The sequence below is a fragment of the Orbicella franksi genome, chromosome 8, assembly GCF_964199315.1.
Source record: "Orbicella franksi chromosome 8, jaOrbFran1.1, whole genome shotgun sequence".
Classification (NCBI taxonomy): Eukaryota; Metazoa; Cnidaria; class Anthozoa; order Scleractinia; family Merulinidae; genus Orbicella; species Orbicella franksi.
In genome coordinates, this window is record NC_138152.1 from 16057173 (window position 1) to 16116427 (window position 59255).

General features: G+C 38.5%; 1 protein-coding gene across 6 annotated transcripts; it reads left to right on the top strand.

Moving 5' to 3' along the window:
- The first annotated feature begins 1376 nt into the window (after nucleotides 1-1376).
- LOC145494735 (glutamate--cysteine ligase catalytic subunit-like) lies at nucleotides 1377-45872 on the top strand. 6 transcript variants are annotated; one of them, XM_081474308.1, is made up of 24 exons: nucleotides 1377-4434; nucleotides 4824-4947; nucleotides 6722-6849; nucleotides 7293-7512; nucleotides 7825-12370; nucleotides 18139-18159; nucleotides 27707-27870; nucleotides 31761-31870; nucleotides 33763-33812; nucleotides 34193-34262; nucleotides 34779-34847; nucleotides 35400-35513; nucleotides 36166-36224; nucleotides 36761-36897; nucleotides 37901-37975; nucleotides 38159-38275; nucleotides 38894-39032; nucleotides 39396-39508; nucleotides 39683-39775; nucleotides 40370-40474; nucleotides 41135-41216; nucleotides 41607-41692; nucleotides 42163-42283; nucleotides 42834-45872. In XM_081474308.1, the coding sequence occupies exons 7-24, from the start codon at nucleotides 27721-27723 to the stop codon at nucleotides 43007-43009; spliced, it is 1866 nt and encodes a 621-aa protein (XP_081330434.1). In that variant the 5' UTR covers nucleotides 1377-4434; nucleotides 4824-4947; nucleotides 6722-6849; nucleotides 7293-7512; nucleotides 7825-12370; nucleotides 18139-18159; nucleotides 27707-27720; the 3' UTR covers nucleotides 43010-45872. The 6 variants fall into 6 exon arrangements, with proteins under 6 accessions (XP_081330434.1, XP_081330433.1, XP_081330432.1 ...); XM_081474307.1 differs by having other exon boundaries at nucleotides 1377-2196; nucleotides 4264-4947; XM_081474306.1 differs by lacking the exons at nucleotides 1377-4434; nucleotides 4824-4947; nucleotides 6722-6849 and having other exon boundaries at nucleotides 6856-7512; nucleotides 7825-8373; nucleotides 8633-12370.
- Nucleotides 45873-59255: the final 13383 nt, after the last annotated feature.

A 59255-nucleotide genomic window follows, 5' to 3' on the forward strand; every position in this document is an offset into this window, starting at 1 on the left:
TTTCAAGTGATTTTAAAGCAACGACTGACAGAATGTTTTTGTAGTAAAACTTCAAACTTCGCACGCAACTTCACGGCGCAAAAACAATTTTGGAGAAGTTAAATGGCGAAATAAATGCAACTAACATAAAGTAGTTCGAAAAAAATCTGTTTTTTAACACATCTATCTTTGTCTACTATTTGAGTTACTCGCTTGTTGCCGAGATTTTTTGCAAATCGTTAGTAGACGGCGCGCAAGCCGATTCAATGCCAAGAGTTGCGTAAACTGTAAAACCAATTTACTGCAGGAAAAAAAAAAAAAAATAAATAAATAAACATGTTATTTTCCGGCTTAGGGTCGGTCCGTATAGTGAACAACTGAGACCTCGGTCACACTTTTTCACTATACGGACCTCTCAGCCGGCAAATAACATATATGTATTCTTTTCACAGCTGGAGATAAATGGAAGAAAGTTGAATGTCGGATGAAGAAATGGAAGAGGAACCATTTGCCTTATTTAAAACGCAAATTTTCTTTTGACCGATAAACAGGAACTAATCTAATTATCAAATTGTCAAGGAACAGCACGTTCTGTTTCCACCTTTGGCGTTAAAAAATAAAACCGCTTAAATTTAAAATACACACTGATATCGATCAATACAACTGAGGAGCGTTTCAACGAGAGGTATTGAAAGTAAAGTACTTGACCAAGATTATATCCTTCATCGATGAACGATTCCCCTCAAAGACTGATAAAATTTATGCTTTCAGTAGGTGCCACGGAGTCTGCAGCAATATTTGAACAGTTTCTCGGGTTTTTTTTTGTTCAATTTGACAAGTTTTAATGCCACTTACTCGGGAGAGTTTCGGCTGCGGGTATGAACGTTTTGGTCTCTTTGATGGAGACAATTAAAGGATGAAATAATCGCACTAGTGCAGTGTGGAAATAATAGATGACATTTCTTGAACCCGTTAGGCGTAATGCCAAAAGACACGCAGTCACAGTAACATCATCGTATCGTACTAACGATGCTAGAACGCATGCATATGACTTATTAGGGTTCTACCGCAAGGAAAAGCGCTCAACGTTAGTGTGTGATCTTGTATGAAATGTATCTTCCACCTGATATATGTAGTTGACACTAACGCTTATTAATCTGCGCATGCGTTTAGAGCACATATTGGTTTTGTTCTGAAGAGAAAAGTACCACAAGGAGAGCAAGGGGCTTTCTGAAACTATATAGCTTTTTGAAGTGATCGAAGAAGTAAGGTAGGTTCATGCATCACCCATTTTACGTAATGCTCACAAATACCTACCCCATCCTAACCCCCCCCCCCCCCCCTTGCTGCAAGCTTAATTAATTAATTGAAATTAATTAATTAAACAAACATTTAAGTTTATAGCGGAGCTCCGGCGGAGCCCCATACCCATATAGGGAAGAAAAGGAAACCCATGAATTGGTTTTCTCATGGTTATCATGGCTAGCGGTATTGCTCGTGGGCGCGTACGCACGACGGCGACGACGACGACGACGACGACGACGGAGTCGCGCAAGATGGCGGCCATACTCCAGCTAATAGGTTGACAGAGACATGCACCCTCAGTTGGTAGCGGGTGAATGCCATTTTTCTTGGCGGGATTTTTAAAGAAAAACGATAGCGGAGGTTGATTTAATATTTTTAAGACAGGGTTGCGCTGAAGCAAAAGACAGAAAGCAAGAATTAACAGGCAAAGAAGTAGCGAAGAAGATCGCGAAAAAGACTGAGCGGGCCAGCGCTGGGGAAGGAGGCGAAACAGTACTGAACAATGCCGTGAATTATAGCTAGTCAAGGGCTAGAGAAAGGAGGTGAAATAATACCGAACAATGCCGTGAACCAAAGCAACACGAGGGCTTAGAAAGGAGGCGAAAGTACCCGACAAATTGATTCAGAAGACTGCCGAACTCCCCATGGCCAAGTTCAAAATTCGCGCGAACGTGATGCTGTGCAGCCGTGCAAGAAAATTCAAAAGTCACCTGATTTGGTCAGGTGATGAACATTAGAGAAATCAAACGTACCCGAGTGTTTTAGAGAAATTGCAAAACAGTAAACGTAGCGGAAAGAAGTGGTTGATTCGTTGATCTATCGAAAATATAACTTCAGTTTAGTCTTCACAACTTTTGCTGCAAGTTTCTGTCTGGAAGATTTACACTGGCCGAACTGAATTGCCACCTTGCGGTAAGTGACTTTTGTTGTTGCGTTTGCTATGGAAATTAACAAGTTGCCTCGGCGATAGAAGCTTATTTTCAATTGGAATCCATTGAAAGTCTTCCTAACTAATTAAGTTTTCTGTCGATTTTCGTCGTCAACTTAAGCTTATAACCTCACGTCTAAAAATAAGCTTAACCAAAACCGTACGTGTAAACACGGCCGGGCGAGTTTTGAAGTTTTCTCTGAGTTAGTTAGCACTGCCGCTTCGTAGACTGCTAAAATTTGTTCTTCTGTTGTTGAAAACTGAACCAAGAAAGGTCTACAAACCATTTTAAGCCGAAGCGAACAGGATTTGCTAAATTTACTTTTGTTCCTATGTGAATATTTGCATATTGTGATTACAAAGTATGGAGATTTCCTCGTTTTGTTTGTTCAATTTATTCGGTTTGGCGAAATGCTTTTGTGAATTCCGAGGTTAAATTGGTTGAAGACTGGTAAAGCTACTGCCAATAAAATGACTGCATAGCTAAATTAAGCCGTCGGCAAAAATACAGACTCAGTAATATTCAAATTTAAGCGTGAATAATTTTTCAACTTTAACACCGCAAGCTTAAACGAATTTTCTTTAGCCTCTCTTTTATTCGGTCACCGTTCATTGAAAAGGGATTTGCTGTTGATACTCGAGCTCAGATGTAGTGATATGCATCTTGTGTTCATAATGTAGATTTCCTCGTTTTATTTTGTTGTCTGTCCAATTAGTTCGGTTTGGTGAAATGCTTATATAGTCCAAAATGTCGAGTAGACGATTATGCATGGCAATCCTGTCTGCAAATAAAGCTCTGCTTTGATTTTGATTGGCTATTTCATGTTATTTGTGCCATTGCTTTTGGTTGGGGGTACATGGACCCTATTTTGTTAATAAGAGGTTATTCCCCAATGCGGTATTTACACTTAATATGGAAATGTTCCAAAAAAGTGAGATAGTACTAATTAACTCGGGAAATTGAACAGTGTAATAGAAGTTCTTGCCCTGACCATTTCTCAGTAATAAGAATAACTTTTACATACATATATACACAATTTAGTTGGAGAGAGCACTCTCCTCTCTCCACTCTCTCTCTGTTTGCTCTCTTCTTCACACTAATTTTTTATTTACTAACTTATTAAATGAATGTCACTGACTGTTTTCGTTGTTGTGCATGCATACTTTTTTGCTGGTCGAAGAAAGTTTCAGTTTCTTCCTGGCTGTACAGTTTCCTTTCTCCTGTCCTGTACCAATTTGTTTGTGATATAACTTCTTGAATTCTCTATTCTCCTTAAATTTTATCTCATCAGGTTGATAGAATGCACTCTCAGAGTGTTCCATCATTGTCTTCAGTCGCTAAAATTTTCCGGAAAAAAGCAATAGTTTTCTTAATTTCCTTTTACTTTGTGTTAGGACTTTTTAGCATGCCTGTAATTGGCCCATGGGCATTACGGGAGAATAATTTTCAAGTAAAGAATTACATTCGTTTTAGTGTTGAGTATTTTAAATTGTTATGAATTAGGCATTTCTTTTTATTTTTTTATATTTTTTATTTTAGTCGCACGCAATGTTTTATGGTTTTACCGAGGTATACCATGTAAATGTAAATAATGCACTGGAATTGGCCAATCAGAGTGTGCATTATATCGGCTTTAAACACAAACCACATATTATAAATGACTCATATGTAAATGATATTTTTATTACAGAGAACTGGACAGGGCAAGAACTTAATTCTCCTTCTTTTGTGAATTTATATATTAATTCCTCTCAGTGCTGTCAAAATGTCTCAGGAACCTTCATTTCTGATAATCTATTATTTTCCACCATACCTACAGCACAGAAGCTCACCAAATCCTAACTGATAACTAACATGTGTGTATCTCTAGCCTTTGCTGTGTGCTACATGTATATTTTGTTATGCTGCCTTAACTGCTAGAAACAATTTTGACAGAGCTGTTGCAACAGTTTCACTTAAATTGATTTCCAGTAACAGCACTACATGTAGCAGTGTTATTGAGTGTGAACTTTATGAAGGATTTTAAATTTTTATTTTTTTATGATTACAGACGACAACAAAATATACATGTGTATACATAGCCATGTGTATACATGTCCTTAAGAGCCTGTCGACAGTGACACGCTGACCATCGCCTCTCCGAGACGAGGATGCCATATATACATAACCTGATGTTGGTGTTGGTTACAAACCGTAGTTCATAATAGTCATCCTATTACAGGTAAGGGGGAAAAGTTCAGAGAGTTTAGAACATTTCTTCCCCCAGCACACCTTCTGTCTATAGGTGCAATAATTGAGAGGTTATATATATGTACCAAGAGTAATGTAAAGTTACTGTATAAACTTAGCATTAAAATCTGACATTTGAATGCCTCCTTTGCTAAAATTAGTCATGATTTAATTGTTATCACTCCCTGTGAATTCATAGAGATTCCAGTGGCAAATTATAACCTAATGTGGAAGTCCTGTCTTCAAGTGAGGGAAAATGACACAAAAGAGTTACAATGAAAGTAAAGAGAATTGTGAATGTTGATATGGTGTACATTATACGTCATGTAAAGGTATTTGGTGAGTGCCAAAGGCATAACATTTCATGTATTGCTTTTTCAGGACAAATTATATAACAGTGATGTTTTAAAAGGTGTGATCAGAAAAATAATGAGTACATTGTCCAGGCAGCATCAGTTTATGGACAGCATATGCAGACAGTAAGAGGAACTGTAAGCACTACCATGTAAGTTAGTTTTATGCTTATGACTTCTTGTTCTTGAATTTTGTGTCATTTCATCACAAGAATAGGTAACGAAAGATGCAATAGTTGTTGCAATATATTTTTGAAGGAAAACTTATAAGTCTGCCTATGCTGGATAACAGCCATGTGTAAACTGAATGTGAAGCAAACAATATGTTAAATATGGGGCAACCCTAAAACCCAGAAACCGGAATCTGGAATCTGGAACCAAAAACCGGAATCCAGAAACTGGAAACCGGAATCCACAAATCAAAGAAAATAAGTTCTTCAAATACGCGAAAACTGTTTTGCTTAGCTTTTCGACTGTAAAAAGTAAGCTGCCAAGTAAAAAGGACCTCAAACTTAACCTTTTTTGAAACAAAAATTCCCCGTCTGTTGAAATTGTGCAACCGTTATTTTTAGTGAGGGCTATGATTATGAGAATCTCAGTAAAGTGCGTCTTAATTTTATTCCAAGCACCTCGAGAGTGTCTAAAATAAGCTTGCTGGTAATTGCCATTTTGTTTAATAAGTGATCTTCAATTTACCGGAAGTATAAATTTATCCTTTATGTCTAGTACATACTGAACAAGATAGAAAATGTCATAGAGAACAGGATATCCATCAGTGGCAGCCCCCTGTACATTGACGGTGACGCCCCCCAATTTCGAAGTCCGAGGGCTAACCCGTCTGGTCTAAATATGAAATTTGATTTTTCCAACAGATACGAGACCAATTCCAGATTAACACAATTTCCACACTGATACTGTGACAAATCAGCATTTCATATTCTTGGCGGCCATCATATTAAAACAATTTGTAGAAATGTTGCACACTTACTTCCGTCTGCTTCTCACTTGCTGACAGATCAGACCACATGCTGTTCAAAGATGCTAAAAGACTGCCAGAAACTCACTGCAATAGCCTATAATAGCTTGTTGTTAATGTGCTGCTCACCAGTCTTCTCAGAGCAATTTGATCTAGACAAGAACCGGGCTCTCACCAGGGCCAGCTTGAACAAAAGATGGGTAACTTAGCCTATGAGCAGGCTCTCGTGTTTGGGCTGGGGGTGTGAGTGGCAAAGCCGCATGAAGGCTCTTGGTGACATGCCAATGCAGAAAAACACTAGACACCTATTTAGCCTGCTCAGACAATAGAGACAGATACTAGAGCCTGCTTGCAGGCTATGAGTAACTCTATCCACCCAAAAAATCAGTAACCCTGACTGGATAGTGATGTACCCAATGAATAGCTTTATGCAGCTTTTGAACAACGGGGCCAGATATATAGCTAAGGGTTGTTCAGAACTAGTCAATAATTTTTTAGCAATTACAGTCTGTGGCTGAAGTAAAGCCAAGAAAATAAATAACAACAAAATGATTTTTGCTCATATTTATTTATTAGACATTGCTGAAGTGAATTATTTCTATCATCATTCATAATATCTGGATTCCAGATTCTGGTTTTTGGTTCCGGATTCTGGATTTCGGTTTCCAAATTCAGTGTTTTAGGGTTGCCCCAGATGATGTATGTGCATATGTTAATCTTGAATAATCTGAAATTTCAGAGAGTTTAAAAATATCATATCATATCTGTGATGGTTCTGAGGTGGAGGGCTGTTACATGTACATGTAAATGTCTCTGCACGATTTTTCACTCATTATGATTCAGGTGCAAATAGTTTCTGTATCTGTTGATGTGCAACAATCTACACCAATATTTCAACCTAATAATGTACAGTGTATATTAATTAACCAAATTATGCTGTTTGTTTTTAGTTGGCCAGTGGTACTATATAGTAATGTGATGTTGAAGTGCACAAATTTACAAACATGCCCAGTGTCAACTTGTCAGATACATGTATATAAACTGGCCAGACAGTGTAGATTACAAAATTCTCTGAAAGGTAAGATGTTTCTTAAACATTATTTTGTAATTAATGATTTCTCAGACATTGTTTTCTTCAAGAAAAGATTCATACCCCACATGGAGGTCTTTTCGCTATTAGAGCTCTTGATTCCTGATACTTTAATTTGGAATTTCTAGAGACTGGCTGTGAATGGGTGTTGGGTGTGAATATCTTCTGGAACTGCACATTCATTCATTGAGTAAGCAAGAACATCAGTATTAATTATCCTGACAAACTCTGATTTTCTTCTGGAAGCTGAACTCATATACAGTTGTACAGTTATAGGTACAACCAAGCAGCCTGGATGACCCTGTGATTGGGACTGTGCACATTGTTGTAACCCTCAATGTTCCAGTTGCTTGTTTGAAGCAAATTGCATTTGCTCTCGAAAGCAAGTGGTGAAGTTCATAACAGTTATGTAAGTTTGCTTTGTATCTCAGGGCAGAGCCTGCCACAGTGAAAGTTGGAGTACCAACCCCTAGCATTTGATTCACTACTAACACTCAGTAAACAGCTAACAATGAAGTACACTGTATATCAAAGAAAGGAATTACATGCCTGTTCCTGTCAGTCAATATATGAACAGGTTACAGATGGGGAGCCTGTATTAAAACATCAAAGATTTTCAAAGCAACCATGGCCTGGTGAGATATTTCTGAGGTAATATAAATTTAAGGTCCTTATGATTGCTTATAGGCATTGATTTTTATTGTAAACAATATCTTACTGAGTGTATTTTTCTTGTGTGCTAATTGTTGGAGAAACAGAGGTCACTGTTATGACAGAGATATTAATTTGTGAAAAGTTCTATAAACAAATGCATCTGGGAACAAATGAATTTATCATGGATGCAGCTTCTGAGAGATCCCCAATATTAATGGAACAGACACTGCTCATACAGTACATGTAAAAGAGTTTAGTAATTCATTACTTATGATTGTAATGCTTTGTTTGGTTTCTCTGTATTTACAGACAACTTGATGGGATTATAAATTCTGCACCAAGTTCATTGAATAAACTGACTTGGAGGTTCAGTTCTGCAACCCATCCTGTTTGTAGTAATATCATAGCTGCAACATTGTGACAGATACACTGCATTACATTATTAAGAAACACATATTAACTAAGTGCCTGTTAATTTAATCAGTTTTTCTTAGAGATAATTTACTCATGGTTTATTTGAATAATTGGCTTTTTGGCTTTAAAATGATATTTATTGAGCTTTTAAATCAATTTTGTGATAATCTGCATTGAACATGGCATAAATTGATATTTTGCCAACACGAAATGGAGAACTGGGTCTTAAGCAAAGTTGCAGGATTAGCATTTTTGTAGAAAGAAAGGGTTGAGAAATTGGTGACATTCTACAGACAGCCTTGCCATTCGCAATGTCCAATAAGGTTAATTTGTTCCATTCTGTTGTAGAAATAGTGTTCTCTAATTTATAAATTATTTCAATCTGTTGTTTAAACGATTGCCTTATAACCCCATGTCTGGCTTTGGTGCATGTAGGATATTGATGTATTTTTTATCCATTTTGCTGTAAATTATCTTAATTGATGTGTCAATCACAACATATCTTGGATATGCTGGGCTCTTCTGACAAATGTACCTATGCCTCATAACCTTTGAGTGCATTTGGTTGTGTAGTGCAGACAAAATACATGTACATAATATAACTTCCTCTTAGCTCACTGATAATTCTTGGTGTAATTTAATCATAGCAAAATTAATCAATGGAACCCAATCGCAGCTCTTGTAGTCCACAATGCCAGTCGAGAAAAAGAACAAATCACATTGAAATTGAATAATAAAATTATTATTAGAAGCCTATGCAAGTATTCATGATCAGCAAAAAAAAAAAAAAAAAATCGTAATTACCATTCATGCGAGGGTGATTTTGCTTATTGCAAACCCTTCCAGCAGGAGGAGACTCCATACAATAGTGAAGATGGCTAAATGTATCTTTAGGAACAAGTTAGAAAACAAAACTTTCCAACTTTTCACATATGTATACTGTTTTGGTATTTTTGTGAGATTTCGTTTGGTAGAGATTCAGGGACTGAGTATATTGTAACCACTGCATTTCAATCAGTCCCCACAACAAAAAAAATGTGTTAACTTCTTTTGTGTGGGAGTCCCCATGTTAACTAAGGAAAAATATAATGATTAATAACAATGCCTTGTCTTTCTGAATAAGGTAGGAAAGAACAAGAAATGCCACCAAAAAGCACAGAGGACAGTTCTGTTATGTGATCAAGATTTTTGGTAGCTTCCCAGAAATCCTTGAAATCGTGGCTCTATATTTCATAATCACACCATCTTACACCTCGATCTGCTGATGTAATACTAGTTCCGGCTGAAACTATTAAATCATTCGCAATTTACCTCATACATGTTGGATTATTTTCATTAGTAACAATATTCCGAAAAATAACTGAGGAGCTCCGCTTTTAGGCTGGCCTAAATCTATATATTACCTTATTTCTATAGTGCCATATTGCCATATTGCCATAGTACTTTAGCGACATCAACCCCCAAACCATCCCAACAGTGCACTCTGCACTAAAAATGGATAAATGTCGCATGAGTATGTATCAAGTAAAAACAATGCCAATTGAACAAATATCAAATAGATTCCAAACATATCCTAAAATTCGTGCCAACACTTGTAGTAACAGTCAACGCAGAACCCACCAAATCGCCCAAACTCGCCATTTTGAGCCGCAGAAACGACCATATACACAACGACCGAGATAGGTTTACGTCTGTTCTGAGCTTTAACACAGACATTACTCGATATCAGTTTACGATATTAAGACTATTTAATATTCCCATACATTTCTTTATATTTCGAGCATACAAACACACGCGGCTCTTATGGGCCCCCTGCATGTGTGCTAACTTGACAGAGATGCTAAGCCCAGCCCTTACGGGTAATTGACGGCGGCTATAGCAGCGCGCCTGGGTTGTTTTTCGCCAGTGTGTAGTCAGTTTTATAGTTTCGTGGATCCTACCTTGCCTCTGACCCGACTTGTATCCCATTGTTTGTTTCATATCTTTCTTTTCGTAAGCTAGCTCCTTCCACAATTACGTCCTATCTGTCAGCTATTTCGTATGTGCACAAAGTAAAGGGTTTGCAGGATCCTATAAAATCATTCTTGATTCAAAAGCTGCTGAGAGCTTTAGGCCGCAAACAGTCTTCAGAGATCCGCCTGCTTGTGACCAGGCCAATTTTGCACGGGGTGCTCTGCTCTTTTAGTTTCATGAACTCTTCCGCACATCAACGTTCCCTCGTTTCAGCGTTGTTCCTTGTTGCATTTTATGGTCTTTCGCATAGGTGAACTGGCAACCTAGGGCTCAAAATCTTCGCCTTCAGTCGTTTAGTACAGTAATTCCACTTTTTTTGACCCGTTGATGGTCAACTACGTGCTCAGGTAACGATTTCAAAATATAAACATAATTCTAGTCACGGGCCTTTTGATATTTTCCTTGCGAGAGATATCTCGTCCCCCTTTTGCCCGGTGTCCGCTCTTCTATGCTACATGCAGGCTTCGAGGAACTCGTCCTGAGTAGCTTGCGAGCAGGCTCACGTTTGAGTCAAGCGCGCGAGAGCAGTGAAGAGCAAAGCGATCCGGCGGGAAGGAGTCTGGTGAAGAGATGCCTCACTTTCAAGTCTCGCGGATTCGCCGCTCGATTTCGCGCTCTCGGCTACGCCGCGCGCGCTTGTGCTCCAAGGTGAGCCTGCTCGGAGGTTATGTCCTGAGCCAGTTTTCCGATTACTGTGCATCAATGCAATATCGCATTTCAGGAGTGCTTAGCGGTCTTAATCTCAGTCGGTACAAAAGCCATAGTTTCCCAACCTCGTTCCCAGGGTCTTTTTCATGGCTTGGAAAAAGACCCTGGGAACGAGGTTGCATAGTTTCCGTATCAGTGGCGCGTGCCACGCTGCAGATAAAGGTTATTCTGAAGCACAAATCCGAACTCTTGGTCGCTGGAAATCTGACACATTTAAAGTTTACTTGAGGTCCGAAGTTCATTATGCTAACTGACAATTTTTAGTACTATTCGATTTGGCATACTTGTCAGTGGGCCTTCAAGTAGGTCAGACAACTAGGCTGCTACTTGGCGGCCCAGTATTTTTGTTTTGAATTAGAACTGTATTATTTCTCGGTGCCGCTTGAGGACCCTTGAGTGGGTCAGTGAATGGGCTGCTACTTGGTGGATGACTAAGGCTCTCTGGTTTGTTAGGTGTTTATGTTGAGGTGCTAGCAATTTAGTTCAGACATGGGCTGCTCTAGATCTGTTGCTGCTACCTCATCTTACTCCTAGTGCAGACAAGGGCTGCCGTTTCATTGCATTCATCACGAGCCGGCCAGAGCTAACCGGAGGCTCAAAAATTCGCCAGGTCCGGTTGCTATTGGGTGACGTCATTTATCTGTTAGGTTGCTGTCATCGCAAGACTTTTGCGGTTTTATTGTGGTTAGCGATAATTGCTTTCAGTGAGAGTAATTGTCTACAAAAGTAACCTGGTTATTTTCAGATATGATCTGGCCACATAATTGATATTTTATAATAAATTTTCATAACGCGGGAATATTGCGCGGTCATATACAAAAAAGACTTCGACTTCGAATGAACCCGTCATCGGTCGTTGAAAATGGACACAAAACGACATGTTCCTCTGAGTTAGAAGATATGGTGTCTCTCTGACGCATTTGTGCGAAATTGAGCCAGTTTCCAATCGAATTTGCCTCGAGGAGTTAAAGAAGGCGCGTGGGTTTTCTTTTCACGGGAAGAGGAACAAAGGAGCTGCCCTGACTATACATTTGGATTGGTTTTCGCTTAAACCATAAAACAGTTTTGAAAACCAAACGAAACCACCAGCCACGATTGATTTATACATGAATTCATTCACCCAAGAACGACGGAGAACCAGAAAGTGTCTTCAGCTTGCGCTGCCCGTGACCAACCTCCTAGAGCATCGAATCAAGACAACAGCTTCAAAACTCAACAAGCCAAACGCACCAAGTTAAGTCTTCCGATTAATATTTTATTTATATCATAATTTACACCCATTGCCATGCTTTTAGATTGTATGGGGACTAGATAGCTACTAAAATGTTAAATCACTATTTTCATTTGTGGGTTAGACCCTAGACTAAAGTCCATGGTACACCAGTTTTCTGAAAGACGAATCCAGATATATAGTAAAATCACCATATAGCCACATATTATAAATCCGCTCTGTTTTGCCCACGCAAATGTCCTCGCAGTATTTTTACGTTACCGAGTGCTACAGGATATTCTACAAAAACCACATAATTTTTCAGTAATGCGTGACACTATAAGAAACAAAAACAACAACAAAATCGTCCTTTTTTCGTCGTGCGTGACATTATACGAACATGGTACATATCTTTTTCTGATTCACCCAGGCTGAAGTCCATGCAATACAGTTGCTGAGTGCTTCGGGATATGTAACAAAATCGTGATAGTGATTTTCTGTCGTGCTGTTTCCAGAATCGCTTGGCATTTCTCGTAAACAATTAGATTATGTACGCGAGATTTCTATCGCTCTTGAGAGCTTTATCATAATTTTTGAGATAATTTCCTGACTGCCCATAACATTAACTGATTTTCAAAGTGTCGGTGTACATGATCTTCGAACAGGCGGTGTTGGACACGGTTCACGTGACAGTATTCGACCAATCATATGTCGTTTCAGTCGGAGCAATGGCGAACACGTTTTTCGTTGCGAATGGAGAATGTTCTGAGAACCAAGGAATGGACACTTAGAGCAAATACAAGCTACACCCAACACCTAAGCACTAGGTGAAGAGAAATCTCAAACTCTCATCAGTTTGAACATTGATATTGCCAGTGGCAATGTCTGAGGCAAAGTCATTTGTAGACCTTTTACTTTAAACACATTTCATAGAAGTTGAGCAAGACCAAAATCGTGTTTATCACATTGACTACAAATTTAAATAGATCCACACAGTACATATTTCATCTTGGATTTGTAAGTTGAAAAAGAATTTGCTGGAAGTGTGACCTGGTACAGGGAACCAATACAATTATTTTTTACCACTTACATTGAAGCAAAACATACCCTACTTCTCCCATTAAGCTTCTGCCTTCTTAATTCCATCTATTGCAAATTATTTTTGTTATTTTGAAAGAGCCATAGCTCATTAGCAAGCTGTTTATGATTCCTTTTGATTAATAAGGAAATACAGCGAGCGAAACTCGATTAATCAAGCTTTACACAAGTTTTCAAGGACAAAACATTGCTTTGATTTCGAATTATTCAACCCTTTTCTTCGTAGGTTTTACTTCTCAGCTTTCTTATCGTCGAACAAAAACATAATATCTGTCAACAACCATGTTGTTGGCCAGCGATACACTCATACACTTCTTACACAAGTCGAGATATCTAAGAACGAAAGTGCCGAAGGTAGGTTCAATTCCGGCATGTTAAGATCGAATTCGAAGAGGTCAGAAACGGAAATAATTCATCTTTCAACGGTAGAGATTCGACGAACCGCGAAGCTTCGATTCCTCGATTCCTAAAACCATCTGTTCAGCACTGAAAATGGTGGCTTTGTAAATCGAGCAGAAGCCGTCTACAACTATTGCTTGGCCTGCGGAACATTTGATATGGATGTCATTCCAGATTTCTTTCAGCATCGGAAGCGAGCGAACCTCCTATAAGTCATATTTCCACATCACCATCAGCGCGTGGAGATGTTTGCCGTTCAGCGATCAGATGAAACTGAGCTCCAGGAAAAAGTTCTCCCGGCATGCCTTGCGAGTCGTGTCCAACACCGCTGATCTTCGAATTCAACTACTAGAAAATTCAGATTATTTTTGGAATCGCTGAGCAACAAACATGTATACAGAGAATGCCCTAAACAGGTTTGAATCAGGCTTTCCGTGGAAAATCTGAGAACATTTCTGACTCTCGGGCATTTCTGGGCTGCTGGGCATAGTCACTTCGCTTACTGAATAACAGTGATAACTGAGATTAGGGAAAACGTTTCATCTATACGTGCACCGTAGCTTTACAAGAGTAAGAAGTGTATCAAAGCGTCTAAGTTTTAAACTGGCGGTTGCGCCCCAATCTAGAAAACACATTGCTTCAACGTTATTTATTTTAATCCAAAGTCTTCACGTCAGTCACGAGATTTCCCGAATCGTCGACTATTAAAATGTTTTGTATCTTTCTGACACGATGGAATTGTGTTACAGTAAATATAATTTCACACTTTAGGATTATGACATTCGTGAAAAGCTTGACGCGTTTTGTGGAACATAAACAATCACCGACAGGGATATGATTACACTGGAATGTTGTAAGTAAAAACTAGATATCCCGTGGAGATATATCTCCACGGGATCCCAGGGGGTCTGTTTTTTGGTTGCTAAGAACGTCTGGCTCGTTATGATCTTGAATATTTCTTTTGTTTACCTGCATAGATCACAGTAATCACGCTTCTCGTTGCGGCTTTCCTTATACAGCGAGCTTTGCTTTTCTTGGAGGCTTCAGCCACAGTAGTGTGGGCTGTGGCGGATTAACCAGAATGCACTGCGCCAATTTTTACCAGAGTTCTTTGCGCCCCGAACAACACAAGGCTGTCACACCGTCGAGCTGTCGTCCTTTTTCGCGTGGATTCCAGCGAGAAAGGTTAGTGGTTATGTTTTGCTCTGATTTACTTGTAAAACGATATGAAGGAGACCGTGCTTGACTTTCACAACTCTTGTTTTTGTTCTTAATGCAGTATGTGAAAGTTTGTAAATCTGGACGATTTATTGAGACATCTTAATTTCAAACTTAGCATATCATTATGATTTCTTAGCAGTTTCACCTCCTTGGTCGAATTCTTAAATGAAGTGAAATCGTCGTTATTAAAGCTTGTAGAATAATTAAACAAACGAAAACACGCTAATTTCATAAGTGCTGCGATCTATTCCTTTTCATCCAAACCTAAATTTAAGCTATAAAGCTTTAGCATTTTCACACATCGCGATGGACGCGTCCTCGACACAGTCTAGAGACATTTAATGGGTATCAGTACAGAATTTATAAGTTAGATTTCTGTTCCTACAATTTCCACATCTTTCGATTTTCGCGATCTGGTAAAGGGGAGGTTGATGTGTATCGTTTTATTACGGTCCAAACATAGTTCAGATCACTATGTGCTTTTTTGTCTCGATCCCTTGTCACACCTCGCCATCGAGGCGTCATAATGCATAAAGTTGATGCACACAAGGACAGATTTTAAGGTCATTCCCCAGTATTGCATTGCGCATCCTTACTGCGCATAATTTATGGCGTCATTAGCGCGCGTTCGTGCACGCGCACATTGAAAACATGGCGGATTTGCCTTGATATTGAGTTCTGTCAGTTGAAAAATGGCTATAGCTCACTAACGAGCTCAGGCAACCCAAATTTCTTCCAGTCATTTTAATCAACTAACCATTAGCCTTGCGTGAGAGAAGACCGATCTGATTTCTATGTTTGAAAATTGAATAACTAAGAAAAATAGCAGCTGCACTGTAGTCTTTTCTGTTTTACAGTTTGATAGCCGTGGCAAGCAATTTGGTTCCAATATTTTAACAAGGATTCAGCTGTCTGTCAAAGTCACACTTTAAAAGTTTATTTGTGTCCGATACAAGTATTGACTGTAGTTTGAGGCTTGTTTTCACGAGTCTGGTCTCTCAAAGAGATTTCAATAACTTGGAATGCGTTCATGTAATAAGCATTAAATAACGCTAAAATGGGACATTTTCAATGCCTCACTGCTCCTAAACAAGCCTGGGCACCTCCCTTTTTTATTTTATAATTTAAGTTCTCATATAATAAATATCCATTGGACAAAGTTTGAACAAAAATCTATGTGCAGTTTCATTTCAGGGGAATTACCTTAAGTTACATTTTCGTTGTTTCTTGCAGACAATTTGCACAAGTAGATGAATCACTGCGTAAAATATAAACATAGTGTATAAACAGAGTGTGTCGCAGCGTTACTATCTTTTAGATACCCTAGTTTGGTAGAAATACAGAGCATGGTCTCACACAATTCCGTCGAATTTCACGGGTATCACAGTCTCTTTTTATTACCTGTTATATGTGTCTTGCGGTGTCCATTTTTTTAAACTCGTGGATACGCGAAGCGTAGAAACGTGTTTGTTGCGGGGACTCCGATATGTAAATGTGTCACTCACTCACTCACTCACTCACTCACTCACTCACTCACTCACTCACTCACTCACTCACTCAGGTGTAGACGCTGGTCGTAATTAGTCGGCCCGAACGAGAGCGCCAGAGTCCGACGCCATGTTGGAATAGTAACCGCGCCCGACGCCATATTGGAATAGTAACCGAACCCGACGCCATATTGCATTTTCCACTTTTTGCAAACGAACTTGATAGGTTACAGAAAACGCAACTGTTTTGAGCTTTAATTCGGTAAATATCTCCTTTAGCGACTAGGTATCTTATATTAATTATTGGACGGCCGCGTAGTAAAAAGTTTGTGACTTCCTGTTTCCCCTTGGTGTGAAATCGACATCTCGTCGTGTCTGGCATTCGATGCGATAAAACATACTCGGATTAAATAAAGTTACTTGGCGTTGAGATTGAACTGTTTTACCGTTATATTACAGGTGCAAACAAAAACTTTGCTTATTAGTACAAAGAACTCATAATATAAGGACTTAAATGCCTGTACCCGCTTGCCCTCACACCAACACGCAGAAGTCCATTGTTTACTTTTCGTGATGTTTTTAGGTAAAATCGGGGTTTTTCAGCCGGGCCTCAAAAAGCACAGGAAGAATAACCCAAGCTGATTTTAATACATGTTTTACAGCAACATAAAGTGTTCCAAAGCCGAAGTTTCAAGGAATTTGGAGTCATGGCACTTGTCGAAAAATATCTCTGAAATTTATTCGTAAATTGGGAATTCGTCTTAGTAACTGAAAGAGGTTTTTTCAAAATTGTAATGTTTATTCTCAAATGGTGCTCAAGTCAAGTTCTAACCTGTTTTGGATAGCTGAATACTTTGTCTTTCAAGAAAAAGGATCGATAAGTTTTGGTTTTCCTTTCCACGCGGACGCAAATTAATTTTAGATTACTAATTTTAAGCCTTTGCCATCGGCTATTTTGGTGACCGTCGAGGCAAAAATCGTTTCCCTCGATTTTCTCGAATTTAAACCGCTTCGAACTCCAAAAAGCTACATCACGTTTCATGTCTACCTAAGGGCTATTTGTGGACGAAAAGAGAGAAAAATCGATTTTTCGACTTCTGCCGTCAAATTCAAATTTTTCTTGGTTTGAATCACTATTTGAATCACTATTTGAATCACTCGTGAGGGATAATTAAAATTACTCCTCACGAGTGATTCAAATTCAAATTTTTAAGACAAACATAAGAGATATTTTAAGGGTTATTCGAGTTAAGAATTTTGTGTGATATATTTAGAGCAAATTTTGAGAGTTTCCGGAAAGAAATGTAGATGACGTAATATTTGTGGAAAGGCTTACGGTGAGTGATCTAGTGAAGTATTTGGGCGGAATACATGCACCATCATGAACCTTGCTTTTTATTTTGTTTGCGTTATTCCTCTTAATGCATAGCACAGTTCTGTGCAACAAGCTCGATAAAACATTAGGGAACTGTTGGCTTTCCAATTAAATTGATGTAAGGTCAAGTTTTACTTGACATATTTCGGCAGAAACTTCTGCCTTCTCTGATTGCCCGTGTTACGAGTGATACAAACAAACAAACAAACAAAAGAAGAGCAATCCGCTCGATATAGTATCAGGAAATTGTTAGATGCTTTTTCATGATATCCAAGGTTTAAAGGCGAGATAAGTGTAACCGCGTGCGCTACATGTATTTATTTAGCATGATAATTTTGGCGGTCCTATTGACTGAATTAATTTTTTGGATTTAGTTACCGATGTTAATTACCTGATCTCGTGGATGTTTGAGTACACCATCCACGAACCATTTCAGGTTGTAGTCGTCGAATCTTTCGAAGGGTTTACAACAACAACAACAACAACAACAACAACAACAACCATTTATTTGTACTCACAATTTATAAAATAATTACAATAAACATTAAATTAGTATAGAGTACTGCCTGCCCAAAATAACCATAAGGGCTAAAAACAATGGGCAGACATTAAGTTACATAGATTATTTATACAGTTTAATTTCGTTCTTTCGATCTTTTTCTGATCAACACCCTCAAGAAAGTGTATTGGAATTCCTCGCTTCTCGTTGGAATATTGGGGTAAGTTTTACTTGAGAGATATGTAACAGCTTATGTCAGTTCCCGTCTTAGTGTCTTCACGGTATCTTGTTATCATTTGCCGCCCATTTACACCAGTTCCTCACCTCGAGCGTAACACTTTTTTTCTGCGGCCTCACCCGTTTTGTAAACCATCGCTCACGCCAGTTCAGCCTGCAAGGTACAAAAAGTAAGGAAACAGTCGCGGTGTTCTGAGAACATAAGCTTATTAGCCTCACGTGATATGCTCCTGTTAGACTGGATTCGGTTTTCCGGAATGCGCCACGAGCTTTGCATCGATCGAGAAGCTAAAACCTAAAAATTTAATACAATATGATAAGATGTTAAGTTCGAATACAATCAAGGGAGATGTTTGTAATCTGTTTAAACTCGGTCCGTGAATCGATATTATTAACCTTCAGACAGTACGTCGGCGTTTCTCTTTAAGAATGGTTTTCTTGACTTTTTATGACTCGAATAGTCTGACTGGATTGTCTCTTAAAATTGTGGCCTGACCAAGGAGCGATCTGACGTTTGGTAGAACGATCTGACTACGGTATACTATGGAACGATAATGATTTACTTCCAATTTACTTCCGAGGCATGAAATATATTTTATGTCATAAAGGGACACTCAGAGCAGACATGAATATTTAAGTTTCTGGAAACTTCTAGAATGTCAAGTCACGCAGTGTTTGTGCCAGAATCTTCTACTGTCACGCTATGGAACATGTTAGAACATTCTACGCATGATGTAATTATAATGTAATGCTACATAAATAGAAGCTCCAAGAATGTTCTAGAATAGTAGTTAAATGTTTATAAAGAGTCAGCTAGGTAGTATACAGTCCTGTTGTTGTTCTCGGCAGAGACCGAGTGGAAACGCTATAGAGTGTTATTGCTACTGTAAACGCTATGGATCGTTTTCACTGTCACGCAATAAAAAAATAAATCGAAAACCATACAGTGGAAAAAGCTATGAAATTATGATGTTATAGAAGATAACTAAATAAGCCACTTCTCCAAGTTTTAGGCCTGTGCGTTTCCCCAAACTTCAGATATTCGTCGAAATGTTTCGCCGATATTTACAGAGCCCAGTATGAAAACGCCATGTTAGTGTAGCTCCGTGGTACACCAATATGGCGGCCGGAAAATAGTGTAAACAACTAGAACTTACTTTGGCTATCTAGGCGATCGACTGATTATCAGTACTGATCAAACAAGCATTTACATAAGCACTTTTCCTAATGCTTTAACTTCTAAAAAGGCTCAAAATCATGGGATAAGTATATATTTTTCGACAAACTCGATAATAGCCTTGTGTCACGCACCTCGATAACCCTGGAATTCAAAATGCTCTGGATTCCAAACGAAGCACGCTATTGAGCTGTAAAATTGTAAACAGATATAAATATACCGCCTCTTGCGCCTGATGAGGACAAAAGCTTTGGTGGCTCTTTTGTTTTGGATTTTAGAAAGTGATGACGTCACGTGAAAACGATCTATTGAGGGACTTTTTTTAAGGTTAAGTGGACCGTAAGGAGATTTCTTTCGAGACATCGAGATTCATTGTGGGTTCGTGTCAATGGTGACTAAAGTTTAGCAGTAGTAGGCTTAACTTAGTTTGGTAGTAGATTGTGTTGCTCAGAAATCGCTCCTTTGTGGCTAAGATTACATTACGTATTGTTACCCAGGCAGTGAGGCCTGGGTTTAACTTTCGGCTTTCTTTTTTTCCGCGTTCAGTCACAAATCGCCGTCTGGTCTCTAAAGCGCATGCGCCACCTGTGCATGCGTACAGCGCATGGAATTTACAGAGGCTGTCGTCGAGAAAAGTTAGCACGGATTCCATGATTTCTAGGGCGATGAAATCATATACAAACGAACACACCGTTCAAGGTAGACCAACACTAAAGGACGTTAAGCGTTTTCGGAACGGGTCGCTGCAAGCCTTACGAGAGATCGATTTACGAGCGAACATTTTGAGTGAATCATGAATCATGTTATACCAAAGGAGTCATTAACCGGGGCTATCAACTCTTCAACTTGATAAAAAGCATCTTCAGAAGCGTCTTCGTATTTTTAGACGTGATCGTGATCCAAGTAGAATCCCAGCACGAGCTCAAGAACGTCTGAGCAACAAGAGCAGAAAGGTTAGAGAATTTGTTTACGAATTTATCTGTTCGAGTACACCTAAGTAAAATGCTCTGAGAAACTTCGTAAAGTATAATAAAGATAAAATCTCGAACTAAACGATATTCTCTCGTTATTTGCTTGTAACAGAGTTATGTGTCTTAACAAGAGTGAAACTCATGTAGCGAATTATTGTACATTTAAGCTGAAAGAATCTAATGCGTGTCAGTGACCCCAGCAAAACAATTCTTGGTTTGCACTGTCGCGCAATCCTGACGCAATAAAAAATTTATTCGAAAACCATTTAGTGGATAAAATCAAGAAATTGTGATGTTATAGGAGATTAATAAAGATGACACTCCTCGAATTTTCAGGTCTTTGCGTTTTCCCAAGTTTTTGCACAAATTTACAGAGACCAGTATGGAACCGCCGTGTTGGTGTACCTCCGCGGTACGCCTACATTGCGGCCGGAAAATATTGCAAACATCAGGAACTAACTTTGGCTATCTAGGCGGCTGATTATCTGTACTGAACAAACAAGCATTTACAGAAGCACTTTTCCTAATACTTTAACTTCTAAATGGGCTAAAAATCAAGAGATAAGGATATGATTTCGACAACCGCGTTCGTAGGTCTATGTCACGCATCGCCATAACAGTGAAATTCAAAATGTCTCGCTTGCTTGAGAAACGCAAATAACAACGACAAAGGCTAAGGAAAATAGACTGAAACGGTTATAGGTTGATATAAAGACCTTTACTCATTTCACATCCTAAAGACTTGCAAACGAGTAATAAGCTATTAATCGATTCGAAGAAATGCAATCAAAAGCAGAATAGCTTAAGCACATCAATTCGATTGAATTTCGTACAACTTCAAATGCAGAACATTTAGCTCAATTGCAATATAGCTATTGCTTCCCAGTATAACGACTGCCTGGGTACACGCAGCAAAGCGTCTTGTTAAATAGATAAGTTGGGTTCGTAGAAGAGTTTCGTAGTATATCTTTCTGGCGGTCAAGCGATACCGTAACACTATAGACTTAATCAATGAGTCTGCAATACAGCAAGGTTTCACTTTTGATATTCTTGTAGTTAACTACTATAGTAGACGATTTATTCCTTTGTGTCTTTGCAGAATATATATTCATGACCCTCGCTCGTTCTAAGAGGTTGTGCATGTGCAGTGTTTGGAGAATGTTGCTGTCGCTCTTAAAATGTATAAAATTAGCAATACAAGTTTCCTTTGAACTCACCTAAGTTGTCTTCTTGTTGATCGTTTCTTGTGATTTTACAGCTTTGTAGCCGTCGTAGAGACGGATAAGGGATTTTCGTGATATGGCTGGTTGAAAGCCGCTCATAAGAATGAAAATGAAAGTGAGATGTGGAAACTTCCGGCCTAGTCAGCATAACTTGCATATGACGCTTGTAATCTAATCCTTCGGTGTATCTTCAGACCTGCTTTATTTAACCATTCTAGTTCAACAACAATAGGCACCTTAAGCAACAGACGTCGCCGACCTGACGACGGCAACCGGAAACGTGACATTTCTTTCGAGACGTCACTGCGCATGTACAACACGTTGTGACCTGACGTTGCCCTGAGATCGAGAACGTGAGAACGTGGGGTTTCACGTCGCGACGAAAAACGTGAGTACTTGATCTTTTGTTTTGATCCCTTTTAGCTTACTTTTGGGCTACTTTGGTGCCGAACCAAGGTAAAGTTGCATAATGATTGCCTTTATGCTTAAAACAATGTTCTGGAAGTATTCCTGGACTCATTATTTCTTAATTGGAAAATTGTTTTTCGCATGTCAAACTAGCCTTCAGCGAAGAGGTTGCTTCCATCCAACGTAATGCCGCTTAGTACAATTAGCTTTTTCAGGTGTTCTCAACGGATAATCGGTAGATTGCTATAGCTTGAAATAACATTGATTTTATTTTGGCGATCCCCTCGTCTTGGTATTTCGTTTAACACAGAGACTTTTTTTAATCGACTCGTTCGAACAGTGTGTACATGTATTTTTTTAACGTTTACAAGAGCTGACAAACTTCGCGCTACCAAATTTACTCGCCTGGATTTTATTTCTTGTACATACAAGATTATTGCATCCTTCGCAGAATGCTGTTTTCGATTCTTTGTCAAAAGAGCTGGCATAACTCCTGTATTTGAGCGACCGATCATTGTGTCGAATGAAAAACGCGGTGAGCTGAGATTTTGTTCAAAATCTATGTTTAGCACAACAAAGTGTGCGTGTGTGTAATCTTGGCAGTCTAAGTTTTTTTAAGTCTTTTTTTTTTTTTCTCAATGAGCGGTGATACAAACTTTGGTTAAAAATCGCAATTAATTGCTTTAGCAATACGCGTTTTACATGGAAAGTATTTTTTGCTTTTTACATTTGACATTTCAAAGCAGGCAAAGTTTATAAACTTAAATTGTTTCGTTATTTTTCGCAATGATTTTACATCTCTTAGTAAAACATGTATAGTATAAGGTTTAATTCCATCAAGTTATTTTTCAACTATAGTTTGTCTCCAACTCGTAGATGGAGTGGACAGAACAAAAATATGTGATGCTAGCCCGAGAAATCCTTCTTGAAGGATATAACTTGCTGTCGCGACCGCAACCTGAAGCCGTTCTAGCCACAGTTTCTTATCGGTCGTCACGTCGCCGTCGTCAACGAAAACGTCTGTTGCTTAAGGTGCCTAATTTCTTTTGGGAGCCAACGGTGTGCATTCATTCACTTGAGTATTTTTATCTTAATTCATACAAGAGCACACGACATACCACTAGGCCACTGTATATAAGGAGTTGCCGGGTATTTGCAAGAAGGGAGTCGCGCTTCCAACGGATTAAAAATGACCGTACTCTTTTCTATAAGAACATTGTTTTTCCGGCCGAGGCTGAACATCCTTATTTTCATTTTGATTTTAGGCTAAAAATATTCTTGTGAATATTCTTATATTATCATATGACCCGTACGGCCCTGCGCGCAATTTCCTTGGAGAACCGGCCATAAGAAAAAAAGGTCCCGTATGAGGGCCGTACGCGTCGAAGTGATAGGGCCGGAAAAACACGTACTAGAAATGCGTACGGCCCTACTAGAAACTCGATGCGAGTTAATGACAAAACAATTTTGTCGCTGGAAAATTTTGTTCTTTTCAAAATGAGTGTTGAAAGTGAACATGCTGAGAGCGAAGTTTACTATCCAGGCGAACTGACCGATGTAGAACCACTTCAGTCGTCAACTCACCCCGGAAGCACAGAAAGAAACTCAACAGTCCTCACAAATGAAAAAGTTCACAAATTTCTCAGAAGCCAACAACAAGCAAACAGGCGGTCAAGAAAACAACTTTTCTGGATGAATTGTCCGATAACTAACCTTCGGAATAAGCAAACAGTCTTGAGGCGAAACTTCTTTCAGTGGAAAGCATCAACGAATTCGTCGTGGGTCAAAAGCAAGAAAATCGGCAAGTCGCGAAGAAAACAAAGTACGACATAAATTTTTTCTTCGAGTGTCCAGAGTTGGGAGAAGAGAAATCACAAACATATACCTTTTGTACAGTAGGATAAATTGCTCTGCAGTTTCTACATCAGTGTTGTTTGAGGAGACAAAACTGAGTACGAACACAAGTTCATTACCGTACAGTTCATCCAGGTAACAAAACTCGCTTGAATTTCCACTGCACAGCAAAGCCAGCAAAGTCAGGAAACCCAGGTTCTGTTTGCTGGAGCCAACATCGGTGTCATTAATATTCAGTTGCTGGTTCTCCCTTGTTCAAGAGAATCCAAGAGGTCGACAAATAGCTTGAAACGACGCCGACATTTTCTTGAGTCTTCAGATGAAGATTTGTGAACAATTTCAGTGAAGCGTAAAGCGAACTTTTGTCACTCGCTAAGTTTTTGATGGTTTTGTCATATTTTTGACAGCTTTATGTCAACTTTCTGTTGGCTTTTTAGCATGAATTGTAATTGTGGACTTCATTATAAAAACAAATATGAGAAAATGAGTCGTATTTTTCGATGAATTGTGAGTTTCTTGTTCGACGCGAAGAAATAAATGACACTGAGTTTTTATTGTAGAATCTTTTCTGTGGTTTTTCCGCACGGCCGTCTGATGTTATGTAATCGCGTCCTATTTAGGTTTAATTGTTAAGTGGTCATATGATAAAATGCTTATTGACTGAGTAAGGTCGGGCTGGACGGGAAAGTATTTGTCTCTCGGTCAGGACGCACGGACCTCGCTGCACTCGGTCCGTACATACGTCCTGACCTCGAGCCAAATATTTTCCCGTCCGGCCCTCCCACTCAGTCAATAAGTACATATTATAGCGTCGAACATACGGCTAGTGCTGTTTTTGTTGCTTTTTAGCCAGTTTTGCCGTTTAGAGGAGGAATAATTTTAAACCGTTTAGTCAAAAACATATAATTGCATCGTATTTAAAAAATTTCTACACAAAAATAATCATATTCTTTTCAAAATCTCAGCCTCAGGTTTATTATTAAAATATTCTTACAATTTCGTAAATTTCAGCCTCGATATTCATATGAAACATATTCTTATGTGTGAGTGTATTGCATGGTATTGTAAAATTCTATCATGGATTTTTTCACCAGCCACTCCACAGTCATAATTACGGTGTTTTAGCTCTTTCCACAAATCTCCGGATATCCGGCTTTTGGGATATTTTGAAGCTTACGAGATATTTTGAAAATATTAGTATGTTTAGAAAAGTTTGGGATATTTAAATATTCCTGACTGTATGTTGTGGGCTTAAATAGCCCTGTGTTTCCCTCGCAGATATTGTCTAGTTCAAATTTTTCAAAATTAAGGCCTAGATGATGTAAAATCAATCAAAAATAAGAGATGTTTAAAAATCTTTGTGATATATTTAGAAAAAAAAAAACAAAAACAAAAAAAAAAACGAGGATCTCCGGATCGGAAATACAACATTGAGACCATATTTGCGGAAATTGAAATTAAGTGATGCTAATTCGCTATAGCTGTGATCCTATGATTTATCGCTCGGTTAATTAAGACTTTTTCTCAACAAATAAAGAGTTATTGGACTGCAGTTTTCATGCTAGGGGACTGCGTTTTACAGATTTCATATAATTTGAACTTTGTCCAGATACGGACAGACTTATTTGTTGTTGGTTGAAAAGTCATCAAATGTTATCCTGAATAGGCCTTATTACAGTGTTTGTATGGGAATCCGATGGCAAATAACTTTAAAAAAAAAAAAAAAAAAAAATTGAATTTTACACAATTTGTGAATCGCAGCGTTATTAAAATACTAGGTAGAAGATTGTATTCACCAAGTTTGAAGGATGTAGCTTGGCTAGAAGACGTTCAGATTTTTCTAATTTTCCATACATTTGTCTGTAATTTTGTTCCCCGCGAACGGCGTCTACCCAGCCAAACAAATTTATGGAAAATTAGAAAAATTCACTGAGCGTCTTCTAGCCAAGCTGCATCCTTCAACTAGGCTTAGTTTCCAATAACGTTGCGATTCACAAATTGTGTAAAATGAAATTTTGGAAAAAGTTATTTGCCATCGGATTCCCAGACAAACAATGTAATTTCTGACCGCTTTGCCTACCCGTCAAGATGGCGTCGAAAACCGTGATAAGGCGTATTAAATGAAGAAGCCAATGGAGTTTAACTGTTCCCACGGTTAACAGATATCACAAAGAGAATGTGCGAGCAGTTGTTTTTTCTGGTTTTGCCATTAACTAGAGTTGTCGTGTTGCTGTTCTTTGGCTAGTGCTGCTTCACAAAACTGATTTCCTTCGATTTGAGATAATGCATTTTAAATTTTACTGCGCCGTTATAGGCTTCTTGTTATGAATAAGAACAATTCTGAGTTTTGAACTTTGTTTTTGTTGCAAGTAAACGTAGCCTGCGTCGCAGACAGTCTAACCGAGGATTTTGTGACACGTCCTTGTCAGTTTTTCACGCCCGAGAGGTTGCAAATAAAACTGACAAATCAGTGACTGTTGTTCCCACGGTCAGAATAACGAAACAAGAAGCTATCTGTACGTCCAGAATTTATCGACGTTTCTTTTAGTGTGTTTTCTGCAGTAGTTAATATCTTGCATTCATGGAAATAATTCAAAAAGGGGATTTTAAGCAGATATTTGCCACAAGGTTTGTAGTATGGAAACTTTAAATATTCCTGGAGACTTTGAGGCGACACAGCAGTGGTTCTATCGTTTTGAGACAGTTTCCTTGGGCGATTAATAGCGGAGGTACACTTGAGTCATTCGTAAATAGCCTTATTTTTTGATGTTGCAAGATTGGACATAGACAACCACGGTTGAGGCAGTCTCTCTTGGCTGTTTAGCATAGTGTAATTTTAATGAAATTATGATAAAGAATTCTAAAAACGAAGCGCGCGAAGTCTAAAAATAGAATGCAAATTATTGGAACCCCGCGAGAGTCAGACAACGTAAGCGTGTTCTGGGAGAAACAGGAGGAAAATGAACGCCAAATTTTCGTTTTAAAAATAGTTTTAGGAACACTTCCTTATGCGCTTAAAAAAGCGTCAAACCGTCCAGCATTCCGTTTAGTTTGTCTGAGTTTGTCTGAGTTATGACGTCACTCGCGCGCTTCGATATTTCGAAATACAGTTAAAGACTGCAATGTACATTTAAAGTATCCACGTTGTCATCTAAGGAATTCAATTGATAGATATGTGAAGTGAAATTTCCTTTGTTTTAAAATAACAGGTACTATGACTTGGAAAATATGGCTCATATGAATAAGCAAAACGACCCCGGAAACAGGTTTTTTTTACCATCTTCCCACTTTACCGTGCATTGGGACATCGACATTGCCAAGAAATGTAATCTGTGGCATCTGTGTTTCACAAGTGTTTTTTTAACTGATCACGTGACTTCCAAGTATGTTTGTGACTATAAAATGGCGGATGGGTCTGCAATGCAGCGAACATGGGTAAATGGCGGTTAATATTAGATGATGGGGAAGGCACAATTTTCTTTGGAGCCAAACAGGAATCTTTCCTTTATTGCCTGGATCACAGCCATGCAAAAAAGAACAGCAGCAACATTAACAGAAAAGATCTCGCTTGTATTACTCCCACCACACCCTTGTTTTCACACTCATTTCTTCGACCTGTTTCAATGTTGCCAACTTTTTTCCCTCCACACTCACACTGTACCCATTTTCGAATCAACAACAGTTGACGTATTGTCTTCGTTTATAATTTGGCAATATTTATTCCGTCTTGTAAAACGATGGTCAAAAACAACATGTCTTTGCCAGATTAGTTACTTATATGTGGCAAAATCAAAGGCGATTTGCCAAATTTATTCCAGAAATGATTTATTAAACATCTGGCGTGTTTTAAGAACGCCTTTTTATCAGTTTACCGGTTACTCCTTTATATCTTTGCAGCTTGAGTATCCAACATGGGCCTTCTCGCTTTGGGTACTCCTCTTACATGGTCTGAGACAAAACAGTACGCAGATCATGTTCGGAAACACGGTATACTGCAGTTCCTCCACATCTACAACAAGCTGAAAGATCGCGAGAACGACTGCTTAAAGTGGGGAGACGAGGTAAATTGATAAATTGATGTATTTAATCATTTTTCTAATGCATGCAGTAGATCTTCGCAATCCTATGAGAGTGAGTAAAATTAAGGATTCCACGGACAACGGATTCGTCAAGTGACTCAAGTTTTCGAGAATGTGTTTGCCGAAATTGTAGACATTTCCGCAAGAAATGTCTAAAATGTCTTAATGTCTTCTGTTCTTAAACTAATCTATTGTTATCGTTCGTATCCTGGATTGGATTCGTCGAGTGAGTCGAGTACTTGCGCTAATAGAAATAAGAGATAGTTTAAGCAATTACCGCGGCGACCCCGAGAACAATGTCTAGTAAAAAAATGAATTTATATTTTACCTTCGAATTTCGTTCAGTGCGCCTATTGGTCTCAGAACTTGCTAAAGCTAAATATGTAACGCCTGGCCAGCATTCAATTCCAAATGAAAATATGAAAAATTAGCCGCCGTCGTTCGCTTTCTCCAAATACGCAGAACGTAGTCATTTCATGTTGTTGTTTTTCAGAGGACGGCAAAGAAATTGTACAAAGATTTATGACGCTCGTGCATAGCCATTGTTCTGTTCATTAAAACTTTTGTTTGGTGATGTACTCGTTGCCGGTACCGTCTTGGTTTGCTTAAAGCTCTGTCTTATCACGGTGTTGGTAGTCATCTTGACGGGTCGGTAACACGCGTGAGGAATTACAGCGTTTCTGTTGGAATCTGATGACAAATTATGTTTTTAAAAACTGAATTGTGAACAATTTATGCATAGCAAAGTAAAGGTACCAGGCAAAGGATTGGATTGATAAAACCTGAGGGAAGTAACTGTGCTAGAAAGTTTCCAGTGGCACTTCTAATTTTCCATAGATTTGCCTATATATACTATTTTGTCCTGCGCGAGGTTATGTTTTTGATACAAATAGTTTGGGAATGGTAGTTAAAATGAAATCGAGCTTGAAAAAATAATAGATAACGTTTGTCTACTCGTTTGTTAATGTTTACAGTACAAGGGTTTTATATCAGTCAACACTGATCCACCACCAGGGCAACCCTTCGAGCACTAGACATTTTGAATATTCAGTTGGTGAAATTCTCATTCCCCGGACCAAAAATGGGATTTAAATGTTCCATCCCTAAGGTCAAACTAGGCTATCAACTGTCCCTGCCACTGGGACCTAAATGGCAAAACTGAATTCTGGAAACGAGAAAAAGCACCATCGTTGAGCCCCCCCACCACCTTGAAGTTCTGCAGTGTCCCACGTATTGTTAATAAAGCGGTGAAATGTAAAAGTGATTAAATTTTCACAAGCAAAAGTGTTTATATTTCGCTGCGAACACACCACAAAGCTTTTCTAGGCCTTCTTATTTCGAGCCACAATGGTACAGAGAACGTCGTAGTTTGCTGATGATCCCTCGCTTGACCATGATTTTGAGGCAACTTGTTCAAATCTCCCCTGCTCCTCTCATATTGTCTGAACCACGCCCATCCAAGTTGACCCAATGTCTTGGCAAAAACCAGTCTCTCTTTTTGCCAGTGGCGTTCAAAGCTTTATATACAGAGTTATATCGTTTATAGTATTTATATAGGAAGTGGGTATATTCATCTGGGATGATTTATTAGGCTAAGACCTTATTTGACCACATTTCCAAACATCGAGGAGAGCGTTGAAAATACGACGCGCGGCGGAGTTTGTTTTGACGAACTTCAAGGTATTTGGAAATGTGGTCAAACAATGTCTTGGGTGTTTGATATATCTTCTCAATCGAAAATTAAAAAAAAAAAAAAAAAAAAAATAGGCAGAAAGATGAAGCAGCGTATACACTAAGGGCCCATTTATATGGCCTCGGTTAACCAAGACAAGTCTTCCCCCAAGTTACCCTAGCCGTTTTTAAAAGGATCGCGAACCCGTCTCGGGGAGCGAGACAACTCGGTTGGGCGAGTTGTCTCGCCTCGGCAGGTAGGGACAACTTTTCTTCATGTAAACACTTTGGCTCGCCTAACTGAGACACATCTGGGCGTGGCGAGTGTCACGAAATGTCTAGATTTACGATTTAAAGTAGAAACTCGTATCAAAGAAGTGATAGTGATGGATGAGGGATATTTGCACATTTGATTATTCGTTTAGGATTATGAATAATCATGTGGGGTCAACTTTGACACGGACTACAGAGACGACGTTTTCACATATTAAAGCTCGATAAAGTTGCCTCAGGGGGAGGATTATCTCGGGTACCCAAGACTTCATAACTGGGGCCTAAGTTGGAGAAATTTGGAAACGCAGCCTTATTTCTACGATGAGGCCTACCTCTGACATTAATACGTCACGAAAACGGAGCTTTTCGAAAACGCTCTTCAAACCGGAGAAATTTGAAAAAGCCGGCTTTTCGTTTTCGTGTGGACGGAAAACATTTTGAAAACGCTTTACGAAAACTGTGTTACGATAATCATGTGATTTACAAGACAATCCAAAATGACCAATAATTGTTGCGTTTTTTAATTCCTCCGGCGTATAGTGTGGACAGAAAACATTTGATGCGTTTTGAAAACTCCGTTTTCAAATTCCCCCACCATAGTGTGGATGGAGCCTGAGGAAGAAAATTGTATCAATCTATACTCAGATATCCAAACACCGTTTTCCATTCAGAATCATACGAAAACCTTCTGGTTCGTTCAGAGCTACCTTCACTTCTAAATCGAAGGCTACAAGATATCGCTACATTAATGTACAAAGTAAAATATAGCCTCGCACCAAGTATTGTTGACGAACTGTTTAAGCAGAAAGGCGCTAGTTACTCATTAAGAAACAGTGATTTTGATATTCCCACTTTTAACACCATTAACTATGGAAAACATTCTATTAGATATCAAGGACCTCATATATGGTAGAAACTAGATAATAAAATGAAAGGCTCCTCGAATATTGAATCTTTTAAAAAGAACATTAGGAAAAAAGACCTAACGTCGATCTTAAACAACAACAATAGCTGCTGTAACCTTTGCAATTCTTAGAGACTACCTCTTATATACCCATTGTTTTATTGTACAATTTATACATGCTACATATTTTAATTGTATATACATTTTTATTATTATTCCTTATTTGTAAATATTTTTAATTTTTTTTGTCGTGTCCCCAATTAGTTTTGAAAACTAAATACATTGACACATTAATAAAGCTTTTGCTTACTTTACTTATTTACTTATGGTCGCGATTTCCTTCGTTTAAACTTGATGAATTATTAATGAGTTTGAGAAGATGTAAATTTAAGAAGCCCAGATCATTCAGCTGTAGACGAATCTTGCCCAATAACTCATTTTGGGTCAAGCTGAATAATATCCCATTGGTAAACCTAATATCTGTTTTCAGTGGACAAGTAATTCATCCACATTATTTCAGTTTCCAATGTTTCAAGACTTTTCCGAAAGTTTCAACGTTACACGACTTCAATCATTTAAACATTATGGCATTATTATCATTATCACTATCATTATCATTATCATTATCATTATCATTGTCATTGTCATTGTCATTGGGATTATTATTGTTATTGTTATTGCTATTGCTATTGCTATTGTTATTGTTATTGTTATTGTTATTGTTGTTGTTGTTGTTATTGTTATTGTTATTGTTATTGTTATTGCTATTGTTGTTGTTGTTGTTGTTGTTATTGTTATTGTTATTGTTATTGTTATTGTTATTGTTATTGTTATTGTTATTGTTATTGTTATTGTTATTGTTATTGTTATTGTTATTGTTATTGTTATTGTTATTGTTATTGTTATTGTTATTGTTATTGTTATTGTTATTGTTATTGTTATTGTTATTGTTATTGTTATTGTTATTGTTATTGTTATTGTTATTGTTATTGTTATTGTTATTGTTATTGTTATTGTTATTAAGGTGGAATACACATTGCTGAAGTTTGACCATGAAAACAAGAAGGTTTATAACAATCTGAAGGCAAAGGAAATGCTAGATGTTTTGGCGCTCGAGGAATTGAACAATCCCGGGTGAGAGTTAAAAAGCACTAATTAAGATAAACTTGTTACTCAGTTGTTATCTTCCTAAGAAGTGACAATTAATTTGTATTTAGAGTTATTTGTAAATATTATTTCCATTTTTGATAACATTATCATGCATTCCCAATGAGCAAATCAGTGTGTTCTTGAAAAGCAAGTCATTTCACCAACTGTTGCTAGAGTGTAACCAATGTGCGAGCTTGCGAGCCAGAACCAGGAGCCTATTTTCGCAAGCCACTGCTTCCTGAGTTTTTAATTTAACGTTAACGTTTTACTCAGTAAATGCTACACTTGGCAGAAGAAAAAAAAAATTTTTATTTTCTCTCGTGCGTGAAATTCCGCGCAAGTAGTTTTTCCGTCTGTATCAAAACGGATTTTGAAGGTCAGTTTATAGTTTCAGATACTAGTGAAATTTTGAGTTTCCCTCGCAAATTTTCGTATCAAAATGTTGATTATGTAAAATTGACTAACATCCCAGTATAAACAGGGAAACGTTCAAGTGAGGCGAATTTTAGGAAATTATGAAGATGATATATCGAGAAGCACCACCACGAAAGATTCATAAATTATTTTTTTGGCTCCCAGGCTCTTAAATGTTTTTTTTTTTTTTTTTTTTAATAGTTCCCCCGTAAAATCGAAGGACTGGACGACTGCTTATTTCTATCAATTCAAAAGTTTTTGGATAAAACCCATCCGCCCGGCCCAGTCATAGTCAGTACAATTTACTGCGCTGAAAAAAGTTCCTTGCAAACTAATTAAAGATAAGTAAAAGTTTACCTCTGTACCAAACTTGTGGAGTACACTCATAACTCAATTGTACTCGACAAATCCTCGTTTAATTCTCTTCCAGTGTTACAACGCGTCCTATTTTCTGTGTTCTTACGAAAAAACCTAATTCACAAATCACTCGTGCCTCCAATTACAATTTAAGAAATCTCGTGATCCTAGCTGTCAACTTATGAAAGGTCACGTTGTCACGACACTTCAATTTACCTCGCTTGCAGCTATCAGAAAGCAGGATGGGAAAAATGTCCGTCCCATAATATCTATAATGGTACAAATGAAAAAGGAACAGAGGAAAACTCTCCATCACTTCATTTGCCATGCTACGGTGCACCAGCACATGAAGACCGCGAGTTTTTTCCATTATGCCAAAGACTTCCTGAAATTTCGGTCGGAGGTCAAATGGAAAGTTCTTCCGACCAGAATATTCGGGATCACCTCTGTAGGTGGTCCACTTATTTCGGTCGGACTGCTCCGACAGAGATTTGCCGTTCCGTTTCTGACAAACCGGTTCACTGCCCTACTTCTATTCACTTATGTAGGGAATTCGGAAAAAGAATAAAAAATGGTAAGAGTCCTATTCCTCTTGTTTGGTCCGGTTTGATCGGAAAATGTCTTTCCATTTTCCTCGGGTATTGGCATAACGGAGGCACCCCGCATGTAACCCGTTTTTGGATTTTTTGGCGAGAATCTTTTAGGGTTCGCGAAAAGAGACTCGCGGCTCGCGGCTCGCGGCTCGAGGCTCGCAAAATAGCCTCCCCCTGTTGCTAAAAGCCTATTGGATCCAATTTTAAAGGGTTAATATTATATAGATAGAAACATGTAGTCCTTACTAATACTCATGGAAGAGACTTCACGGGAGTGTTCATTGATTAATTAACGTTCAAAAGCCAAAGGCTTCTTCTGTTGTACAAATGTTGAACTTATATAATTTACATTATGCCTAACAAACGTGGTCTAACAATTACGTATTTGTTTTATTGTAACCATTTCTTTCGATTTTTGTTGATGAAATTCATAACACCTAATTCACAACATGTCTGAAAGAATAAATTGAATACACCTGTCAGCTTGTTTATTATTATTACTATTTTTTCTAGCAATAATAAGACTTCTTGGAGACCTGAATACGCCAGCTACATGGTTGAAGGTATCGGATGCTAACCCTTTTATACTTAAAGACAAAGCATCTCCTACTCCCTTTATTGCCCATACATTAATTATTGATTTTTCATATGATTGTTCCATTTGGCTAACTCCACAATTGGTTAATTGATCAATTGATCTGATTGACGGATAGATTGACTGATTAATTGATTGATAGATTGATTGAAAGAAAGAGAGGAAGAAAGAGAGAAAGAAAGAATGAATGATCGATCGATCGATCGATCGATTGATTGATTGATTGATTGATTGATTGATTGACTGATTGATTGAATGATAGACGGATGGATGGATGAGTGGATGGATGAATGAATGCATGCATGATCAATGGATCGATCGAGGTTTTTTTTTTTTTTTTGTCTGTAGGAACACCTGGCCAGCCACTTGGTGGATGCATGAGGCACTTCAACATGATTGAAGCAAATATGAAACTGAGGTAAAACTGTGTTAAATGACTCAGGGAACTGACTGACAGACAGAAAGAGAGACAGACAGACAGACAGACAGACAGGCAGGCAAACAAACTGATTGATTGACTCATTTTCTGACTGATTAACTACTATTACTTTTTTTTCTTCGTTTTGTGTTTTTATCCGGCGACTTACCTAATTGTAATGTCGTTTTAGCCTTTACATCTTTGTTTGAAATTTTAATTAGTGTAATTTTTATTTAATTTTTATTGCACGACAAAGCGTGATATGGAAGTCTGTGCGTTATAAATTCCCGGTATTATTATTAATCTGCGTCATGCTTAATTCCCCAGAGAACTACGTGTAAAGGTTTTTATATTGAGTATTTCAGAGCAAACATGCACACGTATTGCCCTTGGCCAAAATTTGCGTTTAAAACTTTTCACCTCTGTCCCTCAGGAATTAGTACCGGATTTTCCTTCACATTTGCTGTTTCAGTCAACACTTATTTTGTCCAAGTTAACTCTCTTTTTGGACAACAGACGTGAAGAAATCCTGAAAAACTTAACTGGTCCCGGCGAGACTGTGCTGACAATTTGTGCATCTCCCAGGTAATAAGATCTCCTTGGTAAAAAGATGTTATTTAGTCGTGAACGTGTAGGCCAGGGCTGGGTGAGTTGATGTCACCCTTAGACGTCAACTATTCATTAACCATGAGTAATATTCAAGACAGTTATCATCAGGACTTGCTCATACCTATATAACAAAATCGAGTGCAGTAAAGGCTTAATGAACTGCACGTAGGGTGGGCAGGAACATACTTAGCCTCGGTCATTCTGCATTACCAGGAACGAGACATTTGACGAAACTGAAAGCTTATGATTTTAACTTTCTTGCCTTAAAAGCGCCTCTTGAGAATCTCAAGTGAAGAAAATTAGCACCTTTTTGCTAAAAAAAACCAAAAAAAACCCAGCCGATTGGTTAGTATTTTAAGAGGCACCGGCCGTCTGCAAGGATTAGTTAGAGCAGCACAGACAGTCAGAAAAAGTTTAATAACTGAGAGACAAAAAGAGAAGTCTAAGGGCCATACAGTAATAAGTCAAGCATTTTTGTTATGCAAATGACATTTTGAATTTCGTAAATTTCCCAAATTACTCTTCCAGGATGGGATGCCCCAACTTTACTTTTCCAAAGTTTGACCCCACCCCTGTTGGAGGAATATTCTGTTCCATGTTCTATCCTGACCAGGCGCTTTGCCAGGGACATCCAAGGTTCAGGTATATGGCAGTTATCATGCATATGATAATTTAACAGATGTTAATCAAGCATCTTGGTGTTCCATAAAGTGTATGGCACCCATATAAAGCCAGTGTGGGAATATTGACTGAAAAATGAGTCCATCTTTAATTTCCTACAAAATAGTCAAAACAGACCTCACAAATGTATTTCAGTGCGAAGCTTTTGAAACAGTAAGTACGAGAAATCCCAAGAAAGTAACAGTGAAGGTCTAAGTTTAAATTTGAAGTTAAAGAAGTGTTAATTAGATGTTCAGTACATTGGGATGCGCGGTGACCTCATGGTTAGTGCGTTCTGCTCTGGATCGAACGGTCCAGGTTCGAGCCCTCGCCGGGGATATTGCGCTGTGTCCTTTGGCAAGACTCTTTACTCTCACAATGCCTCTCTTCACCCAGGTGTATAAATTTAATGCTGAGGGTATCCCTGTGATAGGAGCATCCCATCAAGGGGGAAGTAGAAATTCACCAAGTTGCTTCAAGCTACAAAGTATAAACGGAGAAAAACGCCGGCCTAATGAGGCACCTGAATCGTATGCAGCTTTCTTCCCCTCCATTCTCTTTAGATGTACAGTTCATGCAGATGGTGTTTTAAGTATTTATTTTTCATTATTGTTATTTTTGTTGTTTTAATAAGCACCTTCACGAGGAACATCCGGGAACGAAGGGGCACAAAAATCGCCATCAATGTTCCAAGTAGGTGACCTATAGCACGTGAAGTTTGAAGAGGAACGCGCTGAGAATGAACTCCATTTCTAAACAGGAAACTGTACACATACATGTCCTATTAGTTGCGTATGAACATTGTTTTTTTTTTTTTTGAATAATGGAGAGGGAGTTGGGGTGATTAGGAAACGGGGGTAGGGGGGCTCACACAGGCTAGTATGTCAAATTGACACACTCACCCACTTAAGCACCCCCATCCGGCCCCCCACCTCACCCCCCCCCCCCCAAAAATAAAAACAGACCATAATATTGACAATCTACTATAACTGTCAGTAAGCAATCTATCCCCGGCCCACATCTTCTGGCTTCCATTTACTTATCTAGTGTTAGCTGGCGAGACTGTCATAAAAGTTGGATTTGAGACATTGTATCTCATAATGAAACCTGTACCGAATACATAACTTTGTATGCTAGACAATCTAATATCGATATTGTTATAATATATTTTGACTAGCTGGCGTGAACCATGTGCAGTTATGTTCTGTCATTTTGTTTTTGATGAACAGTATTTAAAGATTTGAACACGCCGTCACCATTCATTGAGAAATTTCCCGATGTCGAAGGTGAAGCTGCCAAGGCTGCCTCGCCAGATCACATCTATCTGGACTGTGTGGGGTTCGGCTTGGGGATATGCTGTCTTCAGGTAAATCTCACGGAAATTAGTTACTGTGTTAATCCGAGTAGTCAGTCGGTTTCTACAACCTGCGCTTATAAAACCGGTTAAACGTGATATTACATACGGTTGCTAAGCGAGAGAAAACATGGACCCTGGGATGCCTAGCACGGGAAAGCATGTTAAAAAAGTGCTAAGGGTGAAGGGGTGGCGGTGGAATTTGGAATTCGAATGTCAAGTGGAGGAGAACATGGAACATGGATGTCAAGTACGGGAAAATGTGTAACAGGGTTGCTAGGTGGGGCAAAACCAAAATCAAACAGAAAAAAAAAAAAAAAAAAAAAAACATCCCATAAAAAAGAATGTTACTTCTACTAACACTAATCTACTAGTATACTAGTGAATATGTGAAAAATCCTGTATATTTGAACTGCGGAGAAAGATATACTTCAACCGCATGACCGAGCCATCACACACTATCAGTCATTCAGTTAGTGTGCATCGGCTTGACGTGGTGAACAAAATGGTGACGTTTTCTTCTTTCTTCGAAGCAGTCGGAGGTAGATTTAGAAGGACAATGGATAATTAAATTCTGGAGAAGACAAAAAGAAGGACATTTACCGTTACGAGACTTTAAAAGCTCAAAATTCAGTCCAAGAAACTGATTAATTCTAAGAATAATAGGCAGTTAGTATTTGAAAGGAATTTATTTAGAATTACCCTAAAACCATTAGGCTATTCACTCTCCATTTCTCTGAGGCGGGAGTTAATGGGACGGAGATCTTGAGTTCATAAGCTAGTAATTCTTAACTAGCATTGGTTTATCACCTGATTGGCTCATCAGATAACAGCATAATTTGCATTAGTTATATCTTATCTCGTTGCGCGTGACCAAAAATAAGCTCCGAAAGCATGAAAGTTTTTTACAGAAAATTTCAATTTGTCGTCTGCTTCCCGGTCCAGTTCATTCTCTGTGAACGTTGTGTATAATGCTAACAACTTGCTGCTTTTTTTTTTTTATTTGACAATGCAGACGACTTTCCAAGCATGTAGTATTAGCGAAGCAAGATACCTGTATGATCAGCTGGCAGTGGTCGCCCCGATATTAGTAAGTGACAGAAAGAAAAAAAAAAAGGAATGAAACGACACTCCCTGCTGCTCGGAGCAGTACGGGAGAATGAAGAAAAAAAATTGTGTTAAGCTTGTTTGTTATAAACCTTTAACTGAAATTCGTCTAGGCACCCATTTTAACAGTTTAACTCCAAAGAGGTCTCCTCCTCTTTTCTTGAAGATGGCACTGTCAGCAGGTACGCCAATTCATCGTGGATACCTCGCAGATCTTGATTGCCGCTGGAGTGTGATAGTAGGCTCAGTGGATGATCGCACACCTGAGGAGAGAGGACTGGAGGTGAGTTAGAAGAAGAACAGCAATGATAAACGTGACAGCTATACCAAACTGTGGCAAAGGTCGCTGCCCACAGTAAAATAATAAACTTCAGTATAATTTCATAGTTGTCAACAAATCATAGCAGAATTAATCCACGAATAGGTGACAGTGTTTAAAATAAGTTTAAAAAATTTAGATAAATTGAATTCTAAAATTCCAATTATACTTTAAAATTTCAAAGTCCTAATTGTTGATGAAGTTGACGTGGGGAGAGCTTACTTTAAAATGTAACTTCCCCTTGCAATTTTACAGATGATAAGAATACTTGGGTTATCATTGACAGGGAGATTTAATGTCTTCATTAAAAGTACCCAGGGCTCTCCGTAAGCTACAGCGAAAATTGCCATCTAGTAAGGGCTGGGTACGTTGGCAACTCCAGAGATTTTTCAAGATACAAAATGTACATAAGAAATTAAACTTTCATTGCTTTTAACACCTTTTCCTTCCACTTCGAACTGAAAATCACCAGTTACTAATCTGACATCTACCACCAAATTTTCGAAACATTTTCATGCTTTGTGCACGTAGATTTTTCTTCTCGGTATTTGAAATTTCTTTTTCTTTCGCCCCGTCCTGCAGCCTTTGAAAGAAAACAGGTTTGTGATTCCGAAGTCGCGATATGACTCCATCAGTACATACCTGTCACCAGAGGGAATTAAGTACAGTGATATCGACTTGGTGTACGACAATGAGATTTATCAGCAGCTGGTGGATGGCGGTTAGTGATATCATCAAAATTGTTGAACGTATGAAGTAAACTTCATCAATCAAGCAACAACTCCTTTATTTTATTTGTAGCTAGAAGCTCTGTCAGCTCATGGGCTCCTGGCTCTCTCCAATCATCCAGTTATTGACGTTGATATGACTTCACATGAGCAGGTTTTTCATTTACTATCCTAAAAGCCATGCAACTTAAAATTGACTTTACCACCTTGCTGTGTGTGTTTTGCGTGTGCGCTGTCTTTCGTTTTCAAACGAAAAAAAAAGGAAAAAAAAAAGGGGGGGCAACATGACGACCGTTTTTTCAGGATTTGTGTATATATTTTTCTTACATATCTTCTGTTTTGTTTCTCACTGTTAGGAATCGATCAACAGTTGGCTCGCCATTTTGCGCACTTATTCATCCGGGATCCTTTGACCTTGTTCCGTGAGCATATCTATGAAGACGATGAACAGAATACGAATCATTTTGAGGTAAGCTCAATATAAAGTGCATCCCAATCCTTGTATCAATGGACAATTTTATGCTATGGAAACCTACTAATCGATTGTTCGACGAAAGAAGTGTAGAATCCTTCGCCCCTTACTTTGGCATAAAGATGAAGTGTCCATCGCCTAACGGACAATGTGTTTTATTTTGCTCCTCAGAATATCCAGTCCACCAACTGGCAGACCATGCGTTTCAAACCGCCTCCCCCTAACTCGTCCATCGGCTGGAGAGTAGAGTTCAGAGCCTGTGATGTAATATAGTGTAGAAGTTTACTTAGGTTTAACTTTCCACTCCTAAACAAAGTGATAAGAAGAAGAATATTTGCCATCAATGGTTGATTCAAAAGCAATTGCAGATAGTAGGATTTGTTTCTATTCCGTGACGTCTTTCTAAGCTAAGATCATTGGTTATCCCTACGAGGGCAGCAGATTCATGGAGAGAACCAATAAAATTGGTTTTAATATTACACGTTAAATTTAACAGAAAGACCTAGACTTTATACCCAATCTCAATTAATCGTCCACGACAATTTTTTTTCCTTTAAAGTCACTCACTGGAATTTTCGAGGATTTAAAGGTCATAGTGAATAAATAAACGATTAGAAGTCTAAGCTAAATGTCGGAAATAGCGAACAACGCCGAAGACTTGAAATTCAGAATAAATAACTAAATTTGGTCGCTCGTTGTTTGGTTTTCTCTCTCTTTAATCATCAATTGAAATTTATGTAAAAACAACGTAACATTTTTCTTTAATAAACCCAAGGCAAATGCAGCTGACTGATTTTTTATAATCATTTCTTCGTTAACTGCACTGATTGTTTCTTTTCCTTTTCTTATTTTTACCAGGTGCAACTGACAGACTTTGAAAATGCCGCCTTTGTAGCTTTCATTGTGCTTCTCACGAGAGCCATTTTATCGTTTCACCTCAATCTGCTTATTCCCTTGTCCAAGGTGAGAAAATGAAAATAACCCAGAGAGAATGAAGGGTAGAGAGCCAATCCCCCATACAGGCCTTATTCCAAAGGTAGTCCCTTTCAAGTTATATTTAGACGAGCGACTAACTTACTTCCGCGGTTAATGTTACTACGCACGCGTAAAGCAGTTTAGGCTGCACACGTGACCAAAACTCTGGGTCACAGGGTTGGCTATTTCTAGACCCTTATAAAATCGCAAGTGATCTTAAAATTACTAGAGAGTGATTACCTTGTGAATAAAACCTCTCTTGGGAATTAACTATCTCACCCTTCATGCTCTCTTAGAAAAACAGAATTCTGTCAGCTCATAAGTGCGAAAGAAGGCCTGTTCGTTCTGGTCTTAGTCTTGTACCACCTATTATGTATCTGACCAAGCCAAGGTTGTACCTGGGTGGGACCATACATGAGCCTTACATGTTGTAACTGCAGCCTCTTAAATAACCACGTCGCGTTTTATATTTGCATAAATCGTCATAATGTTAGTTAGAAAATTCATTTTCATTTTGTGTAACGTTATGCTAGTCATTATAATAAAATTATAATAATTCACTTTTAATTTGGATAGTTTGTGACTCTTTTTTGAAAATAACAATCAAAGGAAACATTATATAAAAATATCTGCAACGTTCTGTCATAGGTTGACGAGAATATGGTCACCGCTGGAGAAAGAGATGCTGTCCGTCAGGGAAAGTTTTTCTTCAGGAAAACTTTGAAGAAATGTTAGAGGAACTTTTCTTCTCTTTTACTTGAGAGTAGCAGTTACAGTAATTTGTAAGAAATTTGCCCTAGAAAAGACTAGGCAGAGCAGTATGAGAAAGAGCGAGATGGTTCGAACATTTCGTTTGATTAAGTAATTCGTGACAATGAGTAATGCGAAACTCCGGCGCTCAGTAGAATTTTGTCACATGTACATAAACAGCCAGTCATTGGCTTACCTGCTCTTACTTCTCGGCATGCACTAGTTTGTGCAAAATGAGGCCAACTGATCTATTTCGTTTCAGCCCTGTTGTACTACACCATTTACTTTGGCGATTTTATTTTCTGCTGTATGGTTTTCGCGCGGGGATTCAAGTTTAGTCGATAATGCTCTCGTGATTTTCTTTTCCAAGGCTCCACTGTGACTAATGGAGACGGTCACAACTGTGATTCAGACGAGTTTGAGCTGATGACGATTGACAAAATTGTCAACGGCAAGGTGAGATATATGCCGACTGAAAATGTATCTGTTACACGTTTTTCGTTTGTGAAGGAATTTACACTGACTCTGCCATGTCCCACATCAGCCTTACATATGTGTAGTTCAATTTCGCGTCCTTGTGGTTTATTATTTCGTCATTTTTTTTCCAACTTTATTTCTGCCAAAATACTTCTACTCTAAGATGATTTTTTTACATCGCAATAATAACTAATTATCACGACGCTATAAAAATAAAAGTAAATAGGAAGTGTCCGGGGATCTTGCACGCTCGGCTAAATAGGACTCTAGTCACATTTATTCCCTTTATTTGTTTTGCTGCTTTTTTTTGAGGTGGGGGGGGGGGGAGTTGGTTCTTATTACTTCCATTGTTTCACGTTCTGTTGTTGTTGTTGTTGCTGTTGTTGTTGTTGTTGTTTCGTTGTGATTCCCTACTGTCTTCATTGTCTTTCATGTTTCTCCTTTTATAGGAAGGTGAATTCCCCGGACTCATACCGCTGATCGAATGTTACCTTAGCAACGTGGATGTCGACATTGACACGCACTGTACCATTTCCCAATATTTGAAACTTATCTCAAGGAGAGCTTCAGGTGAGTGGTAAATCAGTTTTGATATTATTGGTCCATCTAATGCCTTATGAAAATTGATTTTCATGTGTGATAGGACAAACTTTGTAAATCTCATTTAAACAACAGCAAATATATATATATATATATATATATATATATATATATATATATATATATATATATATATATATTTCGTTATGGAACAAGTCGCAGCATCTATAACATTTTGAAATATGTTACACCTACGCCTTGGTTTTACATCGAAGTACACACAAGACTGCACGAGGGCAAAATCCTTCCATGTGTAGTCCTGGGAGGGGTAGTTGCCCAATGACTGTTACCATGAAGAGATTCCCAGTTTGAATGCTGGCAAGGTTGTACATTTTATGTTCTCGTGCTGGACGTATCTACTTGCTTCATGAACAGAGATAAACGTCGGCCTGGTGGGCGTGGCTTTGTCACCTGACCAATACCTGTATATATAGACAGTTTATTTGGTGCCTTGTTTAGCGTTTGATAGTTTTATGTCCTCGGGCACGAATATGAGAGTCATACCTTTCCTTCTCTTTAGGTGTGCTGCTGACGACAGCGCAGTGGATTCGCAGATTCGTCGACAAGCACCCCGAATACAAGAAAGACTCGGTTATCAGTGAAACGATCTCTTATGATCTATTGAACACTTTCGATCGTATAAGTCGAGGAGAAATGGGCGCCCCCCAACTTTTTGGAAAACCAAGAAATGCCTGAAAAATAAGGAAGAAATGCGAAAAAATGGAGGCTGGACAATAAGTGAGATGATTTACTCACTAATGCAAATACTGTGCTATATATATACATTTAGCATAAATCAACCAGCGTTTACTAAAACAGTTAGATGATAGTGCGCCCTCGTCAACTATCACGCGATAGAAATCTCGAGCTCATAATCTAAAACTTGTTTAATATATCACATTCGGGGCCTTCGATTGTCATGTGACATCATGTCGGAATAGGTGCCACTTGGAAGGTATTAGGGTAGGCAAATTTCTTAATTTGTAATCTGTCAGAACCACTTGATCGCTCGGACAATCCATCTTAAGGGAAATTTATATCTATCATTCACATAAAAACGTTGGTCAGTCTACGAAGTGGAGATTCTGATGACAGGCAAATGCTTCATTTGGAGAGTAATGCTGTAATAGCTTTTTTTTTTTAGCGAGAAACAACTCAGATTTAAACATGTTTATAAGTTTCCTTAAATAGGTGACTTGCTATCAAAACTTAATTCAAGTGCATAAGTGTATACAATTGTAATATAAGTAAGAGTGCGTAAGTGTAATACATTTAATGCAAGTGTTATCTGAATGTTACCGTTGAAGCTGATAACACTTACGAAACCATGAATATTCTCGATATCAGGAAACAAAGAATGCAATACAGTCTCATTAACTGCTTTATACAGTGCTGTGTAAGGAACTTAGAAGATAACGGACATTAGCAAGTGAAACCAATTTGTTCTGAACACTAAATGGAAAGTTCATTCGTTTGAAAGCTTTTATCCTTTGTCCCTTATTTTTATTTTGTATAATAATTTTTGTCTTCAGATATTCTTTTGATAATTTCTTGGCTGCTTCCGTTGATTTTTACACTCTAGTTCCAGCGCCAACACAGTCTTCCTTTTTTCCGTATTTTATAGCCGGAAATGCGATTGAAACGAAAAAAAATTTAATTCTGTAGCTATGAGACCACGCTCGAGACATGCACAAAATCCGAGAAAGAAGTATACAGTTCACAGAATTGAGATTGAGGCTTCGATGTTTAATTAAAAGAAAATAATTATGATTTATATGGCGGGTAAGGTATTCTCTATTGCTGTGGTATGATGGTACGTAATGTAATAAGAAATGTGCACATGAATGTAGAGCAGATTTCGTGTTAGTAATAAAGTCCTAGTAGATTTGTGCTACGCCAGTTGTCCTCATGAACAGAAGTCTTGTGAATAAAATTATATACCCGTTTTAAAAAAATCGCTATTTGTGTCGCAGGATAAAGCCAAACCGACGGCCGGCAGAAGTCGGTTTGACTTTATCCTGGGCCAAGTGTGTAAAGCTGCGAATCACGAATATAATACGACGCATGTATAAAAGCAGACACAATATATAGATTTAGCCAAGCCTAAAAGCGGAACTCGAACTACTGATTTTTCTTGGATCAGACTCCAAAAAATATTAATTGTGAGCATTAAATAGATCTTTCCCGTATTCCAACAAACAACGGCACCGAGTCGAGGTCAGGGTGGACAAAAATACAGCAAATGTATGAAAATGTCCACCCTAACCTCGCTCTGGTGCTATTATTCGTACGCACTGAAGTGGAATGCGGGAAAGTCTCTTGTTTCGGCGTGCGGCTTCACACTTTTTCTTTTACGTGAAAAACTTAACAAAAAAGCGTGCCGAATTTTTCCAAGATTGTTGCCATGTATCAGGGATTTTCCAAGAGAGGACTGTGCAAGGAATACTTCGGAAGAAAAGTCAACAACGCCCCAGGGGTTTATTCGCACCGAATTGTTGCCTTTGGACGAGCCCACTCCCTCTCCCCCGGAGTATTGACCTGGCTTGAGTCGGCGATTCAATCTTACCTGGTAAGCGGTCGACTTGAGCTCTAAGCTTGAGCCCGCGATATGGGCAGTGGGTACCTGTGGTAATGGTGCTACTCTCTTTTATTTTTCAAGGTATGGTATGGGGCTCGGATCGCGCACGTGCAGTGCAAATGTCGAACGTACGTGTGTACATACGGACGGACGGACGGACAAACACGTGACAACTGAATTTTTGATGGTTTCGCCCGTGTGCCTTTGGCGCGCAGGAGCTCAGCTAATATATAATCGATGATCCGGTAATGACATTGACGAGTAATCGATGGGTAAGCAATGAGTACATGTAATCAACTGATTAGTCTTTGATTGTTAGCGATGATTAATTACTTAATAAGCCGAGAGTTAAGTCTTTACGGGAAAATCTCAGACCGAGACCTTACCGTCTCGGTATTGACCGAGTGATAGCGAGGTCAATTCGGCAAGGCTGAGGATTGAGATTTTCCCGTTAAAGTGCACCTAACCCCAAATTTTTTTTCGCTAAAACGAATCTACTTATTATTTGAAATAGTTCTGCGAAAAAATATTTGGATTCCGTTAAATCCTCGATTTTCTGTGCCCCGACGAAATCTCGAAAATAGCTCCAAAACACTGCCATTTTATTTCACGACCGAGTTTGAGGAGAATGGGTCTAGCGGCTCTTGGGACGTCTACCCAGCAAGGTTGGATATCTCACGTCCTCTCATTTCCTTCAGGATGGTGCAATACCCATTCGAAAAGCGCGCAGAAACGCCTTCCAGAAGTTCTACCGGCTGTTGCAGCAACATTCCAGATTTAAAGAAAGATATACTGTACAATTTACTGACGATGGTCGGCTAATGGTGCAATGTAGTCGTAAACGAATCTGAATCTATGAGAGTCATTGAAGAACTCTCACTGGAATTTGTTCCGCAGACTATCGAACGCTATTTTCATAAATATTCTGCTTAAAGCTAACCAGCAATTTGTAGAAATACTACCGACAACCTATATCTTCCAATCCCGCAGTATTTTTTATAACATAACCGCCAAAGTTGTTTGATCCGATCATGATCAAGAAGCGTTATACTGATATGTAAATAGATCGCAACTGTACGCCGCTAACCAACACTTATTTCTCTTTCGATTTAGATGAAAGTCGAAGATTAATCCTCTAGAATTACATGATAACAAAATTGTTAGACTCACAGAGTTTTTCGAAGGTTTGGAAATCAGCAGTGCGACAAAGATTCTGTGCAATAGCGTCGAAAATATGACCGCGTAGCATTATCTGCGGACCGCTTAGGGAATACATACTTTTCGCTTATCCGACGAATTTCACTGCATACTTTGAGTACAATTTACATTGGTTATTTGGAGTTACGACTTAAAACGTGTGACAATGTGAAATCGGTAATTGTGTGAAGTTTTTCCTTCCGCCTTGCTTCCCGCAGCTTCAAAAATACAGGTCCAAACAATACGATTTTTAATCGATCGATGCCAATGTTTTGGAGGTCGTCAAGTCTCGAAAACTGTAACACGTACCTCGCTCTTATAAACATAAAGCATTCAACTGAAAGTAAAACACAAACTGGATTTAACAGAACAATCACACCTTGACAAAATACATTCTCGCTAAGGCCAAATGTAAACGGGCTATAAACACGCGTGGGAATCTTATGTTTAGTTGACGAAATTACCATCCAAAGCAGTCCTTGAGTTTTCTTTCCTGTTTTTCGTTTGCCTGCTCCTCCACTTCGTATCTAGCTTTCCATTCCTAATATACAAGCAACTCGTCCGAAAAGTAGTCTTCTCCTTCGTCGCTTGAAATATTGTAAATTTCTCTCAAAGCTCTAAGCAACGAGTTCACAGTTGTCGAACGTGCTCGATCGAAGTTTATTTCGGAGTCTTCCGAATCGAAACTTAACTCTGACTCCGGTGACGAAAAAGAAACGATTCTAAGACAAAACTTGGACGTTTTAGTCCCAAAATACATCGGAACGATTAGTTTTGTGTTCCATTTTCTCGACCAAATACAGAGAGATGACTGAGGCGCCATTGTGTTTGGTTCCTGGGTAGACGTCATCAGGTACCGCCTCCCCAGACTCCCTAAAACGCGGTTGTGAAACACTTCAAGCGCGACTTTGAAAGGGCATAGAAAATCGAGGATTGAACCAAATTAAAAAATTTCTTCACCCAAATGCTTCAAATGAAGTCTAGATTCGTTTTACCGGAAAAAAAAAAAAAAAACAAAAAGTTGGGGTTAGGTGCACTTTAAGACCGAAAGTTATTTGATCTGGAAAGAAGTGAGACATTTTCAGGAAGACCTTTAACCGATCTAAAATAAAGGAGGACAATAGCTAAATTAAGCTACCTCGCGCTCATAGTTAATATAGGGGACTTGTTATGAACCCCGGTAAACATCAAAGGAGCAAGCAAAGATGCCAAGATTTATGTTGGAATGCCCACGACCGTGCACAGTCTTTTGCTTTGCGCTCGTACACTAAGAATGAATTACATAACCAAAATGTTTCTATTGGTTAGTTCCTCGGTCATTAATAAACGACTATTGTGTTTTGCACAATGTCAAGGCCAAAAGAGCGAACAAAAACATACAACAAAGAACTTTGCGGGGTTTCATAACGATATCCCTCTATTAAGTATGTCGCGCTGGACATTTGAATGCGTGTCCTTTTGTACTGTCCAGTAGATTGTTTGTAAGTACGAAAAAGAACGTGTGAAAGTAGGTTGCAAGTTTTGAGAACTTAAACTTTTCGCCTAAAAATGTGAACATAGATTTGCATTTAGTGAACCGGAGCGTTCCGAGAGCTTTAAAGCTGAGAGGTTGAGCTACTTCTGACGAACAATGGAAGCTGAGATTCGATATTTTTCAACATGAAATGGCGGCCGAGTTTCACGCGCGCTGAAAATACAACCTTCGGTCTTCGGGTTAACGCATATGCGGATTGTTTATAAAATGCTTGTAAAGGTACTTCAATTTACATAAGCCAGCCTGCTTTATTCATGCTAACTTCAATTCGACTTTTCTGGGATACTGGAAAATTAGAAATAACAAGCTGTGATTGCTCCGTGTTACGCCGCAAATTGTAACAACTAACGCTAAATGTAACATTAAAGCAAATTATTAAATTCTCAACCTCGGATAACGCAATTCTTGCTTTCTTATTGGTTCAATGTATCTCGGTTACCAGCCATTACCTGCGTTCGACCTTGTATGGAAATTAATGGGGTAAATGTCGCTCGGCATAAACTTTTTGCGTGAAGCCAAAATTTCAAATATGAACGTCGAGATTTTACGCAGTCAGGAAGATTACGTAACAACAACAATTTTTACTTTAATGATGCTGAATGGCTTGCTGGTCCTGGTGGCACCAAATTTTCGAAACCAATAAAAGAAATGTCAAAAGAAGAACTGAATGTTTTTCTGAAGAGTTTTTGCTCTTCTGCGAGGAAGAAGGATGGCGCGTCAGTTTACAAAAGTTCATCAGTAAACCATCTGAGAGTCGCCAGTTGATCTTTTCCTTCGCTCGCCGCCGCTCAACACTGAAATAAACCGTTTTTCATTATCTCTGACCCCGCTTTTACTGAGGCAAATAAAGTATTAGAGCATTTGTAGAAGACCTCAGAAAAAACGGGCAACATTGCTGGCCTAGTCCATACGAAATGGCAAGAAACCAATTTCCAGTGATTTGCAATGAGCAGACGAAGAAACTGTTCGACAGCGGGGAGCTCGGACCGGCAGAGATTAAAAATCCCACACAGCTACAGAGGACGACCTAGTTTTACCTCGGTCTCTCTTCTGGCCGACGAGGACGAGAGAATAAACTCTAGCTGGCGCTAACCATTCTGTCCTTGCGAAAAACCCCTCAAGGAGTATTTTGAGCTGAACCGAAATCGGCTCGCGGTTCGTTACCAGCCAAGAAAAACCATCAGGGTGGGCTCGAAGATTCTGAAGATGAATCCGACGTTAATATATTTCTGTCCCTGACTCTGAAACTGGTCAACAACCAGATCCACACATCCAGCTCGAAACGCCAAGGCAGTCCCAGCAAGGGAAAGCTGAAAGAGTTCTTTTCGAGAATAATTTTGGCACAACGTCTTTGTCGCGTGGTGCTCAAAGCTTTCGGCAGTATTTTTATAACTGGAATTTGCAAGTGCAAGATTATTACTCTTCTCGATGACTCAAATTAACTTGAACTCTTTTCCAACTTTCTGACCAAGGTTGTATATCCTTCATTTGGTAGAAGTTCCTTGAATTTTACATGATTGTGATTTCCCACTTGTTGTTGTTTTTTTGTAACATCAACAACCGGCCGTTTTGTAAATTTAAAGTCCAATAAAATTAAGCTATAATTTCCAAGTACGCTACCGAATTTAATAAACAATTATTCCATTCGCGCTTGTTGGATATGAGATGGTAAGTAGCCCTACGGGCCTCGTTGGCTACTTACCATCTCATATCCAACAAGCGCGAATGGAATAATTGTTAAATACAGCAACATTAACCTGAATTGTAACCATTTTTGACGCAAAATGTAACAACTCTTCAATGCTAATTACGCGAAATATAACAACGCAAACTGTAACAACCTTTTAGATCAATTATTACTAAGAGAGCTTCAGTTACATTTCTGCTCACTCTGTGCGGGTGGTTAAACTTGGTCAAAGCAAACTTCAGCACAGCTTTAGCAATTATCCTTTAATGGTCTCAACCTTATGAAGTATAGATTTTTCAGATTCTCGAATTTTAAACAAACCACTGTTTATGTCACTATCGATACTAGTAGAGGGAAAGTGGGAAAGAAGAGAGAAGGGTCGCAATATTCCTAAGTTTTAAGAATTGGGAGAGGACAAGACGGTTAAAGGGACACTGTATATAAATTTACGAAATGGTCCCTAAATTTATGTAAACTTTATCTCAGGTTCCTGAAGAATGGCCCGGGTTACTTAAAGTTACCGTGTACCTTTTAAGGTACACGGTAACTGGACGCGACACACCTCTTAAAAAAGGTGTGTCGCGTCCAAATGCTGTAGCGCGTCCGATTTAAACTGCTAAACCCCTATATTAAATTGAAGCTTATAGCGCTGACTATCAAACTGCACCAAGAATTTTGAAATAGAATGAATTGTCTAATTTTTTTAAGACCTCTAAATGGGAGCGTCCGAATCGCCTTTTGAAAGCTACAAGTCAAAGCGAATTGTTTTTTTTTTTTTCGCTTATTTAATGTTGATGGAAAATAGAATAAAAAAATTTATGACGATAACATGTTTTTTAATGAGCTTTACTTTATCATCGGAAAGTGTTGTTAATTATTATTGTTATTATATTTTTTTATTCTTTTTTGAAACACAACTAGCTGACAATCGATAAAAATTAGCTTAGGACAAGACACATATGATAGACATATTGAAAGGTCGGATAAAAGGTACAGATGATAGCCATGACAGTTGGTCGTAAAGATGCCATGTATAGTTCTATTTGATAGTTCAATTCCTATAAGAATGTACTCAAGAATATATTCAGCCTGAAGCCGGCAGAAAAATAAGAATGTTCAGCCTGTGCACGAAGAATGTTCATTCTTAAAAAATGAATGAATTAATAACCAAATAAATAAATAAATAAATAAATAAATAAATAAATAGATAAATGAATAAATAATAGGGTCTAGACCGAGCCTTACGTACGTTAAGGTAATTTAAGTTTGGGTCTTTTTACACGTGAATATGGACTGTAAGAATCATTTTTGTACATATTTAATGTAGCTCCCCGGCATCCCTGCTGCTTGAAAAAAACTGTTGTATAGAAATGCATCAATTAATAGGGTTAATTACTCCAGTGAAAATACCGTCCACTATACTTATAACGTTGTAATGAAACTATTACTTCGTTAACGACCTGTGATTCTCATAACCAAACCCCTCGTTTGGCAGTAGTTACTGCTGCTTAATTAGACACGACAGAGTTCAAATCAGTTTTAACTTGGAGCAAAAAGCTTTCAATCGTTTCATCAATAACTCCAACTGAGATTTGGCTCTTTTCGCTGTCCAACTGATCAAGTGGGCTGGCATTTCACATGCTTCAAACTGAGTACCATACGGTCATTTCCCATCCTGATCTAAGACTTCAAAAATCGCTCACGTCAAGTAAAAACGCAAAGCCAGAGGGAATTGCAAACTATACTGTGGTAAGGTTTTGTTTTTGTTTTTTGTGTTTTGTTATTTCATTTATTTATGTATTTATCTTTTTAGATCTTACTTGGTATAAAGTTGCCAAGAGAAGACGGTACGAGCTCTTGCGGTAATGCAGTATTCAATAACTACAACGTGTATATACACTGTGACTGATTTTGCTTTCTAGATCTCTCTAATATTATCGTTATTGTAGCCTATTTTTACTCCGGGTTCAAGCTGCCGACAATGTTCAGTTTTAATGTGAAGACAAGCGCAAAAAATACCATGTTCCTGGGAAATTCACGCTATGCCTGTCTATTACAAGGTGCGACTCGGTCTGTTAGTTCTTTTCCAGTCCAGAGAGATTCCGGTAGGGTCGAAAGGAAATTAGAGACACATAATTTTCAGCGCGATTTTAGGCAATCTGGTTTGAATTTTTTGGTAATCCATGTGTCCATCTACTGTTGTTTCGGATAATTTCTGGATCTCTTGCATGGTGACTTTTTTTCTTGAACAGTAGATCGAAACGATCCAAAATAAGTTCGGTCATTCCGTAAGCCTCCCGTGAAGGGTTTTGTGGTATCTCAATGTTGCTATATGAGAGCTGGCTGGCTCAGCTCATTCGCTCAAAACGCTTTCTCTGTGTCGTGTTTTCAGTGTTGCTGCTGCAACTGACAGATAATATAACCTGTTTCACTTCAGTTTTTTAGCCTTGCCGATCAGAAAAAAAAAATCATTTTCCAGCTAAATTAATTTCTCCTTGTTGATATCCTGTGATAATTTTTCAGAAACGGTGATATTGATGGCGCCCATTCACTGTCTTTGGCTTTTCCTGTTCCTTTCCACATCTTGCCTCGTCTTTGGCAGACCTTTAAACGAACAAGGTAGGGACCATGTTTGTACGAGTAAGACGATCGAGTGCCGGCCTAAAGTCACTCTGCGCTTTAATTGTTGCTTTGCCATTTTTTTTTAAGGCCATTTTATGACATCTAAAAAATGGGTGTTGATTTTTACATGTCAAAAATAAGTGGTCCCTTAAAATGTACTTGAGGGAAGGGAGCCTATGTAAGAATTCAACTTTACGATATTTCTTTCTTTCTTTCTTTCGATCTGAAGTAACTATTAAGACGTCTTGCATGCATGCAGGACGACCTTGAAACAACCAAGTCTTGAATTTGTGAAGAGTCAAGGATAAAACAGAAACTACTTAAACATGTCATTAAAAAACAAACAAACAAACAAACAAACAAACAAACAAGCCGTATCACATGTTAAAGTAATGAGTATTACATTGAATCTCCTGCTGTACAATCATCTTGGACGATTCCTTGCAGGCGCGTCTCATAGAGGCAATTGGCTATTGCAACACGATATTACATCTAATCTCTTCCAGGCGTTCAGTTAGTTGGGGTGCAGCGCAAAAAAGGGCGCGCGAAAAAAAATTTAAAAAGCGCGATAATAGGCTATATTACATCGGACCTTTGTCACCCCCCCCCCCAAAAAAAAATGTATCGTTCGTTTTCCACGCACCACAAACTTAATTGCTGTGTCTTCTTAGAATCACCATATTCAGATCAAACTGAAATGTCCACACCGTCCAGTCGATTGACGAAATTAATAGAACTAACACACTTATATCGCCTGCTATAGGTCCAGCAGAACCTCACGAGGGATCGACCAGCAAAGAGGTTATCAAGGATGGCCGTGGGGCTATCGTTCGCACTAAGAAGAGCTGTGTCTATGGTACAGGGATCTTTTTTTGCTCAAACCCAAACGAAGAGGACGAAGATGTTTTGCAGTATCTGTTGGATCTTGAACAACTTTTCCTTGAGTGGTTCGGAGAGTAAATGAACTTCGGTCAACCATGACAAGTAACAAGTTAAATACTTGAATGCAAATAAACACCAAGTAGTTTAGTAATGGTAGAAAAGAACCACAAAATTATTAATCGGCGTACTGTTACCTTTACTGAGTTATTGTGTGTTTTGTAGTAGAATGTGATGCTTGCAATTGCACCAAAAAATATGAAAAAAAGCTTTTCAACTTCATTTTCAACTTTTTTGTTTGCTTTGCGTTTTTAAAGATTGTATCTTCTTCTTGAACTCAGTTCTTTTAAGATGAGATACATGCCAAACGGCAAGTCGACAAATAGCTCTTTCTTGAAAAAGAAGAAGAAGAAGAAGAAGAAGAAGAAGAAGCGAAAACACGGCAAACAACAACAACAATACCAAGTGATTTAAGTCTTGGTCAAATTACCCAGTGAATTAGATGAGAGCTTTAACATGTACCAAATATAGATTGTCTTGACTCACGATGAACCAGTCGCTCTTTTCGGTCGGCCCATGGGATTACCAGACCAAACTTGGGGCGAAATGCTTGGCGTAAGATTTTTACCGTAAGGTTCTCCAAACCAAGTCTTAATTTTAATCTACTTCTTGTGCTAATTGGCGACTCGCGTGGACACTAGGGAGCTTAAGCAAACCACGACGACGACGGCAACGAGAACGTCACCAAACAAAGGTTTAATGAGCAAAACAATAGCTGTGCACGTGTGTTATAAATCGTTGTACATTTCTTTGCCGTCCTCTGCAAAACAACAACGTGAAATTACCAAGTTCTGCGTCGTCTACGGAACGTGGACGACGACGGCTAATTTTTCGTATTTCCATTTGGAATTGAACGCCGTCGTTGCATATATAGCTTATGAACGTTTTTAGAGCCATTGGCATACCGAACAGATCTAGACAATCGCGAATTTCGCTTGTAAAATATAAATTCATTTTTTACCAGGCATCGTCCTCTGCGTCGTCGTCGTCGTTGCTTAAGCCCCCTACTGCCGCACTTTGAACGTGGAAACCTGCGATTCCACTTTGTTACCCAAGAAAAGTCCAAACTCAAGTCTTGGTTTAAAACTTTATGTTCGGAAAGAAACTGAGGATAATGCGGCATGGTTATTGAACAGAGGAGTGGAAATGATCACTTAACTCTGAATTTGGAAAGCATGGGGCTGTAAAACCATTACTGCGGTGGTCGAAGATGTATCTATCCAGGAAACAAGGCTTGTGTTGAGAATTCGGCGCAGATGGTAATCAAAAGCCTAGTGTTTCCTTCCGGCGCACCTGTAACAAAGTCATTGTTCCTCAATCAAAGATGAATAGGCACTGTGCATTTTTTAAATTGTAATCAGGCTTTGAGACTGACAGCTGTACATCGAATGTTTATTTGAAATCAAAATAATGACTTTTTGCAATTGGCTTTTTGTCCTGTGTGATCTTTCAAGAAACCGAACCAAAATATAGTTTTACAGGTACATGTACCTAATCCTTATTTTACAAATCCGTTCAAAATTGTCAAGATTGAAATAGAAAGTATTATAGGAAATTTTATCACTTTTTATTCTCCCGTCCCCGTATTCAATATCAAGTTGAGACCATTCAAAGAAAAGTATTATCGGGATGGAAACGGTTGTACTCAGCTGGAGTTTGGAACAGTTTTCTCCAGATTTTTTTGCTTGTGAGAGAAGCTCAAAAGCATTATCTCCCCCCCCCCCCCTTGATTGATAGATTAAGACAATATGTCCTACTCCATGATTTTCGCATAATTCATTCTCGACATGTGTCGTCTCTTGACAATGTATCGACACAAAGGTTTTGTATATGTCCAGTATCTTGATTGACAAATATATGCAAATCCGAGATGGAAATCGTCTTCATTAAAAAGATACTTGTATCCACTATAGTATTTAATGTATAGCCGGCTTTATAACGACGACTCCACAACTCTCAGTATAATCGTCACAGGAAAATTGGAGTGAAACCAGGTAAAAATATCTAATATTTCAAAGGTACTGTGATTATGTTGATAACGTGATTTTCAATATATTATTATATACTTAATGAAAGCGAGTAAACCACTGGTACGAAATGAGGAGCAAAAGGTAAGTAATAAAGATTTAACAAATGAAATTATTTCGAGATATGTCCTCACAAACTTATTGTCAAGTAGTCATAAAATTGTCTACCGTACTAGTGAAAATTAATTACTCAATACAATATCATGTATTTCGATGAACATCTCGTTTGCATATCTTCCCCCTCCGAGTTCTTTAAGTTCGTTAAGAGACCTTAAGAAATCATAAATGGACAATATAACTGGATACCATTTCCGCGCTTTGGATGAGAGCATAACTGTGTACTGTAGATCAAAATTAAAAAAAATATATGTGAAGGGTCGTGAAGTACTAGCTTTGTTAGTAAATAAAGAGCTCTTCTGAAAGAACGAAGCTCTACAACTGAAATAAAAGTAGGTTAGTGTGAGGGGGCGGGGGGGGGGGGCCTTATCGGCGAGCAAGCACGTGTATTACGGCAATCCTATTTGTCAACTTCCCGCCTGAAAGCAAGAGCAAGCTTATACATTAAGATACGGGTGTCTGATCGGCGGCCTTGCAGTCCAAGGTTCGAGAGAAAGCCATAAGTTTCAAATTTATTGTAGAGAAAGTAGCCTACACATTTAAATGTCGTTGGCTGTGTAGTTTTGTTTTCTAATCGTATACCAAGTCAAGTAGAGAGGAGCGGGAGGGAGTCTCCTTCGCAGCCGTTATAAATGGCTTCAAAACGTGATGACATGCGAGTATGACGTTGGCATGTTTTCTTAAAGTTGTTTGAAAATTGCGAGCTATCCTGGTTCCAAATTTACTTCTACATTTAACTAATGAAAAAGGACAGCGAAAGGTCTCAAGGAGAGGATGGAACTCATTTGCCAAATGCTCATAAATCGGGCCTGAAGTCAGCACATACAATGGTTGTTACGCAACCCGGTGCGGATCTTAACAGCCAAACCGGCCCTCTTCGAGTCCAAACCGGCCCTCTTCGAGTCCACCGACTTGTCCATGTATTAGCCTTCGGCAAAGTGTGCAGCATTCTGCATATCAGAAAGTCGCCTTTTGCGCAGGATTCGTGTATTCAAGACACGTTATTTTGACTCAACGGGAGACAAAGCCATCTGGACAGAATAAGAAGCTTACAGCTCGCCATCTAAACGCGACAAAACAGTAATTCGTCTATCTGAGACCTCCAGTACCTCAGAAGGGCAGTTGGTTATGTTAACGGTCTTTGTTTCCACCGGCCGTATTCTCTTTCGAATTCAGAAAACCTTTTCTCGATGCTTCAGGAGCCTGGCCCTCAGAACAAGGAAAATAGCCTGAATAGTTTGTCAATGGACAACAAACCTTTGCCACCAGCCAGTACTAACTCAGTCGACTCAGCACACGCCGTATTTTTTAGTGACTCCCCATATCATTCTGACTTTCTGTAAACCGATTATCTTCCTTACAAGCCATCGGCGAACTTAAGACCACGAGTAGTCGGTTTTTGTTTCGTTTCCTCAGAAACGAAACGGTATTGTTTTCAGTTCAGGGGTGAACTATTTACATAGTGATTTGTAATCACGTAGGGGCCAAACCACCCCCCTAATGTTTCATGAAGGCTATCTTTGCTTGGTTTATATATTTCTGAACCAAGTTCGGCAGATAAGCTTTCTTCGTTCTCCAGTTTATTTTAATTTGGAAGTTGTGACAAAATGTCAGATTATGACGTCATAATTGATGACGTCACCAAAACGTGCTATAATTTTTTGTAAAATCTGATGCAAAGATTATGTCATTGGAAAGGCCTTGACTTGAGGAGTAGAATGCCGAAAACCGTTTTTAGTTATGATGATTATTTTTCGAGATATGGTAAATTAAATATTTTTTTGCTGTACCCCCGGAATTTGCTTAACCATACTGTCCTTCTTAAGTCAGTCTCTCTGGTTTATTTTGTTCAGTTTTTTTTCTAGGAAGGCTAATAATTTAGAAAAATAGAAAGCTTGATGTTGTCAAAAATCGTATGGTTTTAGAAATTTGACTTTCGGCTTTGTTAAGATGGTATTAACAGTAAAAAAATGAGTGACGTCACAGGTTATGACGTAACAAAACTAATTTTAACGCAATAACACTATAGGGATAATTTTTTATTCCGATTTTCTTCTTTATTTTTGCTTTAGTCATCTGGCACATCACATGTGCAACATGGCTGCATTTGCTGGAACAAAATTACGGCTCCAATTTGGGGATTTTTCTCAAGGGGGGACTCCATATTTTGCAGAGTTATTTTTCATGATTAAAAATGCCATATTTCATTTAATTTTTGTTATATGGACAAAATTTTTTCAGGTTTCAATTCCCCTTGATGTGCTCTTTCGAACACATTGTAAAAAATATGCATATTGAAAACTTCAAAAGTGGCAAAAAAACATGACGTCATCGCTGTGACGTCACAACTTTGACATTTACTGACATTTTTCATGTAAATATAATTGGCAATAGGTCTCCTGCTCATCTGCCAAGTTTGGTGAAGAAAGAGTCGATACTTTTTAAGCAATGCAAAATAATGTGAAATACCCATGAACTGTCGAAACATTTGGGGGGTGGTTTGGCCCCTACGTGAATATCCAATCACAGTAAAGTTTGTAATTGTTAATGTAAATACGGCGGCAAAATTTCAGCCAAAACTCGGTGCATCGCAACAAAATGTGTCATTTGCAACATTTCAGTGAAACTCTCGTTTCTCGGTATTATCTTACACAAGAAAACTGCGAACTGGACTTGATAGTGAAAAAGAAACATATTTTTGAAGTAGAGACACGCCACACCACGCGATTTGTCCACCAATGCGATATTTTGAGCTGATGGAGCAGTTAGGTTTGTTTAGTTCAACAAAGAAATGGTAGTGTTTTCCGTTTCAGAGTGATTTATTGACATAGTGGATATGAATGTTATCAGGGTAAACGCTTGTAATTCACAAGGTAAACATGTTCAGCAAAAATAACTTCTCGAAACTAAATTTTATTTCGTGACACGGAAAGAAAGGAAATTAAAATGTCATGCAGGTAGAAATAATTGGCGAGTTAAATGTTCCTAAATCTTACTGAAACGATGTATTCTAGAGAAACGAAGATATCTTTCCGTGCTTGATTTAAATTTGATTAAGATCACAACTACGGCGACATAATTTTGGTCAATCAGAACACTTGTCGAGAATAACAACCCGCCCCTTTTCTGTGACTGTTTACGGGAAAAGAACACGCACTTGGTGCGTTTGGACGATACTACAGATACAATATATTGTGGAAGGTAACTAGTTCATCATATTTGTAATTTAATTAACGTTGGTATATTGCAAAATAGGCACAATATGGCTTTTTTGTGACGTTTTCTTCATATCGTAGGTGTCGACATTTTCCAGATTTATTTTAATTTCTCGAATTTTCTGCCACAATTCCAGTAGCTTTACTTCTTAGAGCGCGCTTTTAAAAATAAGAAAATTTGTATTTCGACATACCGCGGCATTTCAAGAGCTGGTTTCCATGAAAACACCGATAACATTTGTATTGTAGCTTCATAATAATCAAGCGAAAGTGGAGGAATAATTGCATAACTGTCGTCACATATGAGGCGTCCTTTTTGAAAAGATAAATATACTGCGTCACTGACAACGAAACCTGGAGTGCCGCATCCATTCGAATGAAGGACTGCCCGGCACATGCGTCAAATGCTTTTGCCTCTTAGCTTTATTTAGCCTCACACACAATACTTTTATTTTCTGAAAAATTTGGCGAGGCTGTGCGGCCCGCTTCCCAAAGCATTTCACCCTTATTTAAGACCAAAGTTTGTGATTTTTCTAACCTATTTATGGCCTGACCCTTAAATTAATACCCTGTTTCAGACCTGCCGTAGTTCTCTAGTTCAGAATGATGTTAAAGGTAATGTGAGTGGCTTTAGTTGCTGGTCTTATCGATAATGATGAAAAAAGTAGCTTCTTCAAAAAAAAAAACATACTTAATTCAAAACTAGAGTGCAAAAACCATACCCAGTTTGAGCCCAAAATGACCAAAATCGATACTCCACTTCTGACTAAAATGTCTTAAAAAAACGTCCCTCTGACGCTGGTCATACCTATATAGCCGATATATGGGAGCACCTCCCCCCACCTTCCCTAGGGCAGAGTCAAAGTGAAGTATCACAAGTAGATACATTTCGAAGCGCGTTGACTGTAATAACTGATACATGTGTGGTCAACTTAAATTAATTAGCCCCTTCTCTTTTACACTAAGTTCAGTACTAAACCTCACCTGGACGAAAAACCCCAGGCCCTGGCAACTGAGTACATCTGT

Bases quoted from the DNA above. Each gene is read 5' to 3' on its own strand.
- LOC145494735 (XM_081474308.1), top strand. From the start codon at position 27,721: ATGGGCCTTCTCGCTTTGGGTACTCCTCTTACATGGTCTGAGACAAAA. The intron at 34,263-34,778 runs GTAAAACTGTGT...TTTGGACAACAG, and splicing joins GAAGCAAATATGAAACTGAG to ACGTGAAGAAATCCTGAAAA. The intron at 35,514-36,165 runs GTATATGGCAGT...TGTTTTAATAAG, and splicing joins CAGGGACATCCAAGGTTCAG to CACCTTCACGAGGAACATCC.